The 72,089-nt window shown below is 36.8% G+C and overlaps 1 protein-coding gene across 3 annotated transcripts; it reads right to left on the minus strand.

Annotated features, from left to right (window-relative positions):
• Positions 1–741: 741 nt before the first annotated feature.
• TMEM126B (transmembrane protein 126B) lies at positions 742–17,891 on the minus strand. 3 transcript variants are annotated; one of them, XM_072610675.1, is made up of 5 exons: positions 17,632–17,891; positions 5,353–5,477; positions 2,234–2,427; positions 1,293–1,404; positions 742–1,054 (listed from the first exon to the last, which is right to left on the minus strand). In XM_072610675.1, exons 2-5 carry the CDS (start codon positions 5,466–5,468, stop codon positions 874–876), a joined length of 603 nt encoding a protein of 200 aa, XP_072466776.1. In that variant the 5' UTR covers positions 5,469–5,477; positions 17,632–17,891; the 3' UTR covers positions 742–873. The 3 variants fall into 3 exon arrangements, with proteins under 3 accessions (XP_072466776.1, XP_072466778.1, XP_072466777.1); XM_072610677.1 differs by having other exon boundaries at positions 17,742–17,886; XM_072610676.1 differs by having other exon boundaries at positions 17,668–17,826.
• Between the last annotated feature and the right edge of the window lie 54,198 nt (positions 17,892–72,089).

Genomic DNA, 72,089 nt, shown 5'->3' on the forward strand with positions numbered 1-72,089 from the left:
CAGACCCTCCTGGGTATGTCCGGGTGTTTGCTTATATGACATGAAAGCATGGTTTCAATGAAACCTGCTAAGGCTTGTGTGAGTTCATGATGAATCAACAGAAAAAGGACAATTTATTCAATAACAACAATACTTAAAAAAAACAAAACTCTCAAAGACTTAAGAACTCTGATCAATGCAATGACTGACCATGATTCTAGAAGACTGAGGATGAAGCTTTCTATTTACCTCTTGACAAAGAAGTGATAATTCAGAGTACAAAAAGAGAAAGTGTGTGTGTGTGTGTGTGTGTTTTGAATATGGGCAATGTAGAAATTAGTTTTGCTTGGCTATGCATATTTGTTACAAAAGTTTCATCTTTCTTCTTTCTAGGGAGGGGCAGTTGTGAGAGAGAATATCAATTTCTTAATTAAAAAAATTTTCAACCAAAACCCCAAAACTAAACAACACTCTCCTCCAGTGAGATACATGGAAAAGTCAGCTACGTCGTGCAGTGGACAGGGTGATGACCCATTGACATCAGTTCAAATCCTGGCTCAGACACTTAATAGATATGTGACCCTGGATATGTCATTTAACTTCTCTCAGCCTCAAGTTCCACATCTGTAGAATGGGGATAAAAACAGCACCTACCTCATGGGGTTACTGTAAGGATCAAAGCTCTTCGTAAAAATCAGAATGCCATATTAATGCTGCCATTACTGTCATCATTCTTAATCCTTTCTCTCACGGAGTCTGCACTTTTGTCAGGGAGTCACATAATTTTTATTTGCACATGTGTTATACATTATGCTGCTTGCTTATGACTTACATTTGGCTCTTTCATGAAATGCGCCAAACTGCATCACATACGTTAAAAGATTAATTTTTAAGTCAGTCGTGTTCAAGCAATTCAAATACTCTGTCACGTATTTTATATTGCAGGAAAGCAAGCTGCCCTCCATACATAATCTGCAGGATCATGGGAACAACCATTAGCTTTGCAGCTGACTGACAAAGTACAGTCCAGTGGTACAAACTCCTTCCTCTTGGAGGTAATGGAACAGTTTCATACCTAAAGGAAAAAAAGCTGATCAGTTTTCCTGCAAGCATACATGACAAATAGCTTGTCAAAATAGCTAACTCTTACCATGCAGCTTATTTTCAATGTAAGTATGTCATAGAAGTTAAATTTAACAATTTATAATACAAAAATATTTTCCTTTCATTAAAAGTGATATAATTGGCTATTAAAGAATGAGGGCAGCTAAGAAATCCAACAGACAAACAAACAAAAAGCAAGAGAGACTTACTTGACTGCCAGACGCCCATTTTTAAAAAAGGCCAAAGCAGAGGGATGAAAGACCCCACACAATGTAGAAACAAAGGCACCTCTCAAAATACACATGTCCATGGTTAATTCACCTGGAATACAACAACATCTGCGTCAGCAAAGACATGCAGTGAATTTTAGGTATCTGTATAGAGATGTCTCCATCTTTCATTCCCCGATGAATTGTATAGCTGAGGTTAAGTATAAACACCCTAAGGGCATGACCACCTTTCTGGGAAGCTTCACTAGACTGGTACAGGCTGGCACCATGACAGGAATAGCCTAGGGCTAAATGTCCAAGGCAAGGTAGAACTGATAATAAAAGCTGAGTTCACATAAAGATAGAGTAGGCACAATGAGGTCCAGCCTGAGGGTGGGGGGAGAAGTGAGTGAAGAGAAGCAGGGAAGAAGTGAAAGGAAGTCATGGAACAGGGCACAGCTCCATCACAGAGCAGTTGCAGAACTGTACTCCCATTAACAAATAAAAGGCTCAGTAGACCAAAAGGAGCTCTTTTTTCTTTCCCTAGACCTCCCAAGTCTCAACTCTACTTCACATTTTCCTCTAGTCATACTCCAATTTCTTTACCGTAAAAATGTCCATAATCACATGGAATTCAGGATTTTTGGAAAAGTCTTATGTATTAGCTGGCCAAAAGACTCTGAGAGCGATAAAAATTCAAAGGTTCAGGTATAGGGATAAGTGCAACCATCTATCCATTCATCCATCCATCCATCCATCCATCTATGGGATTTCAAAGGTCTAAGTACTATTTTAAGCTTTAATAGCTATTTAAAGATGTTCTGGTATATCCCTGTATGTATATTAAATTAAATGACTGGAGTATATAAAATTTTGGCGTTTCACTTACTTATCTTTGAGATGATAGCTCTAAAATTAAGCATTCCTAAATGTATACTCACCAGAACTTAAGGGATCTGTTACAAGGAACTTATAAGTTACTGCAGTGGTAAAAAATGGAATTGCAGACAATGACACAAACGTTTGAAAAGGATGCTGTTTAACCTTCATGCAATTCCTGAAAAGGTAGTTTGCCAAGAATCCACAAAAAGATGAAGTTGTCCCAATATACAGTGGTCCATAAGTATACGTGATCCTACCAAGAAAAGTAAAGAGAAGTAACAAAAGTAAGTCAAGAATAGTACATTTTCTTTCCCCAATAGTCATTTTAGATCACACAAAAAGGGGAGATCTTATTTAATTGCTAATAATGACAATTCTCAATTTGTCTTTTTCAAAAGTGACAGGTAAGATTCAACATAGGAAAGATTTCATGAGGCTCCTAAGCACATCAAAAAATGTTATCATGGTAGGGCGGGGTAGGGGGAACAGGTAGGCAGCACAGTAGATAGAGCACTGGCCCTGGAGAGCCAGGAGGACCTAAGTACAAATCTGGCCTCAGATACCCACCAGCTCTATGACCTTGCACAAGTCACCCAACTCCCTACTACCCCCTACCATGCCCAGGAAAAATAAAACCCACAACCCCCTCCACGTTATCACCATTAAAATTAGTTTCCTAACATCTAAAAAAAGTGTTTAGACTTATATAGCCTTGAGCAAAGTGATAACTGCTTCCTTTGAAAGTTTTATGTCTGCCTTTCTGCTCTGCCTTTGTGCATTTTCACTAGGAGTTCCCTAATCCTGGAATGATATCCTTTCTCATTTGTTTTCTGTGTTCAAGTCTCACCTAAAATCCTATCTTCTACAAAAAGCCTTTTCTAGTCCCCCTAATTTATCTGCATATATCTCATTTATACATAGATGCTCACGTGTTGCCTACACCATTAGGTTGTGATCTCCTTGAGAGTAGAGACTGTTTTTGTCTTTCTTTATATCTCAGGGCTTAGCAGAGTGCCTGGTACATAGCTGGAGCTTAATAAATGCTTGTTGACTTGTTGCTGATTTGTTTTAATACTAGTCATTTTCCTAAAGTTGACAGCCTCATAGAACCTTTTATTATGTCAAAATTTTGATAGGCTTTGTCAGTTTCGCTGACTGAAAGGGACCTTTAAAAACAAAACCAAACTTAATATATATGGGAAAACATTAAGAGCTGACCACAGAGCCAGTATGCTTATTCAGGGCAAAGTCGACTTTGGTACAGTTTTCCAGCTGCTCATCTACATATGACCAACAGAAGAACTTTGGAGTAAACAAATGGGGAATCCTAAATTCCAGAACTATTTTGTGATTATTGAGCAAATAATGCGTAGTTATGACTTAGCTGGAAGAAATGGGGATTTAGTAAAAATGATGGTAAATCACCCTAAGCTAAAGTGAGGTTTTTCCTTGGGAAGGCCCAGCTGCTTATGAGGAAGGGCTCCATCTGTGAGCTTCCCTTACTGCCCACAGTGGTGTCAGGGAGGATGCACCCTGGGCACTGTCCCTGCTGCCTGGGATGGGAAAACTCTTCAGAACTCAGACAAGAGAGAAATAAATGAAGATGTTTCTGAAAATTTCAATATCCATAGTTCCCTCCTCTCTGGGAAGAAGATGGGTGTTTTCTTTAATTCTCAAAGACTGAGACTGTTCATTATAATCATTATAATTCATCATGGATCAAGTGCTTTTAAGCAAGATGTTTTCGCATTTTAGTGTTGCTTTCTTCTTTTTGCCTAAATCTTTTTCAAAAAAGCTTTTACAAATGGATATTTACTAAGAAAGTTTAGCAAGGACAAAATTACAAAAATAACCCCTGAACCCTAATCACTGCTTCTTGATTAGTTCAGACCCACTTAAGAAAAGGTGGTCCACTGCTGCCTGACCAGATAAATCAGAGGAACATATATTTACTCTATTTACTCTTAAAACTACTGGAGAGAATAAAGCACAAAATACTCCCTATTTCAAAATTCTCCCACATTATCATTTCAGTCTTAGCAAGGACACAGGACCAGCCATTATACTGATTTCTGAGTCTATCCTAGTTTCAATAGCCTAGGAAATGAAATAATCATTGGGGAATTAGTGACTGAAGGCATTTACTGAGGAGTTCAAGGTCACTCCAGAAAAGATTTTTAAGTACCTACCAAATCCAAAGCCTGATGCTACAAAGGATGACTCAGAGGAGGATTTAGTGGACTCAGAGGAGGATTTAGTGGCCTCAGGACTCTGGGTGTGAATGACCATTTCCATCTCAGAACCTAGGGCTGTTCCCCTCTCTCCTCCCCAGCCTAGTCTTTGCAGTCCCCCCAGGAAGTATGGTCTTCTTCCCATTAGAATTTAAGCTCCTTGACGGCAGGGACAATTTGGTTTGCTTTTATACTAAACTAAGCATATTCAAAACATTTAGCATGTGGTCAGGAAAACAGTAAGTCCTTGACTATTGTTTGGGACAAAAGATTCATCTAGTTAGTGCAATGGATAGAGCCATGGCCCTTAATTCAGAAAGATCTGAGTTCAAATCAGATCTCGGACACTTTCTAGCTGTGTGATACTGGGCAAGTCACTCAACTTCTGCTTGCCTCAATTTCCTGATCTATACCTACCTCTCATGGTTATTGTGAGGGTGAAATGAGTTAATATTGTAGAAAGCTTTCAAATCTTGAAACACTACAAAATGCTACCTATCATTTCATAACACACAAAATATATACTATGAGTAGTATATGCCTTTTTGGTGGCACACTCAGTTCTGAGTAGGTAAACAGCACTGGGCTAGAAGTTTAATTCCAATTAAGTGGCAGCAAGATTGAGCTGGGAGAACCCTGGGTTTGGAGTAAGAGGACTCAGATTGGCATCTCAGTTCTTCTCCGGTCTTACCTGAAACATGCTGCTTTCCCTCGGAAAATGTCTAAGGTCCTTTATGACTCTAAAATTTATGAACTAGTGCAAGTAAAATGGGGATTACAGGTTAGAGTGTGTTTCTCTTTCACCACTGACTAACCTCCTATTTTTCCTGGGCCATATCAAATAGTTAAGACAGTTCTTCCTCAGTTTTTAGAAGCAAAAAAGTGGCAAGGGCTACACATCAAATCAATGCCTACTGAGTATGTGGGGAAGGGGAATGATCTCTTACTGTTCTTTTTTGGAGAGACGCCACAAGTTTTTTTCCACAAGGTCAGCAGTTCTTAATCTTCTAGGTTTTATTTCTTCTGGGGAAGGATCTGACTGAATATATGCATGAGTTGCCATCCTGTAGCCCTGAAAGACACAGAATCATAGGAGTAGAATATATTAGGTGAGTAAAGGCAGAATGAGCTTCCCTCATGTTGTCTAGTCCAGCTTTACAGTTTAGGGTAAAAAAAGGTAGGTGGAATTAAGGCCATGCTAAGTCCATTTAAAACTTATATAGATGACATTCAGGTCATAATGGAAGCATACTGGTATGGGATAAAAGCACATGAGGAGACCAGTAAACATCCTTGGTGTGCACCAAAAAACTGGATATAAAAATAAAAGCAAGAGAAAAGTTATCATTAGAAAACTGTATCAAGTAATTTCTGAAGCTCCTTTTCTCATAAACAAGTTTTTGATGACTTCTATTAATAGGTTCTATAGTCCAGATGAGGTTTTTATGGCAAAACAGAGATAATTTAGAAAGCAGCTCACATCGTGGACGTAAGAGGAAAGAGGAACCAGACATGATAAAGACAGCATTACTTTATAGTCTGGTGTCAAGTAAATTATATGCCAACTTTTAAAAGGTAGAAGACAAGAAAAACTGGGGGCACCTTTACTTTTAAAAATAAATTTTTACTGATATCTTTGGTTTTAATAGTACCAAAATTTAACCTAATACCTCTCTTCCTTCCCCTCCCAGAGAGTTATCTCATATAACAAATAATATTTTTTAAGGATTAAAACATTAAGGAAACATTTTTTTCCTTTTGTAATCTTTCCTTCTTAATCTTATTAATTAATTTTTTAAGAAAATTATTTATTTAACTTTTAACATTCATTTCCACAAAATTTTGGGTTCCAAATTTTCTCCCCATTTCTCCCCTTCCCCCACCCCAAAATGCGGAGCATTCTAATTGCCCCTATCACCAATCTGCCCTCTCTTCTAACATCCCTCCCTTCCCTTGTCCCCATCTTCTCTTTTGTTCTGTAGGGCCAGATAACCTTCTATACCCCATTACCTGTATTTCTTATTTCCTAGTAGCAAGAACAGAACTCGACAGTTGTTCCTAAAACTTTGAGTTCCAACTTTTCTTCATCCCTCCCTCCCCACCCATTCCCTTTGGGAAGGCAAGCAATTCAATATAGGCCATATCTGTGTAGTTTTGCAAATGACTTCCATGATAGTTGTGTTGTGTAAAACTAACTATATTTCCCTCCATCCTATCCTGCCCCCCATTGCTTCTATTCTCTCTTTTGATCCTGTTGCTCTCCAAGAGTGTTGACTTCAAATTGCTCCCTCCTCCCACTGCCCTCCCTTCCATCATCCCCCCCACCCTGCCTGTCCCCTTCTTCCCCACTTTCCTGTATTGTAAGATAGGTTTTCATACCAAAATGAGTGTGCATTTTATTCCTTCCTTTAGTGGAATGTGATGAGAGTAAACTTCATGTTTTTCTCTCACCTCCCCTCTTTTCCCCTCCGCTGAAAAGTCTTTTGCTTGCCTCTTTTATGAGAGATAATTTGCCCCATTCCATTTCTCCCTTTCTCCTCCCAATATATTTCTCTCTCACCGCTTAATTTCATTTTTTTAAGATATGATCCCATCCTATTCAATTCACTCGGTGCTCTGTGTGTGTGTGTGTGTGTGTGTGTGTGTATGTGTATGTGTGTAATCCCACCCAGTACCCAGATACTGAAAAGTTTCAAGAGTTACAAATATTATCTTTCCATGTAGGAATGTAAACAGTTCAACTTTAGTAAGTCCCTTATGACTTCTCTTTGCTGTTTACCTTTTCATGCTTCTCTTCAATCTTGTGTTTGAAAAAGTCAAATTTTCTTTTCAGCTCTGGTCTTTTCATCAAGAATGCTTGAAAGTCCCCAATTTCATTGAAAGACCATTTTTTCCCCTGAAGTATTATACTCAGTTTTGCTGGGTAGGTGATTCTTGGTTTTAGTCCTAGTTCCTTTGACTTCTGGAATATCATATTCTACACCCTTCGATCCCTTAATGTAGAAGTTGCTAGATCTTGTGTTATCCTGATTGTATTTCCACAATATTTGAATTGTTTCTTTCTAGCTGCTTGCAATATTTTCTCCTTGGCCAGGGAACTCTGGAATTTGGCCACAATGTTCCTAGGAGTTTCTCTTTTTGGATCTCTTTCAGGTGGTGATTGGTGGAGTTCTTGAATACTTATTTTGCCCTCTGGTTCTAGAATATCAGGGCAGTTTTCCTTGATAATTTCATGAAAGATGATGTCTAGGCTCCTTTTTTGATCATGGCTTTCAGGTAGGCCCATAATTTTTAAATTGTCTCTCCTGGATCTATTTTCCAGGTCAGTTGTTTTTCCAATGAGATATTTCACATTATCTTCCATTTTTTCATTCTTTTGGTTTTGTTTTGTGATTTCTTGGTTTCTCATAAAGTCATTAGCCTCCATCTGTTCCATTCTAATTTTGAAAGAACTATTTTCTTCAGTGAGCTTTTGAACCTCCTTTTCCATTTGGCTAATTCTGCTTTTGAAAGCTTTCTTCTCCTCATTGGTTTTTTGACCCTCTTTTGCCAATTGAGTTAGCCTATTTTTCAAGGTGTTATTTTCTTCAGCATTTTTTGGGGTCTCCTTTAGCAAGGTGTTGACCTGCTTTTCATGCTTTTCTTGCATCTCTCTCATTTCTCTTCCCAGTTTTTCCTCCACCTCTCTAAGTTGATTTTCAAAATCCTTTTTGAGCTCTTCCATGGCCTGAGCCCATTGAATATTTATTTTGGATGTTTGGGATACAGAAGCCTTGAATTCTATGTCTTTCCCTGATGGTAAGCATTGTTCTTCCTCCTCTGAAAGGATGGGAGGAGATATCTGTTCACCAGGAAAGTAACCTTCTATGGTTATATATTTTTTTCCCTTTTCTGGGCATTTTCCCAGCCAGTTACTTGACTTCTGAGTTTCCTTTCCACACCCACCTTGCCACCAGATCCACCCAGCTAGTGCTTAGGGGCTGAGATTCAAATTCTGTTTCCCAGCCTCAGGGATTTCGGCGGGGGTGGGGCTGCTATTCGGTGTGAGATTAAGTTCAGGTGCTCAGGTTGGGGCAGGGCTGCCACTTGGGGTTCAGTTCCCTCAGGGGGTTTATGTGGAGACCTTCAACAATGGATCAGAGCTCCTGCCTGCTTTGGGAGCTCTTGTCTGCTGCTGCCTCCCGAGGGGGCCTGAGTTATGGAGACACCCCTCTCCCCTCTCGGCAAGCTGAAAATAGCCTTTCAATGACCTTTGGCACCTGTGGGTGGAGGGACCTGCACGGCCGCTGGAGATTCTGTCCCTGAAGCCTGCTCGGATCTGCTCCTCTCGGGTGCCACGAGGCCAAGGCAGGGCTATGCTGTGCTCTGGGTCCGGTGCGCGACGGACCTTTTGGGTCAGTTTTTCAGGTCTCTCTGGAACAGAAATGTCTTCCACTCTGTTGTTCTGTGGCTTTTGCTGCTCCAGAATTTGTTGGGAGTTCTTCTTTACAGGTATTTTATGGGCTGTGGGTTCGGAGCTAGCATATGTGTATCTTTCTACTCTGCTATCTTGGCCACATTAAGAAAACATTAAGGAACATTAAAACATCAAGGAAACATTAAGAAAAAGAGGAAAAGAAAAAAAAATCAGCAAAACCAATCAATACAATGAAAAAGCCTGAAAACATAAGCAAAGTTCCCCAAAGTGTGGACCTCATACTTCTTCAAAGAAGTGAGGTGGAGTTATGTGTTATCTCTTCTTTGGGGGCCATGCATATTCTTAGTAATTTTGCAACATTCACTTTTGATTTTTCCTGGTCGTCCCTTCATACTGTTGTCTTCGTTGTGCATACTGTTTGTTTGTTTTCTTGGATCTGCTTGAACTTCATTTAAGTCTTCTCTGTAGTCATCATATTCATCAATTCTTATGACACAGTAATATTTCATGATTTTCTTGTACCCAAATTTATTTAGCCATTCCCCAACAGATGGATGCTTATATTGTTTCCATTTCTTTGCTAACACAAAAACTAATATTTTGGTGTTATATCAATAAGCACCCCAACATACACAGGAAGGCCTACTATCACAGGTTCTTAGATCTGCATTCATAAAAGGAAAGGCAACTTTTGAAGGGTTAACAATCACTTTAATCAAACACATATGTATATATCATTCCTTTAATCAAGCACATATATCATTCACCTAGTTCAGAGGAGTCAGCACCCTGAACTTCAGAGAAAATACAAAGAAATCAGAGATCAACAGACATGCTTCTTCTGTCTGACCATAATCAATGCATCACATTTTAACAGATAGGTCCAACTGTCTGACCATAGTTACCAGAGAGGGAAGCACCAACATCTGGGTTTTCAAAGCTGGGGGCTCCTTAGCGGCTTCCCAGAGTCAGTCTCCTCTGGCACACAAAACTTCTTCCAAAAACTAAGCTCCAAAGTAAAACCTCACCCTCAGAGTATTTATACACTTTTCAGAGCCAGAGGGCATGACCCTCAGATCCAGTGCCTCAATATAAAAAAAAAAGGTACTTGGGACCTTCTTACAAAACAACTCCTCTAATCAAGCTTTCCTCAATGGGCAGGCCCAACAATGGATGGAAAAGATCCTCCTTAATCACATTATTCAAAGGCATTATACTTCTTGGTATAAACAAAAACAGAAAAAAGATCCTACTTTGCTTGGCCTCACAGGTGTATATAGGGACTTTTTTCTTATAAACGACCTCCGGTGACATGTGCTTAACAGCAATCTCTGTGTAAAAGGATGTAGACGCAGGGAACAAGCCACTTTCTTTGTATAAGTACCCCCTAGACTGTTTCCAGCCCAGATCTCACAACTATCATCCAGGGAAACAACTCAGGTGGAATAGGAGCCAGCTCTCCAATTGCCACACTGGGAAGATAACAAGCCTACCTGAATCAGCAATGAACTCCTTCAATGGACCCTGAAGATGAGACAGGAGGCAACAAGTCAAGTCCCCACCCCCACCTCCTACATCATCGTCCCCCTGATAGAGACAGCTCAGGACCAGAACCTAAGAGCTTTGGCATCTGCAGCATTTCTAGCCCAGTACGCTCAGCCATCATCCTGGGAAGTACAGCCTATGAAATGCAGCCTGGCCACTGCTCCTGCAGGGGCTACAGACCCTACTACTGAAGACCCAGAAAAGAAAGGTGTTGCCAACAAAGTCCTTAGCACTGTCAAATAATTTAACATTAGAAACTGGTTAAAATTTGAACATCAGAAATGACATTAATTCCAAACTGCTTTCCAAACTCTAGTACTCATTTACAACTCCACCAATTGTACACTAGAGTGCCTATTTTCCCATACCCCCCCCACACCCCCAAGACCATTTCCATCTTTTATCATCTTGGTCAGGTTGCTGCATGTAAAGCGAAACCTCAAGGGGTGTTTTGATTTGCATTTCATTTATTATGAATAGAGCATTCTTTCACTTAGTTGTCTAACTCTTTTTTTGAGAACTTTTTTGCATCTTTTGACCCGTATCTATTGGGAATGGCTTTCTGGTACATATATGTGCATACAGATGGATGGAATAAGCATTTAAGTGTCTACTATGTGCTTGGCACTTCTTTAGAAGTATTTCATTCTCATAACAACTCTTATGAGGTGAGGCTATTACTATCATCCCCATTTGAAATTTGAGGAAACCTAGGTAGATAGAAGTTAAGTGACTTGCCCAGGGTACATAGCTAGTAAGTGGCTGAGGTAACATCTGAACTCAGGTCTTCCTGACTTTATGTCCAGTGCTCTATCCACTGGGCTACTCAGCTGAATATGTGTGTATTTAGACCTATCAGTTATCTATGTATCTTAGACGCCAAACCCTTACCAGAGAAATTTGGTCCAAAGTTTTGACTGCTTCCCTTCTTATCCAATATGCATTAAATTTGTGCATTACGTTTTTCAGTTTCATGTAATTAAGGTTATCTGTCTTATCTTTTGTAATTGCCTTTATCCTTTGTTTAAGAAAATATATTCTCCCCATCTCTGTGAAAGATATATAATCTATTTCTCTTCTAATTTTTATGGTATTTTTAATATTCATTCCATGTATTTATTTTGAATATATTGTGGAATATGTTTAAGAGTTTAGTTTAAGTCTTGTATCTTTCAAACTGCTTTCTAGTTTTCATCAAACAGGGAGCTTGTTCTTAATTTATATTTTCGGGTTTTTTGAATAATAATAATAATAACTTTGAAATTATCCCAGTCTGTTCCATTGATAATTCTCTTAAACCAGTACTTAATGGTTTTGATGGCTGTAGCTTTATAATACAGTTCAACGTCTAGAAGTCCCATTTCTCTTTTATTCCTACCTTTATAAAAATGATTTTCTTTGATATTCTAGGCCTTTTATTTTTCCAAATGGATTATGTTATCATTTCGTTGAGTTCCAGAAAGTATCCTCTTGATGGTTTGATTTGCATAGCATTAAGACTGTAAATTAACTTTGGTCATGTTGCCATTTTTATTATATTAGCATGGCCTAGCCATGAGCACTGAATGTTCCTCCAGTTCTTTATTTCTTTTGTATTGAATTATATACAAGTATTTTGTATACCTCACAGAGTGATCCCTTAATATTTTTGCAGTTTGTAGTTATTTTGAATAGTATCTCTGTTTTCATTAGAGCCTCTTGGATTTTATTATTATGTAAAATTCTGTTAATTTTTTTTTCTCTTGGGGGGGTGAGGGAGGAAGAGAGGTTACTTTAAATTCCAACTGATTGCCTTGAGTCAGATAGGGAATAGTCTGCTGCTGAAAAAGAGTTTGGAAAAAGAAATAGAGAACTTATCAAAAAAAAAAAAGATGAGGTGAAAATAATGGTAGAGCAGTTTTGATAAAGGCCATGGACCTAAAATGGGAAACCAGAAAGGTATCACATATATTTATATAAATATATTTTAAATCAAAGGATGTCTATATGTAGAAAAAGAAATTGGACTTGAGAGTAAGGACATAAAAAGATTCTGAAGAGGCTGCAGGAAATGGAAGTAGGACAATGCTGGTGTGTCACGTGCGATGTCTTATATAAGAAAGTGCTGGTTAAAGGCAATACAATGTTCATGTGCAAGAGAGCACTTACCCAACCGAAGGCTCTGAGGAGGTCACATAGTAACACTTGATTTTGGAAGGTTTGCCAGCAAAAGCTGTGGAGCCAGTTAGCCTCAGTGCAGGTGCCCTGTACCCTAACAAGTCTTCTGTAAGTCTCCTATAATTGCTACAGTCTCTATCAAATTACCTTGGATTTATCTGTGAACAGGTTATATCCTTTTAGAAGGATGTAGCCTCAAGGGTAAGGGCTGTTATGTTCTTTTAAACTTTGTATCTTCAGGATCTCGAACATGTGAACAAATTTTGTTGAAATGAATTATTGAAGATTAGGGGTGACGACACAAAGAAGAAGTTTATGGTATCTTTTTTTTTTTTTTTACCAGAATCTTCAGGGAGCCCCAAGTAAGTAACTTCCTCAACCAAAGCAAATCCAAGCCATCTCTGCAACTAATAGAACTAAAACAGATGCCTAGGGCACAGAGAGGTTAAGTGATCTTTGTCCTGAGTCCCACAGCTGGTCTGTGTCTGAGGCAGTACTATGATACACATCTTCCTGACTCCCTATCCACTACACCAAACTGCCTCTCACCATGTCTTTGTGAGGCCTTAGTGAAAAGGGAAAAGGGAATTGGTACTTTGAAAATTAATTCCCTGAGACAAAAAAAAAAAAATGCTAAAGTCTATAACTAGCCTTTAATAATTCTGGAGAGAATTTGGTGAAACAACAAAACATATTTACAGAAAAAAAGAGTGAAGGAAATGAAACAGGTAAAGAGGAATAAATGAAAATTTGGGTACTGAGTTTATAAGGAGTCGGTGTATGATGTTAAGTACAAAGTGTTTTGGTTTTGTTTGGTGATGGCAGACTAAATGCATATAACATGTAAATTGTTATAATTAAACTGAGACTTGAGAGACTGAATTTGAGAGATCACCCTAGTGTTGTGGAAACAAAAAATAATAGCATTTATATAAACTTATTTTATCACTATCATCTCCCCCAGCTTTAAAAAAACCCTCATTTGATCCAATCCTTCTCAGTAGCTTACCGCCTTATTCTTTTCTTGCTTTTGTGGCTAAAATATTTTTCTTTTTTTAAAAAAAATATTTATTTTTGATTTTCAACGTTCACTTTTATAAGATTTTGAGTTTTAAATTTTCTCCCCCTCCCTCTGATGAGGAATACATATGTGGGCCCTAGTGTCCTGAAAGAATTCACTGGGACAGTCTCCAAGTTAAAGAGAGGCATTTATTGGAATGATGCACCCAAGTGGGTCCTGCTCCCTTGTGAGAGAAACAGAGCAATTAGTCGGGTTAGAGGTTTTGATTTAAATACGGTTTTGGGGGATGGAGAACGCCTGGGAAAATTAGGTAATCTGGAGGTGCCTTTATCATACAGATAATCAATAGAAGGGAAAGGACTACTCCAGGATGTCATGTAGAACATGTAGATAAGCCAAGAGAATAGGAAAGGGGAGAGGGAGAGTTGTTAGGCTGATTGGCCATGTTTTGTGAGAACACCCAGATAAGTTCATGGTGAGGGGCTTCAATGTGTACTCTTTTTTTGATCACTTTTTGGACTGGTCACATCCTGCATTATATCTTGCATCCAGCTTGCTCCATTTGCCTCAAACACTCCTGTCTGCTTCACCTCATCACTTCTCCTCCTCCTACCCAAGACGGCATGCAATCTGATATAGGTCATACATGTACAATCATATCAAACATATTTCCACATTAGTCATGTTGTAAAGAATTAGAGCCAAAGGGAAAACCACAAGAAAGAAAAAAACAAAATAAGGGAAAAATAGTATACTTCGATCTGCATTCGGACTCCATTTTTTTCTGGATGTGGATAGCATTTTCCATCATGAGTCTTTTGGAATTGTCTTAGATCATTGCATTGCTGAGAAGTCGGCTATTTGTCCTTCTTTCCTGAAGAGAACCATGACATCAGGAAAGTGATACCATGACATGCAAGTGAACTGGATTTAAATGAGTGATATATGTGAGTATATATTTAAGTATGACAGTGACATAGTAAAGCATTAAAGCAATCACAACCATCAGAGTTGGTCATCACATAATATTGCTGTTACTATGTATAATGTTCTCCTGTTCTGCTCACTTCATTCAGCATCAGTTCATGCAAATCTTTCCAGATTTTTCTGAAATCTGCCTGCTCATCATTTCTTATGGAACAACAGCATTCCATTACATTCATATACCACAACTTATTCAGTCATTTCCCAGCTGACGAATATCCTTTCCATTTCCATTTCTTGGTTGTGGCTAAATTCTTTGAGAAGACCATATACAACCAATGACTCCAATTCCTTTACTTTCACTTTCTTAGTTCTGCAGCCTGACTTCCAATCTTAACATTCAACTGAAATTACTGGCTTTAAAATTACTAGTAACCTCTTACTTACCCAATCTAAAGGCCTTTTATTTATATTTTTTTGGTTGTGAGGATCAGATGAGATCATATTTGAAAAATGTTTTGTAAACTTTAAAGCACCCTATAAATGATGACAATTATTATTAGTTTAACCTAAGATCAAAGCAACATTCCTGGCTGCCATGTCAAGTGCTGAATGCCATTGTTTTTTTATTTATTTAAAAAAATTTTTTCCCTCCAAATTTATTTGTTTTCAATTTTCAACAATCACTTCCATAAGCGATAATAATCATAATTTTCTCCCCTTCCCTCCCTAATGACCTCTTCTTAATCCTCATCTTTCTTAACCTCTTTGCAGCCTCTCATCACCTTCTTCTCCATGATAATCTTTTCCTTCTGGGTTTTCGTGACACTTGTCTCCTGGTTTTCCTCCTACCTGTCCAACTGCTCCTTCTCCAGCTCCTTTGCTGGATCTTTATTCAGATCATGCCCACTAACCATGAGAATACTTCAAGGCTCTATCTTGGGCCCTTTTCTCTTCTTTCTCTATACTATTTTGCTTGGGGTATCTCATCAAATCCCATGGATTTAATGATCATTTCTATGCAGATGATTTTCAGATCTATTTATCCAGTCTTAAACTTTCTCCTGACCTTCAGTCTCACATCTTCTGGATATCTTAAAGTCCTAAAACTCAACGTGTCCTGAACACTCCCCAAGCCCCGCCCTCTTCAGAACTTTCCTTTTATTGTCAAGGGCACCACCATGCTCCCAGTCATCCAGGCTCTAAACCTATATGTCATCCTTGATTTCACACTTTCTATTATCGTTCCACATCTAATTTGTTGCCACGTCCTGTCGATCCTACCTTTAACATCTCACCTCTCTCCTCTGATAGTCACCCCTCTGGTACAGGCCTTTATCTCTTCCTACCTGGAATTACTGAAAGCCAGTCAATAAACATTTACTAAGTTTCAGGCACCGTTCTAAGCACTAGAGATACAGAAAAATACAACAGACAGTTCCTGCCTTTGAAGACCTCACAGTCTAATAGAGAGACAGCTCACAATCTAATGGGAAGATACAACAACTATGTACCAACTTTGTACAGGATAAACGGAATAATAAACAGAGGGAAGGCACTAGCACTAAAAACGTGTGGGAACTTACTTTTTTGGGGTGGGGGGAGTTGGCTGTCACAGGGGCACCACTGGCTATAATGTATAACATGCAGCTCAAAGTGCTTTGTGCCTTAATAAGATGATTTATTGTCCTCATTTTACAGAGGATCTTTTCTTCCTTCTTTTTCTCTCTCTCTAGTTCACACAGAGTATCACACCCTTACGTGCAGGTGCTCTGCCCAAAGGGAATGTAAATTTTAATCTCTGAATTTTTTTTTTCTTCTAGAAGACCAGTCTTAACCCCAAATCACTTAGGCTCTCATAGACTGGCCAACAATAGGTCCCAGGCCAAGCCCTACTTGGTCACAGCCCTGACTGACTCAGAATGAATGTAAGTAGCAATTATTTTTATTTTGGATGGAAACCCTAAGGGTCTTCCCCTCCCAGATCTGTTTTTTTTAAAGTAGTTATTCTTTGCCAAATTTTTTATTAAGCCTTAATCACTGAATGGACATTGCCTCAGTCAAACTGAGACCAGTTAAAGACCTTGGCTGGAAAAGGCCCCCACTGCATCCAGGGCCACCTCCAGCTGTCCTGACCTACATCTGGCTCCTGGACTGAGATGGTTCTAGAGAAGAAAGCGAGGCTGGTGACTTTGCACAGCTCTCCCTCACTTAAATCCAATTCACTTGCATATCACGGCATCACCTCTTGACGTCACGGTCCTCTTCCAGAACCAAGCAGCAACAGTGGATGAAACTGAAGCTCAGAAAAGGGGCTTGCCAGCTGAATACAAGATCAGCATTTCAACCTGGGTCTTCTGACTATAAAACCAGGAGACTTTCTATTATACCAGACTTGCCCGAATTTAACAGTTACACAAGAGAATCACAGTCTCACCGTTAGAGGGAACTTCTGCAGTCACCTAGTCAAATTTGCCTTTGTAAAAAAAAATTCAATTTAGTTTTCCCAACTTCTATCACAACTACTACAAACATTTATATCAGGCATTCTGTGTGCCGGCTCCTGCTAAGCACTTTACAATTATTATCTCATCTGGTCCTCATAACAACTCTGGGTCCTCATAACAACCATTATCCCCCCCCCCTTTTTTTTTTTTTTTACAGATGAGTAAACTGAGGTAACGGGCTAAATAACTCGCCCAGAGCCCCAGTGAGGAGATGTCTGCAGCTGACTCCTGCTTTCTAAAATACAGTCTCCTCCATCGCTTCCCTGACAGATGGTCACCCAGTTGTCTGCTACGTGGATGTGGACGGAGGGCCCGGGGCTTGCAGGCAGGGAGCTAAGTTCGAATCCTGCCCAAAGGCACTTCCGGGAGGTTTGCCCCTAGATACGTCACTATTTCTCTGGGCCTCAGTGTCCCCATCTGTAAAGTAAGGAAAGTGGGCTCCATGACCTCTAGGACCCTTCCACTCCACATTTAGGATGCTCTGATGAGGGATGCAGAATTTTCCTTCTAGGAGAGCAGCTTATCAAACACGGTTCTAAGCCCGAGGGGCCTGTCACGTGCCCTGCATCGGTCCCGGGGTGGCCTGAGAGGAAACAAGCCCCCTCGGAGCCTCGACTTCCCCCACTAGAGATAAGGACGCGTTCGCACGGCCTACCCCACAGACCAGCTCGGAGGGCTGGGCCAGGCTTACGGTCGGACCCCCACGACTGCGGCGGCTTGCCCACGCCGACACCTCTGCTACGTCTCCACGCGCAGCCCGCTCACCGAGAGTCCCGCCGCTCACACCTGGGCGCCGCCATCTTGCGCGCTCACATGACCCACAGTGGCCCCCGTCCCTCCCGAGCTCTGGCCCCAGGCCCCGCCTCTTACCCCAGCCCCAGCACGAGGGGGAGGGAGGCCCGCCCACTACGGTCAAATGCCGCGCCCTCTCTTCCGATTCCCATTGGTCTCCGCTGCCCCGGAACCGGGGCCGTTCATTGGTCTGTGGGAGAAGCCGGGCGGGTCGCTCCCGCCCACCTGGCGTTGGCCGGGCAACCACTCCGCTCTCTTCTCCCCCTCCCTTTTTCAGGACGAGCCCGCCCCTCCTCCCTCAGCCCCCACCTGCCTTCAGGCCTGGGTCCCCCCTTTGGCTGTCGTGGACCCGAGCGGACCGGGGTCTCGCGTCTCCCCAACCCGGATGCAACCCCATCTCGAGCCCTCCTATGTCAGCCGAGCCCCTGCCTGCTCCCCCCTGCCCCACAAAGGAAGTGGCTTGGTGGGGGGCGATGACAGACCCCAGCCCGTCCGGGAGGCTCTCCCATCCCCCCGCGCCCCAGTGGGGGACCCCCGGGGCGTAGTCGTGCACCCCCCCGCCCCAGGCATCCTAGCCAACGTAGCCCCAGCGGAGCCCGCACCTCCTTCCATCTTCCAGAAGCCCCTAACGCGAGTTACATAACTGCTGCTCCTGCCGCCTCTCCTTGCTCCTCTCAGACAAGGCAGGGGTGTGGGCACCGGGGCTGGGGCACGGTGTGTGTGTGTGGCGGCCAAACGGCCCCCCAAAAGGTCTCTCCCCCTTTGTGCCAGGGGCTACGGTGCGGGTAGGGCTGGGGGCACGGAGCGGGCAGAGTGCCGGGCTGGCGCTGCCGAGATCTCCGAGGCAGCCCGGGGAAGGTCCGGGTGGTGGAGGTGGTGGTGGTGTTTCCTTTGGAGAAAGGGGGTCTTGTGTTTTTCCTCACCCCAGGCAGCTGCTTGGATGAGAGGAGATGGCATGATGTGAATGGCTCCAGGGTGAGGAAGGCTGCGCCGCCAACTCACACTGCACCCAGTGCCCACTGAGAGCGCTGCCACTTTAACGTCTCCATGCCAGAGCGGCGCTTTCCTGCTCCCTCGCTTAATACATGGGAGGATCAGAGTGGCATTCATTAGAGAACAAGCCTGGGTAGCTCGGGCAGCAGAGAAGGGGAAAAAGGAAAGGGACTGGACCTGGATGCTGTCTGATCTGAGGGAGCGAGATCGGAAACTTCTTATTCCCTGAATAGAAATCGGCCTTTCGGTCCCGGGGGCACATCTCAAACTCACCCAACCTTTTCAGAAATCAGAGGCAAAGAACTTTGCTTTTTAAAAAAAGTTTTTCTTTTTTTTTTCCTGAAAAGTTCTCCTCCGTAGAACTGGGCATCTTTTATCATTAAATCTGGATGGCTTTGAAGTTGGTTTTGTAGAGTAGTGAGAGTTGTTTAAATTTGGGTTGTGCCTTGAGTCATTAAACTTACACCAAATTTGCTGCCTGAAGAGGAATTCTAATAATGTTTTCTATACCAACAATAATGTTCTCAGTTTTTTTATAGATTAAGAAATATTTTATAAGAATTGAAAGACAATTTTGTGAAACTCCAGTCTTTTTTTTTCCCTTCTAAATTCTGTGGGAGGTGTTAAAAGTTTAATTGTGGAAAAAATATTCAACATTACTTCATATCTTGGTGAAAATGAAGACTGAGCTTGGATTTCAAGACTGAGCGGCCGAAGTACTTTGCCACAGCCACCTAGCTCTTGGCTTCAGCCCAGTTGGATAAAGTTGATACCTAAACAAGTCCTTGAATCCAGTGACTGCAGAGAGATCCAAGAATGCCAGTCAAGAAGAAAGGTGGGCTATGAAGCTTCCTATCTAATATTTGTATCTTCTGTTTTGTTTGGTTCTGGTACTTGTCATTTAAATTGTTTTGCATTTGAGAAGGAAACTCTTGCTTCAGTTGGGGCAGCTCTCTATTTATTATGGTAACACATGGTTAGTGTCACACTCTACAATGCTGTTACCAAAATGAAGTTGTGCTAAAATAAGTAGTTAGTTGTGATTTCATCCCTTAGACAATCTGCAGGCATTATTTGTAATAAATAGATTCAATGCTAAAATTTCACTTTTTCTAGCAATGTCTTTGGTATTACTCATGAATGTAATATAATTAAACTAAATAGCTTGTAAACTACAACAGTAAAGTTGTATATTTGTGTTGGTACAGAATAAAATGGTAGATTTGCAGTATATCTTTTATTTTCTAAGCAAAAACAGACAACTTTTACATTTGGGTTCACTCCAGTATAAATTTTCAATTAGAAAATGTGACTGAGCATATCATTGGCAAGTGATGAAGTTTTAAGTTGGACTCATCAGTTCCATGCGTTAGGAAGTTCCTAAGTAGGAATTTTCTCATCTTTCATCCCCTAAATTCTAGTCTGATCCTGAATACGTGTTGGATTGGGTGAGATTTGGTGTTCTACTTCACTGTGGAGCACAATGCTTGGCACACAGTAAACTTCGCCTAGTAAATGCTTGTTGACTGACTGCCTGGGAGGAGATTTGGGGTTGATGCAGTGGACAGAGCACTGAACCTGGAGTTGGGAAGACCTGAGTTCAAATACAGCCTCAGACGTTTTCTAGTTGTATGACCTTGGGAAAGCCACTTAACCTCTGGTCTGTCTCAGTTTCCTTATCTGTAAAATATGGATAATAATGGCACCTACCTCCCAGGGTTGTTGTGAGGATCAAATGAGACTATTTATAAAGTCCTTTGTTATGTAAATGCTGGTTATTATTACTCTGCTATGATCTGGTCTGTTATAAGTATGTTTTCAGAAATTCTGAATCAAACAATAAATGAACATCCAACGGCTAAAAGCATCATTCATGCTGGTCAACATGCATACAAATACAACAATATGGGCAAGTCATTTGACTTGCTGTATTTTGACACCTGTAATATTATGGTTTAATTCTGGGCCCAAATTGATTATGTGTCCAAGAGAATTGCTCCAAAGGTTCAACCTGGCTCTGTATTCTGCGTAAGTCGAAGGACTAGGGGAGAGCTAGATCAGTTCTAGAACCTTTTAAAAATAGTCACCTGAAAGGCAATGTATGCTCCCAAGAGAGCCCCCGATTTGACCCTTTCTTATCAAGGTTTTAGATTGGGAGATGCCCTGAAAGTGGTTCAGATTTCTTAGGATAACCAGTAGATTTTAGGTGACCCATGGGAACCTCATACCATATCCACCATAAATCTAACCTAAAGAACGAATCTGCCTGGAAACCAGACAGGCTTTGGTATTATAATTAATTATCCTTTTGGATTTTTGAGTCCTACTTTCAATTTTACTCTTCTTACTCCTTTGTCTTTCCCCCATCTATTATATTTGTGTCCTTATTTCCCTGTTCTTAAAAAGTTAGCGACTGTACAAAGAATAATAGATATTACTTGCATGTTAATGAGGAGCCAAGAAGAGAAGAGTGGCAAGTTGAAGTAGGTACAATGGTCTAGGAAAAACAGGTTAGCTAAAAAAAAAATGAGTTTAATGTTTAAAAATTACTCAGGTTTTGAGTTTGTGTAAAGTTATTTTCTTCTTAAGAACAGGTTTATAGATAGCTAATAAACATATATGAAAGTTGTTCATACATCCTAAGAAAGTTGAATGTTTTAGTTTTTATTTTTCTTGAAACAAATGGTTGATTCTAAAATGCATCAATGTTTTTTAGGGAATCAAAGTTTGTATTAACATATTGCATCAAATATGTATTTGATTATTGCTTAAGGCATGATGGACCATGTAATTCACATTCTGAAATGGCTTATTTGGAGACATTTATTATGTTCATGTGTTTTTAAGTGTTCATGATATTGACATACTTTTCAACATTAAAGACTACTATCCAAACACTTCATTGCATCATTGAATCATTGGATCTTGTATTCCAAAGGGATCTTAGAGGTCATCTAAGCTAATCTCACACTCAGGCTAGAACTTTCTTTACAGTATCCTGGAAATGTATTCCTGTAGTTTGTGTTTAAACACTGCCAACCTATATTCCTTCTTGGAAAAATCTAATTGTTATATAGTTCTTCCTTGTTATTGAACCTAAATCTCCTTCCCTGTAACTTCCACCCAGTGATTCCAGTTTAGCCTTCTGGAGTTACATATACTATATAGAATCTCTCTCATATATGATAGCGTCTTCAAATACCTGAAGACTCATCATTGCTCCCTTAAATCTTCTGTTTCAGATGAAGCATACCCCATCCTTGGTTCATTGTGCATGTGTATGTGATTTTTAAAAAAATTGTGTTAAATGACTTCACATAGTGAACTATATTCCTATTATATACATATGTATGAGCCAATATATATTTATATGCCTTAAAATGTAACCTGAATTAATTAATTTTGAAGGGAGCACTCTTCTGGCTTCTTGAATCTTTACTTCCTTTTTCTATTTTGAGCATAAGGATAAGCAAAATGAACAGCTGGATTTACTGTAATTCTAAAGAAGAAAACATCATTAACATCCCTTGAGCTGAATAGCTATTTATTTCATTTGTTTCTATTCTTATTAAAATTGTGAATTAATCATACGAAATATATTTTGGTGTTCCATAGTTTGTAGATTACACTCAGAGTGAAGGGGTGCTCTTTGACACCATTGGAGGTTTTTTTTTTAACAACCCTAGAGTCACTTTTTGGATAATATGCTATTCTTGGTGTTACTAGACTTACCAAACCTCATCTCCCTCACCCCTTGTCTGGTAAATTACTCTTTCTTCAGAGCCTTAATGCAGTTTTACACTCTGTGTTTTTGTCTGATATCTGCTTAAGCAGCAAAGGAAACACTTGTTTCTAATATGGGTTATTTCCTTTTCATTAGAATAGATTTTTAAAAATTCATGTTTTTGCAATAACCTGATTTATTGCTAGTTGGGCCCAAGGGAAAACGCTAAACTATTAGGGTGGATTCTTATTGGTAACTGGAGCCAACACATGCTATATTTTTCTGGCTTGACAACAGGTTACAATGTTATAGTGAACATATATTTATTTCAGCATAATTTTTGTAGGACTTTGAGTATGAAGGAGCATTAGAGATCATCTGGTTACCTACAACACACTTACTTGCTTTTAGGTGAAGCTTAAGGTCTAGAGAGGTTGAGTAAATTCCTTAGTATCATATGGATATTAAGTGGAAAAATCAGAATTTGAACTCAGGACTTGGGACTTTAACTTTCTTACTAAAAATACAGAAATTTTCATTTGTTCATTTTAATCAATCCATTCATTCATTCTATCTATCTATATCCATATCTATCTATCTATCTATCTATCTATCTATCTATCTATCTATCTATCTATTTATCTATCTATCCATCTAACTATTTTTACCATTCTACTTTATACATCTCAGGTCTTTTGAAAGAAGTGAAAGTTAATAATAGTTCTATATCTTCTCCTGTGTTCTCAATTAATCAAGTAAGTCTCTAGCATGAGATGTATCTTCCCTATAAATTGTTCTGGGCAACACAGTTTCATTTTTCACTGTTCTTATTCTCTTCATTTTCACTCAATATGTGACAAGACATAATAGTTTCAATAGTCTGAGATGAATACACATTTCGCTTCTGTGTACTTTCCCCGCAGCTTTATTCTTTGTCCTCTGAGGTTCTTTCAAACTTGTTTTTGCTTCTGTATGAAATTATCTTGTTCTTCACTTATACAGACTGCCGTTTATTTCCTTTGAATTCTCCTTTGAGCACTTAAAGTTATTCTCATTGATGAAATGTAATATGTGTAAACTTGCTTTGACCATGGATGCTAAAAGCTATTGCATATACAATTGCTGTTTTTTGGAGTTATATGCTCTTAAAAAAAAAAGCACAGTCCTCTGTAGACCATCATGATTTCCCAAGACATAATGTAGATATGTATTTTATGGATGCTCCTAAAATGGAAGCAGTTGTTACTTCATGAATTTATAAGCTCTTGGTTACAGCTGCATTTCATGTCCTGAAACTTTACAAATATGGTGCTACCTGCTCTGTTCTTGCCCTAATCATTACCATTCGTACCCAATTACTCTGTATCATATTGTGAGCTCCTTGAAAAGGATAGGATACATTTTCATCTTTGTATCCCTTGTGTTGGACCTTTATACCTTTTTGTTAGATATACTGAATTGATGAGTATAGGTAATTCTGATACAGGTTTAATGTAGAAAGGATAATTGGTTGAACTTCATTTCTCATCTCAAACTGCTGAATGTAGGTAGTGACAGCTTTCACTAGCCTCGTTCATTCTCTTAGTTAAAATTTGTTAAACCTCCGTCCGCTATGTGTTGTATGAGTGACAGCATGGTGGATAGACCTGATCTCTAGGAAAACAATGACTCTGATGTGTCCTGGTTCTGTGTCTCTGGGTCCAGACAACTCTTTAACAGTATACCTTGCAGGGCAGTTGCTGATCTCTGTTGAGAGAGGACATTTCCTCACCAACAAAAATCACAGGTTTGGTAAAAAAAAAAGTTAAGATATAGTGATTAATATTGAGGGAGAATCAAAGTTGAATAAAACCTGATCCTTGCTCTTAGCAAACTTCAATTTTGTTGTAGTAGGGGAAAAAAACAACCCCCATATACCCAACTATATATGTTGCAAGTTAGAATGAGCTAAATGCTTTAGAGAATTGATAATCCAATCCAACAAGCTTTTATTAAGCACCTACCATATTCAAGGTACCATGTTAAGTGGTAGGGATACAAAGACAAAATATAAAACAATATATAAATATACTTGCAAAGAGTATAAAATAACAAAAAAGTACTATGAGAGTTCAGAAGAAGAGGAGCTTATTTTTTACCAGGGAATCTAGAAGCTTCCTAGGAGAGTGGTACTTGAGACAAACTTTGAAAAATGGGTAGAATTTCCAAAAAAAGATACGGGGGTTGAAAAAAGTATATAATTTCAACTGTATAGGGAGATGTGAGCAAACATGGGAAAGTGCAAGTTTCTTTTTTTGGATTTTTAAACAGATCAGTTTCATTTCACATGGTACAAAATAAGGAGCAATAGCACATTAATGTTGAATGATAGGTTGGAGCTAAATTTCAGTCTTAAATGACAGGCTAAAAAGCTTGGATTTTCTTTGGTAGACATTGGTGGTTGAAGCAAGAAGAAAAACAAATTCCAACCTCAGCATAGATCCACAATTATTAATGTTGAAATAACTTGAAATATGGTGTATGATTACTGCTTGGGGTGGATGGGACAATAAAAATTAAAGATACGGAGTATATATCCTATGTTTGTTTTTTGCCTTTTGATTTTGTTTAAATTTTGTTGTTGTTTCATGGAGTTAATTGCTTTCTCTTTGTCCCATTCTAATTTTCAGGGATACAGTTATTGGATGAAGTTTGCCACATTCTGTTTTAAGAAATTCTTCTCATTTTTCTCCCTCACTTTCATTTAATTTAACAGTACATTTTGGATCTCTTGTTTCATTTTTTTCGAGATACTTTTATAGTCCTTGCTTTCCTCTTCTCTGAGGTACTACTTATACTGGTGGAATTATTTCCTTTTGGGTTAAGCTTTTAGGTTTCTCTCATTCCATAGTATTTCTTCATTATTTTCAGTACTTTATTCTATTTAATTATATCCCAGCCTCAGTTTCTGGATTGGAGCTTTGCATTTGGGTCAGACTGTTCTCCTACTCTTAGATAGTATAGGCTCTGTTTGATCCTGGACAAGATTCTACCCTACATTCTGCAGGAATTCTTAGGTTTAGTCTTATTCTCTTAAGGACTAGACTTAGACTTTGGTCTTGAGCCCCTTTCTCTCCTCATTCTTGCACAATCCTGAACCCAGAATTGACTCCAGTCTTTGGTATGACCCTGACAGGCCCCAAACAAATGCTTTCACTGGAGATGGTAGCTATCCTCCTACAAGACAAGTGTTGCCTTTTGTCCTTCTGTGTATGGTTTGTGTATGGGTTGCCTTGTCTAGAGACAGTCTCTTGCCTAGAGACTGGCCTTGTCTCTAGCTATGAGATTAGGCTGTTGGCATGCTATGCTTTCTGCCTACCCTGGCCTGTCTCTGCTCAAGTTCCTTATGACTTTCTATCAGTCTTCTTGTGCACTCCTCGATTGGAGGAATGAGTTCATAGCTATTTGTCTCTTTTTATTGTTCTTTCTGGTGCAATTTTAGAGCTTTATTGGAATGTTTATGGAGCATCTGTGGTACTCTAGGGATTAACATTGCCACCTTCTTAGCTGGAAAATCCAAATGATAGAGAGAAGCCTGAATTACTCAACTCTTATTTTGCTGCTTTTATTTCTCCTATCAAGGAGGATTAGCCTGAGAAACATAGGACAGAATGGTGTGTAGGGAACTCCTTCATGGTATAAGAACAGATATTCCTGACTACTTGGTGGAGGTTAACTGGAAATGCCATTCTTGCCACACAACTCCTTGAGAGCATAGCCTGTTTCACTTTTGTTTTTATATCCCTGGTACCTGGCATAGAACACATAATTAATGTGTTTGAGTTCAGTTGATTGAAAACTTGGTGGTCAAAGATCAGGACACTTACCTTAGGGATAAATGTAAAGTTCTTCACTTGGATTCAAAGAATTGAATCCAAAGTACAAGTTGGAGGGGACCCAGATATACAATAATTACTCTAAAAAGAGCTACCTCAGATATTTACTAGCTACCTGACTGGTCAAGGGACAATCTCAGTGTCAATTTCCTTATTTATGTAATGAGGGTGTTGTACTCAATGGCCTCACAGATCCCTTTCAGCTCTAAATCTATGATCCTATTATTAGATTTTCTTAATTTGGTGCACGATGGCAGAACTGAAAGTAGTGGGTGGAAGTTACAGACAGAAATATTTTGGCTCAATATAAGGATAAATTTCCTAACAGCTAAAGTTATCCAAAAAAATGAAAGAACCTTCAGGGAATAGTGAGCTCCACATCACTGGGTGGAGTAGGAGTTGGATGAGTACTTGTTGGTCATTTTGTAAAGAGAATTACTGCTTAGGTACTGGTTGAACTTGATGACTTTATGAGGTTCATTGAAACTATATAAATGAGGAGATGAGAAGATGCTACTTCTCAAGGAGTTCAAATTGTCAGGTGGAGATGAACCATGACTCAGAGCCTATAGAAAATATGCAGATATAATTATTGAACTGCCTACTGGCTATGATCCTATGGAAAAAGTAGTTGCAAAACATCAGGGTTATCATAAGATTGGAATGTAATGGACTGTTGGAGATGTTTTTCACCAAGAGGTGAAAATTCTGGTGTACCTCACTTGATCTCCTGGGAATTTGCCCAAATTGAAGGACTAGAGGGAGGAGGTTGAGGTTCCCAATGCCTACCTACAGTCTAGGGTGAACAGCTGAAGCCACTTGAGAGTTGCCAACATGGGAGAAAGCATGCATATCTCTGACAAGTGTAAGAAACTCTGAAGAACAATAGCTGTGGAGCTACAGCAGAGTCCCTTGGTAGTGATGAGATTTCCTCTGATGGACTCTGGTGACCACAAGATGTGTCAGGATGAGTTACCCCTGAGAGACATACTCAAGGCTAGTGATTCCTCATTTCCATCCTCACTTTCCTTTTTCTTTCTCTTTTCAGGAGAGCAAGTGCCAGTTTCTTAACTCTCCATTTCTTAAGTGTTTACATTTTATATTTACTTTGAGTTTGATAAATGTAGTTTAAGTATATAATTCCTTGCCTATGTGTATCACTGTACATGTATGGAAGAGAGAGACAATAATGGTGACTGCCAAGGTGAGAAGAGGAAACATCTCAATTTAAAACTGTGGTATTTTGACAGTGTTATTTTTCTGTTTGTGGCTCAGCGAATAAAAGAGAATTATTGATTCACTCTTTTCTTTTTTAAAATAAATTTTTGATATCTTTCCTTTGATATCAAACAAAATAATTGATAATTATTGATATCTCTTGTTTTTATATTGCCTAAATTTCCTTTTGTATCTTTCCTTCTCTCTGTCCCAGAGAGCCATGCCATATAACCAATACTTTTTTAAAAGGAAAAAAAGGAAGAGAAAAAATCATCAAAACCAGTCACTACAAAGAAAAAAATCTGAAAATACATGCAGTGTTTTACATGTGTGTACCTTATACTTCTGCAAAAGAATAGGGGGAAATGTCTTCTTTGAGGCTATTTGTTCTTTATTATTTTAGACCATTAATTTTTTTTTTTATCGTTTTGTGGTAGTGATTCTTCCATTTACATTGTTTTAGTTGTGCATATTGTTTCGTTGGCCCTGCTTACTTCACTTTACATCAGTTCATATAAATCTTTTGATGCTTCTATGTACTGATCATATTCATTATTTCTTATAGCACAATTAATATTCCATTACCTTTATATACCACAATTTGTTTAGCCATTGCTTAGTTGATGGATATCTACTTTGCTTCAAGGTATTTGTAATTACAAAAAGTGCTGTTATAAATATTTTAGTATATGTGGGGAATTTTTAAAATGTAAAAAATACACAGACATATCTCTCCCTCTCCCTATATGCATATAAATGTATATACACATATATGTACACACACATACATACACACATATATACAACATAGCAGCACAGAGAAAGAAATTATCTTTCTAGACAAATGATTCAGCAATTTTTGTTTGGGAGAGGTTATAGTGAACTGGCTGGTAGGTCCTTGGTGACTTTCCTTTTCACTTTTTTGGGAAGCCAGTTTGAAAAGAAAACCATTCTGCCAGAGGGGGAGAAGCTTTGGGAATTGTTGGGTAGGAGTCATTCTACCCACACAAGGGTAGACACAGGTAAAGAATGACAACCCTTTGGCAGTCCAGCATAGCAAAACAGCATCAGACTCCCGCCAGAAAAGAAAGACAACATTTTTTCTGATTTTTCAAAAAAGAGAAGATAGAACCTTCCAACTCTAGGTCATGAGCTTTATTTTGATTTCTGGCAAAGTTCTAGACACTATTATTAAGGGGATTATTTGTGAACATTTATAGAGCTGAAGATCATTCATGCCATTAAGGATTTATCAAGAGTAAGTTATGGTGGACTAATTTTTTATTCTTTTTGATAGGGCAGCTAGACTGGTAGATCAGGGAAATTTTGTGTACCTAGATTTCAGCAAGGCATTTAAACAGTCTCTCTCTCTCTCCCCATATCCTTGTTGATAAGATGGAAAGATATGATGGATTAACGATGGTGCATTCAAATTTGTTTGAAAGGTGGTAACCAAAGGTCCATGTCAATCTGGAGGAACACTTTTTGTAGAATGTTACTAGGTTTTGCCCATGCCCAGTTCTACTCAATATTTTCTCTGTGACTTGGATGAAGGTATAGAAATTGCACTTTACAGATTTTCAGGGAACACAAAATTGAGAGAGATAGCTAACATACTGATAAGTGAATCGGAACTTAAAAAAAGCTTTCAGCATTTGAAAAATACATAGAAGAGAGCAGAAGGAAGGGCAGAAGGGGAAACAGACAAGAAAGGCAATGTTAGTGCTATGACATTTAGAATATTAAATATATTATATAATTTAATTTATAAATTTGTCAATTTAATATGTTAAATAAAAAGGCTCTGTGTAATAGATTTATGGTTTCATATACAACCCCAATTTCTTGGACTTCTTTGTGTATAGAAATATTTATGCTTGTTGATGAATTTCTAGTTCATAATAAAACATTGAATACCTCTTCACAAGCTGGAAAGAGGATGAATTTAATTATAATAAATGTAAAGTCATATTTTAGTTAAAAAAAAATCAGTTACAGTACTGTAGAATTGAAATAACATGGCCACCATGTAAAAGATCTAGGGTTTTTAGTAAATTTCAAGTTTAATATGACTCAAAAATATGTCATAGCAGCCAAAAATGTTAATGAAATCTTAGACTATACCAAGTGGCATAATGTTCTGGACTAGGGATTGTGGTGGGGATGGTGAGAATCCCACTGTATTTTGCCCTGGTCAGACTACGTTGGAAATATGGTGTTTAGTTCTTTCGTTCAAAATTTTAGGAAGGACATTAACAAATTAGATCATGTCCAATGAAGGATAGCAACTCAAAATTATGTCATGCAAGGATTGATTGATAGAAATGGTAATATTCAACTTGGAGAAGAGAAGACTTGGTAAGGACTGCTGCGGGGAAGATGGAGGGTTTAGAGGAAGTAATGAGAAATTAGAATTGTTTTGGTTGACCCAGAGGGAAGGAATGAGACCAATGATTGGAAATTTAGCTTGATATGATGAGAAATCTCCAACCAATTATATCTAAGTGGAATGTGCTAACCAATGAAGAACCAATTTCCTTATCCCTGGAGATCTTCCAAGGGAGTCTAGATTACTCTTTGTACTGGTTATTCTAGAAGGGGTTCCTACTTTATGTATAGTTTGAAACAGATAGGTGTTTCCACTCTGATATGCTATAATTCTGTGATTCTTTTTCCTGATAGGACAATCATTTCTGTTTTTTGCACACTTACGTTTTGATTTCCTTATCCTTGCCCATTCATGGAATAGTTGGTAGTTTAGTCTTAGAATATATAATTGTATTTAAACTCTTGATTTTCAGATTAAATTAGCCATAACATCTTGAGCTACCTGTGTCCCTAAACTTCCTAGTCTTCTAAATATATCATGGGAAACTTTCATCTGATCATCTGTGCTTTTGTTGAGTAATGCACTCAAATATACAAATATATTTGTGATCTCATTGATTTGAAAGTTCCCTCCAATCATGCACATCTCAGACATTCCTGCCTGCCTGTCTTGTGTAACTGTCATTTAAGTCTTTCTGAAAATTTGCCACTTCTTTGCTTTTTCCTAACATCAGTGGGTGACCAGTGAAGCACTCTGGTCTCTCTCACTTTTGGCACATGACCAGCTTATATTGTCTTTCATACAATTCCTTGGTGGCACCTTTTCCTATTTTTTGGAGTACTTATTGGTTATGTGTTGCAACCTACTCACTTCTGTCATCACTTTTCATTGCTCTTTGATGTTCCTCTTTAGTCCTTTGGAAGTAGTGCTGTTCCAGGTCTTGCTTAGGCTCAGTAAAAGAGCTTTTCAGTTTCCCAAAACAATCCAGCCTGATCTCTTTCACTTTTTCAGCTCTGGGCTTAACTCATTGTTCTTCTGTACTTCCTGTTCCAGATGTATGTACTTGTGGACATCCTCCATAGGGTGTCTGTTATGCGTGTTAAAATCTGATCAATAGACATTATTCATGAACAGGCCAAATTCCTTTGAGTGTTTACATATCTCTTCCAGCAGGCTGTGAAATGTCTTGAGGTTTGATTCTATGAACGCAATGTTGTCTGAAAATAGAAGCATCTAAGAGGATCTTACCATCCATAAGGAAGCCATCCTTGACCTGAAATTTGTGATGGATCTACTACATTAATAGTGGATACTTTGGGTGAACATTCATTGTCAAGTCTTATGCCTCACTTGATGCTTATCATCTGGATTATTGATCAGGATAGAATAGTTGTTATTCCTTCCAATGGAATCCTGATCTTCATATGTGGATGCTCCTTGTTGTAAAAGAGCTGGTAGGACAAAATTTTGTTCTGAAGTCTATTCTGTAGTCTAGTGGCTACAGTTTCTTGTAATCAACAAAAAAGTAAAATGGGAGATTATCATTTCACACATTTTGGTCAACTTTGAGATGGTAAAAATATGGATCATTGCTGAATATTTGTATGTATAATATTGCTTTTTTCCTACTAATACCCTCGTTGAGTGTGGCCTCAGCTTGTGTCCTCATAAAGATTTTGTATAGATGGGAGAGGAGGCACATAGGTTGGTAGTTAATGATTTTCTTCAGTTCAAATTAATGGGACATTGATAGCAAGGTTTAAATTTTTTTCTATGCCTTTAGTATCTTCCTCTCTTTTAGATACATTGTATATCATTCCCTCAATGTCTTTATAATTATATCACTCCCAGCACATATCTTCTCTGATTCTTTATTTTATTTTTCTTTTAAAAATATTTATTTATTTTTCAGTTCTCAACATTCACTACCACAAGAATTTGAATTCAAAATTTTCTCCCCATCTCTCCCTATCCCCCACCCCAGGACATCATGCACCCCATCTACCCCTTCCTCCAGTATGTCCTCCCTTCTATTACCTACCCTTCTTCCATCCCTCTTCCCCTCTATTTTCCCGTAGGGCAAAATAGATTTCTATACTCCATTGCCTGTATATCTTAATTTCCAGTTGCATGCTAAAACAATTTTTAGCATTCATTATCAAAATGTTGAGTTCCATATTCTCTCCCTCCTTCCTCACCCACCCTCATTGAGAAAACAAGCAATTCGACATAGGTCATACATGTGCAACAGTGCAAAGCATTTCCATAATAGTTATGTTGCAAAAAACTAACCACATTGCCCTCTGTCCTATACAGCCCTTCATTTATTCGATTCTTTTCCTTGACCTGTCCTCCCACAATAGTGTTTGCTTCTGATTATCCCTTTCTCCAATTTGCTGTCCCTTCTATTATTCACTCTCCTATTCCTTTCTCCCTTGCCTTCCTTCAGGGTAAAATAGATTTCCGTATCCAATTGAGTGTGCATTATTCCCTTCTTAAGCCAAATTCCATGAAGTAAGGCTCAGTTATTTCCTTTCATCTGCCCCCTCTTCCCCTCCATTGTAAAAGCTCCTTAATCCCTCTTGTATGTGAAATGATTTGCTACATTCTACCTCTCTCTTTCCCTTATTCCTAGTACATTCCATTCAGCAGTAAATATTATTTTTTTAGGTATTCTCTCTTCATATTCAGCTCCCCCTGTGCCCTCTATGTGTATATATACACATATACATATATACACACATATATACATACACAAACACACACCCATGTACATATACATACCTATACATATATAATATACATATACATATGTACTCATACACACCTACATATATATTCCCTCTAACTATCCTAATACTGAAAAAGATCTCATGAGTTACAAATAACTTCTTTCCATGTAGGAATGTAAACAGTTCAGCCTTAATGAGTTCCATAGGGCTTCTCTTTCCTGTTTACTCTTTCATGTTTCTCTTGATTCTTGTATTTGAAAGTCAAATTTTCTATTCAGTTCTGGTTTTTTCCACAAGAGTGCTTGGAAGTCCTCTATTTCATTGAAATTCCATTTTTTTCCTCTGAAGTATTATACTCAGTTTTTCTGGGTAGGTGATTCTTGGTTGTAATTCTATCTCCTTTGACCTCTGGAGTATCACATTCCAAGCCCTTTGATCCCTTAGTGTAGAAGCTGCTAAATCCTGTGTTATCCTGATTGTATTTCAACAATACTTGAATTATTTCTTTCTGACTGCTTGTAATATTTTCTTCTTGACCTGGGAACTCTGGAATTTGGCTACAGTATTCCTACAAGTTTTCCTTTTGGGATCTCTTTCAGGAGGATATCAGTGAATTCTTTCCATTTCTGTTTTACCCTCTGGTTCTAGAATATCAAGGCAATATTCCTTGATAATTTCTTGGAAGATGATGTCTAGGCTTTTTTTTATTGACCATGATTTTCAGGTAGACCAATAATTTTAAAATTTTCTCTCTTGGATCTATTTTCTAGGTCAGTTGTTTTTTCAATGAGATATTTCACATTGCCTTCCATTTTTTCATTCTTTTGGTTTGGTCTTATAATTTCTTGGTTTCTCATAAAGTCATTAGCTTCTTTCTGCTCCATTCTAATTTTTAAAGAATTATTTTCTTCCATGAACTTTTGAACCTCCTTTTCCATTTGACCCATTCTGCTTTTTAAAGCATTCTTCTCTTCATTGGCTTTTTGGACCTCTTTTGCCATTTGAGTTAGTCTATTTTTAAAGGTGTTAGTTTCTTCAGCATTTTTTTTGGATCTCCTTTAGCAAGCTGTTGTTTTGCTTTTCATGATTTTCTTGCATTCCTCTCATTTCTCTTCCCAATTTTTCCTCCACCTCTCTTACTTGATTTTCAAAATCCTTTTTGAGCTCTTTCATGGCCTGAGACCATTGTATATTTACTTTGGAGGTTTTGGATTCAGAAGACTTGACTTTGATGTCTTCCTCTGATGGTATGCTTTGTTCTTCTTCATTTGAAAAGATGAAAGAGAATACCTTTTCACCAAGAAAGTAGCCTTCTATAGTCTTATTTTTTCTCCAGTACATATCTTCTGTATAGATTCTTGATCCAGTCCATCTGCTTTTCCATCTTTGTTCTCATTAGTGTCATTTCTGTCTCCTCTGTAGCTGTAATTAGGATTCTAGTGAGGTGGTTCCACTGTACTTGGCAGAAAATCCAGCTTGCTGAGATGATTTTCATAAATCTTTTCCATTTTCTTCTGTTTATAGGCCTCTTTCCATATTTATCTTGAATGTCCCTGGTATGACTTTGTTTAGTTGGATAGCTTTCCAGCTTTCTTTAAATGACTTCTTTCTGCCTCATGAGAAAATCCCATTTAAAATAATCCATAGATTTTACAAATGAGTTTACATTCTAGTTTGGTGTTGATGCTGGTAGTCACCTTTGCCTATTTGGCAAGTAATTCAAATGTCTATTGATTGAAGCACTTTCTGGGCTCTTTTGGGCTCCTTGTTCTAGCAATTAATTTACATTGGTTAAACTTATATTTAACATCAATGTCATTTCTTTAGTCTGTTCCCCATTTTTGTTTTTCAGTAGCTTTTAAAATTTAGCATAAAATCATAATTTCATGTCATTATTATTTTTGTTACTCTTATTTCTTCTTCTCAGTTCTAATCAGTTCTAATACGTAGATAGCATCTTTTACTTTCCATTAAAATATAATCTCTTATTTTTATTTTATCTTTATATTTTGTCTTTTAGTCTTTAGTTTTATTCTTTGTTGTGTTATTTAATGCTTACCATTCCTACAGCCTACCAATTTAATTTCTGAAGAAAGTGTTCAAATATAGAGATGCTGGGTAAATATTACAAGTCTTTGGTCTCTCTCATTTCTTTCTTTTGAATCACAATTTCTCACATATTACCCTAACTGTTTTCCACTGTTACATTAAAGTCACCAAGTATCAGAGTAAATGTTGAATTGATTTAGAAGGTCCTGTCAGATTCTTCATAGAATATCTCTACCATCTCATCCTCAGCAACCGATGCTGGCATAAGCTACAATTATTTTCATGGTAGTTTTAAAAATATATATACTTATCCTTAGTATTAAAATAAATGACTAAATATCCCATGAAATGATGTTTGTTGAAGTTTTGAGTGTGCAATAAAACCTACTTTCTTTGCTTCTCTAAGGGGTGCCTGTGAGCCTCCTTCTGTTTAGCTACAACTTCTTTATTTTGGTTTTGTTTATTGCAAGAATGACAAGATGGATGTGATTTCACTCCTTCAGAAACATGTCTACTTTTAGGCATTAGACAAGGCTCTCACTTTTAGAGTACCAACAGTAGATTTATAGTTTGCTGATGTTCTAATAACTGTGTAATTCTTAATATCCTTTCTTACAACTAACACCTTCACTCTAAAAATGAAAGAGTGCTATACAAGACTGAAGGTAATTTAAAATTTTTCTTTGCTTTATGGGTTGTCATGACCAGAAACATTTTCATCACTATCAGTCTATTGATGCAGTGCTTCTCTGTGATAAGCTCAGCTGGTTCTTGTTCTCTCCCTGGAGCTGTATTTGAAATCTTTCTACCATGGTGGAACCTGTCACACTTACCCTTTGTTGACACAGTCTTTAAAAACCCAGGGTTAGCTCCACACCACAATGAGAAATCTGGGTGGAAATAAGATGGAGGGTAAAGGGAATTTAGTGCTAGATTAACTGGTGTTTTATATCACACATATTGTTAGTAAAATCAAGAATAAAAATGATTGTTAACAGAATTGGATTGAAATGTACAGAGTTTACAATGACATCTCTCTATTCGCCATATAATCAATTGTCAGACTTATACTCCTTTCACATACATGTATACATTATCTTTTACTCTATGCTTTCTTGGCTTTTGATCATATCTTTTGTAGGTGGTTGAAAGGAAGAATCAGCTAATACATAGATGTAAGCAATAAAAATGACTTTTTTTCATTACTATTTGTATATGACTTCGTTTGGGCAGCAAATCTTTTAATTAAAAAAATAAAAAGATCAACAGACAAAAAATTCTGTTTCCTTTCTATCTCATCTTCCCCCATTAAGGAAAAAAAAGAAAAACAAAACCCTTGTAACAAATATTCATAATCAAGCAAACAAATTCCTACATTAGCCCTGTCCAGAGTACATATATTTCTCATCTTTTACCCTGAATCAAGCCTTCACCTCTTTGTCAGGAGATGGGTAGCATATTTCATCACTGAATATCTAGAATTGCAGTTGGTCCATATTGTGATGATTAGACTTCATTAATTTCTGAAAGTCCATTTTACCACAATTAATCTCTGTCTCAATAAGAACTATATTTTCTTTTTTTTAAATAAAAATATTTTTAATCTGAACTTGACAAACCCTAATCAACTTGAACACTTCTATATACAAAGTAGGGCAGAAAAAGAGAATCTCTCATGAAACCTTGAATTTTAGGGTATACGTCTTGGGATTTAAAAAAATTATAGATTCAGTTCAGTATGTTAGTTGCTAAACCATCATGCTTATCTCTGTAGTTCTCTGAATCTCCTTTTTATGTCTTCTTTAAATTGTCTTTACTTCATTGACATCCTTTTTTCACACCCCCCACCTTTGGCATTGTTTTCACTAATTTCACACTTCCTTCCCCCTTCCTTCCCTTCACTAATTTCACACTTCCTTCCCCCTTCCTTCCCTCCACCGAGAAAAAGCACATCTATCCCTTTTAAAAAGTATAGCCAAGCAAAACAAATCCACACATTGGCCACATTTAAAAATGCAGGTCTCATTTTGCATCTCTGGTTCATATCTCTTTGTCAAGAGTGGGAAAAATGTTTTATCATCATTCTCTGGAGTCATAGTTGATAATTTCATTGGTCAAATTTCTTAACTCTTTCAAAGTTGTGTGTGTGTGTGTGTGTGTGTGTGTGTGTCTGTTTAAACAATGTTGTAGTTAATTGTAAAAGTTGTTCTCCTGGTTCTGCTCATCTCACTTGACGTCAGTTCGTACAAGTCTTCTCATATTTTTTCTGAGACATACTCTGCCATCATTTTCATTACATTCATGTACTATAATTTAATCATCACTCCCTCAACTTATGGATGCTCCTTTAGTTTCCCATCCTTTATGAAAATAAAGATGCTTTGATTAATATTTTTGTACGGGCCTTTTAAAGAAAAATCTCTTTAAGATACTTGCCTAGGAGTGACATCAGTGAGTCTAAGAGTAAGCACAATTTAATGACTTTTTGATATGTAATTCAAATTGTCCATGTTATCTTTGAAGATCATCTCTATCCCTCATTGCATCAAGCATTCTTTCTTAGTTGTGAATGTTATGGTCCTCTAATTTGCTTATCTCATATCCTTTTATATTTAGGTCATGTATCAATTTGTAGTTTATGGTGGTATGTCTTGAGAGGCCCCATTTCTGCTGCCCTGTTTTCCAGCTTTTCCAACATTTTTAAAATTGAATAATATATCCTTACCTCACCAATTGGGGTCTTGGGTTTATGGGAAATAAGCACAGCCCTGCTATGTTCATTTGCTTCTGCATCATGTATTTCTAGTCTGTCCTACTGGTCAACTTGTTTACTTTTTTAACCAGTACCAAATAGAAAATATATTTTCTCAAATATATAGAATGAAGCATTTAAATATAGGTCTTCTTATATATAAACATCAATTTCCTTGTTTTCTTAAGTATTTTTGAGCCAGTAGATCTTGTAAACTAATTCTGTTTTAAAAATTTTATTTATTTTTAGTTTTCAACATTCATTTCTGTAAGTTTTTGAGTTTTAAATTTTCTCCTTCTCCCTTTCCCCCTCTCCAAAACAGGATGCAGTCTAATGTAGGTTATACATGTACATGTATTATATATGTACAATCATATTAAACACATTTTTACATTAGTCATTCTGTAAAGAAGAATTAGAACCAAAGGGAAAAAAACATGAGAGAGAATAAAAAAAAGAAAATGGAATGCTTTTTTCCGCATAGAGACTCTATAATTCTTTCTCTGGATGTGGATAGCATTTTCCATCATGAGTCTTTTATAATTGTCTTAGATCCTTAATTCTGTTTTTTTAAACACTTTTTTGTTGCTCATCTTCATCTTTTCCATAAAGTTTGACGCTGTTGACCACTCATTCCTACAGGATGTTCTCTTCTCACCTGACTTCAGAAATACTGTTCTCTCCTTGTTTATTTCCTACTGTTCCTGACCTTTCTTTTCCATTGGTTCTTTCTCTCTCCAACCCCTTAAGGTGAGTGTCCCCCAGATTTTTGTTTTAGGACCTGTTCTTTTTCTACTTTCACTTTATTGTCCATCTCAATCACTCTGATAGTTTCACTTATCATCTCCACAAAGACAACTCCCTGATTTGTATTTCCTCCCTGAATATTCCATACTGAGCTTCAGCTCTGCTTTCCAACTCTCTACACTGTATCTTCAACTTCCTCCAACACTGAAAGCTCAACTAGGCTTTATAGAATAGCAGAGTCTCAAAAAGGGAAGGGACCTCTGTGGTCATCTTATTTACCCCATACCTAAACATGAATCTGCTCTATAATATTGCCAGCAAGTAATCAGCCTCTGCTTGAATACTTTGAAGGATGGGAAGCCTTTATCTCCTGAAGAAGACTTCACTTTAGTACAGCTCTGAATTTTTTTTTTTAACTTAGATGTGTGTATTTTGCAATGAAAAAAGGTAATACTTTTAACCAGAAGTATCAAAGTGGCATTAACAGCCTGAATCACATTAAAATGTAATTGGAAATTATGTAACACAATAAATAAAAATGTAACACAATGTACTATTAATTTTCGGTTTTCTAAGTCAATAAGCAGTCTGTGAGATCCATTTCTATTTGAGTTTGCCATCCATTCTTTAAAGAATTTAGAAACTCACCAGTGTGGGTATTCTCTTCCTGAACATAGGTCACAATCTATTTACTTCTTTTTATCCTATGTGGATTTTTGTCTATGTATTTCCATACATCTTCCACACCTGAGTCTTTTATTTATTTATTTATTTTTAGATTTCGACATTCATTTCCACAAAATTTTGAGTTCCTATTTTTCTCCCCATCTCTCCCCTCCCCCACCCCATAATACCTTGCATTCTGATTACCCCTTCTCTCAATGTATCCTCCCTTCTATCATGCCCCACCCTTCCCTTATCCCCATCTTCTCTCTTTTCTTGTAGGGCAAGATAAATTTCTATACCCCATTACCTGTATTTCTTACTTTCCAGTTATATGCAATAATAATTCTCAACATTCGTTTCTAATACTTTGAATTCCAACTTCTCTCTCTCCCTCCCTCCCTCCCCATCCTCATGGAGAAGGCAAGCAATTCAACACAGGCTGTATATGTGTTGTTTTGCAAAAGACTTCCATAATAGTCATGTTGTGTAAGACTAACTATATTGCCCTCCATCCTACCCTGTCCCCTCCTTTTTTTCTATTCTCTCATTTGACCTCATCCCTTTCCAGAAGTGTTTACTTCTAGTTACTCCCTTCCCCCATTTGCCCTCCCTTCTATCATCCCCCTCACCCCACTTCTCCCCTTCTCCCCTATTTTCCTATAGTGTAAGATAGATTTTCATACCAAATTTAGTGAGCATGTTATTCCCTCCTTAAGGCATATGTGAAGAGAATAAGCTTCACTTTTCCCTTCTCACCTCCTCCCTTTTCTCCTCCATTGAACAAGATTTTTCTTATCTCTTTTATGAGTGATAGCCTGCCCCATTCCATTTCTCCCTTTCTCCTCCCAATATTTTCCTCTCTCACCCCTTAATTTAATTTAATTTTTTTATGGATATCATCTCTTCTGATTCAACTCAACCTGTACTCTCTGTTTATATGTGTGTGTGTGTGTGTGTGTGTGTGTGTGTGTGTGTAATCCTCCACCTACCCAAATACTGAGAAAAGTCTCCAGAGTTACAAGTATTATTTTTCCATGTAGGAATGTAAACAGTTCAGCTTTAGAAAGTCCTTTATGATTTCTCTTTCCTGTTTACGTTTTCATGCTTCTCTTGATTCTTATGTTTGAAAGCCAAATTTTCTATTCAGTTCTGGTCTTTTCATCATGAATGCTTGAAAGTCCTCTGTATCATTGAATGACCATTTTTTTCCCTTGATGTATTATACTCAGTTTTGCTGGTAGGTGATTCTTGGTTTTGATCCCAGTTCCTTTGATTTCTGGAATATCCTATTCCAAGCCCTTCAATCCCTTAATGTAGAAGTTGCCAGATCTTGTGTTATTCTGATTGTATTTCCACAACACTTGAATTGTTTCTTTCTAGCTGCTTGCAATATTTTCTTCTTGACCTGGGAACTATGAAATTTGACCGCAATATTCCTAGGAGTTTCTCTTTTTGGGTCTGTTTCAGGAGGTGATCTGTGGATTCTTTCAATGTTTATTTTTCCCTCTGGTTCTAGAATGTCAGGGCAGTTTTCCTTGGTAATTTCATGAAAGATAATGTCTAGGCTCTTTTTTTTTTTTATCATGGCTTTCAGGTAGTCCCATAATTTTTAATTTGTCTCTCCTGCATCTATTTTCCAGGTCAGTTGCTTTTCTAATGAGATGTTTCACATTATCTTCTATTTTTTCAATCTTTTGGCTTTGTTTTTTAACTTCTTGGTTTATCTCATAATCAGTAGCTTCTCTGAACTCCACTTTCTCCTTTAAAGAACTATTTTATTCAGTGAGCTTTTGAACCTTCTTTTCCATTTGGCTAGTTCTCCTTTTTAAAGCCTCCTTCTCTTCCTTGGCTTTTTGGACCTCTTTTCCAATTGAGTTAGCCTATTTTCACAGGTGTTTTTTCCTCAGCATTTTTTTTTTTTTTGGTTCTCCTTTAGCAAGCTGCTGACTCGCTTTTCAAGATCTTCTATGGCTTGAACCCATTTCATATTCATTTTGGAGGTACTAGAGGCAGAAACCTTGACTTCCTCTGACAGTACGCCTTGTTCTTCCTCATCTGAAAGGTTGGAAGGAGACACCTGTTCACCAAGAAAGGAATCTTCTATGGTCTTATTTTTTTCCCTGTTTTGGGCATTTTCCAAGCTAGTTACTTGACTTCTGTATCCTTTGTCAAGAGGAGAATCTTAGTGCTCCTCCTCCCCCCAGTACTGTGCTCAAAGCTGAGATTCAGATCAGTTGCTCAATTCCCCCAGGAGCTTTAGGTGGGGGCAGGGCTGCCACTGAGGGCTAAGGTTCAGATCAGCTGCTCAATTCCACCAATGGCTTTAAACTCAGCTGCCTGGACAATGGACCCAGGCTGCTTCCATGGCCACTGTAGCTGCTTTTTTACCTTCTGCTTCTGCTGCCACCGCCTCTACCACCACCTGGGGCCAGTGCTCTGGGGACTGCACTCCCCTCTCGTACAACTGGGAAAACCCCCTCACATTGACCTTTGGAGCTTTCTTTGTTGCTTGTGGGTTGAAGGATATGGGATCCTTTCTGCTGGAAATTCCACCCTGGAGTTCTGTTCAGGCACTGTTCCTCCCAGTGCAGTGTGGCCAGGGCTGGGCTCTGCTCTGCTCAGTGTTCTATGAGATAGACCTTTCCTGTCAGCCTTCCAGGTTACCTTTGGCTGGAAACCTCTTTCACTCTGTTGTTCTGTGGCTTCTGCTGCTCTAGAATTTGTTGAGAGTCATTTTTTACAGGTACTTTGTGGGCTGTGGGGGAAGTAGTAGAGTAAATGCATATTTCTACTCTGCCATCTTGGCCCCCCCCCCTCCCCAGCTCTGAATTTTAAGTTTTTCCCTATATTGAGCCTAATTCTGACTCTCTGCAGCTTTTACCTGTTGCTCTTAGTTCTATCCTTTTGGGTAAAGAACTAATCTAAATTTTCTCTATATGATAGTATTTTGACTATTTATAGGAGGTTAGCATCTCTTAAATTTCTCAACCTGAGTTCCTTTAATTGACATTCATATGGCACAGTCTCCTGTCTTCTCACCAATCTTGTCTTAGTTCAATTCCAGTTTATTAGCTTCTGCTTTCCCTTAAAATGTGGAGACTAGAACTGAACTTATTATTCCAGATATTAAACCTCTTTACAGAATCCCTGACCTCTGGCTTCTGCCTGATGACTTCTAACGCCAGGGAACTTTCAATTACCTTTTAAGGCAGAATGTTCCATTTTTGGACAGCTCTCATTGTTAGGAAATTCTTTCTCTTTCTGTGCCAAATATCTGTCTCTTTATAAATAGCACTCATTAGTCCTACTTCTGCTGCCTAGAGTCGTATAGAATGTCAAATCACTGCTCCACATGGTGACTGTTCAAATATTTGAACCCAATGACCATTTCCCTTTCACCCCTGCATTTCTTCTACAGGTGAAATATTTTATGGTTCCTTCAATTTATCCTCATCTTCTATGGTTTCCATTACTCTCATCATCTTGTGGGCTTTCCTCAGGCCTGATTTTAGCTGAACAAGGTGAAGTATAGTACAATTATCATTATCTCCTTCCTTCTGGACTTCCATTCCATGATGGATTTGTGCTCTTACCAATGTAAATATGTCCTCCAATGATGAAGATCATTGCTCATCAACACCCTTTCATCTTGTCTGATTGTGATTCATATGCTATTAATCCTCCAAAGGGGATCCATCTAGAGTGCTAATGGTCTTACTCTAGATCAGTTGACATTATAGGATTATATAGGACTCTGTCCTTCCCTTCTCTTCCCTCTCCACATTTGCCTTTGTCATGTTCCTATTAGTTTCAATGACATTTATTATCATCACGATACAGATGACTCCAGAATCTATATATCCATCCCTCATCTCTCCTGAGTTCTGATCCTGAGACTCCAACTGCATGTTGCACATTTCTACCTGGATATCTGTAGACAGTAGTACTGAATTTATTACCTTTTCCTCCAAACCTATACCAGTTCCTAATTTGCACATTTCTACTGAAGCTGATTTTTTGAACAGATGTGTAAGATTTTCTCCAATACATTTCACCTTATTAAACTGGTTCCAACATCTTAGCCTGGCAGTATCACTTTTGATCCTGATGCTGATATCCAACATTTTGGTTATGTCTTTCAGTATTGTGTTATCCACAAAATGGATAAGCATACCATCTATGCCTCTATTTAATTTATTGTTTTAAAAAAAAAGTATAGGGTCAAGGACAGGTTCCTAGGATCTGTAGTCCACTAAAGACTTCTTGCAAAATGACATTGGCAAATGACATGATGGCTCCTTGAGTGCAGCAATTCAGGCAGTTCCAGATTAGTTCCAGATATAATTATAGCTCTATCATGCCCAAAGGCCATTTGACTGACTTACTAGATGTAGAGTACATCCTTTTCTCTTTCTTATATAGGAACTATTTACCTGTCTGTGGTCCAATAGCATCTTGCTGTTATTCTCCTTAAATCTGTTTTTCCTTCTGACTTCTCTATTTTTGTCAATATCATTATCATTCACATACCCTTTCACTTTTGAAACCTACTGTTTTTGGCTCTTCTTTCTCAAATATAGTTACCAAGTCTTATTGATTTCACCCCTGCAGCATTTCACATATTTACTTCCTTCTTTATATTCCTGTTTCCATAACCATAAACTTAAAAAATATTTATTGTAGCCTTATGACTTAATGAATGCATTTCAAGCATTTACTGGCATCTGAAGCTCTTCATAATCTGTCAACCTCTTATATTTTATAGCCTAATCTCTATTTTCCTGCCAAACTAGACTATTCTGCTGCCAAACACACCCTGTACTTTCCTATGTTTCTTCCATATAGGATCATAAGATTTAGAATGAGAAGAGACTTGAGGGGTTATATAGTCCAGCCCCATCATTCTGCAGATGCAATTCAACTGACATGTATTAAGTATCTACTCTATGGCCAGGGTCTATGTTAACATTGGGTATACAAAGACAAAAGAATCCTCACCCTCAAGAAATTTGTATTCCACAGAGAGGCTAAGGTACTTGGCCAAAAGTCATACATACCATTTATAAAAAACAGAGCTAGAATTTAAATCCAGTTCTTCTAATTGCATTATGAATTAAAATCCAATAATATTTCTACTTTCCCATGATGCTTCACTGTGTTTGCTTTTGCTTCCCTAATGCTGGGAATGTCTTCCATTCTCTTGATGTGCTAAATCAATTCTCACTCATTCTCTAAGCTCACTCAGGTCAAATGCTACCTTTTCCATGAAGTCTTCCCCAATGCTACTTTTGGTAATAGCTTATGCCCTTGGAACTCACTTAACTCTTTCTTTTGTTCTTCTTTAGTTCACTTATGTAATATTGTGTATTTTAGTTATCTATGTGTTTTTACACATAGATTATACTTCAGGAGGGCAGAGAATAGCTTGTTTAAACCTTGTATTTCCCTCAGTTTCAGGTACAGGTTAAGAACATAGGTACTTATCAAATGTTTGAGTAAATGGAAGAAGACAGTTTGTGTGTGTGTGTGTGTGTGTGTGTGTGTGTGTGTGTATGTGTGTGTGCATGCACAAAACTATCTTAATTCATTTACTGCCTTTATTATATTTATGTATATATATCTATAGATATATATATGTATATATATGTATATATATATACATAGATACATAGATATATATACACATATATAATCTATTTCCCTGTAATATAATATATACACAAATACACACGTATATGTGTGCATAAATATTTATGACTTGTTTTATATACACACATATATACATAGTATCCCATATACATAAAATAATAATCTGTACATGACTAGTATGGTTCTTTTCTCAGTTTAGCCATGTATACTATACTCTTTCTAAATCCAGAGCTCTTAACTATTTTTATGTCATGGAACACCTCCCTCCTCCTGTCCTGGGGCAATTTGGTGAAGTGTATGGATCCTTTCTCAGAATTATGTTTTTAAATGCATAAAATAAAATGCATATTATTATTATTATAAAGGAAACCAATTATACTGAAATATAGTTATCAAAATATTTTTAAAAAATCCCAAGAAGTTCATGGACCCCAGGAGAGAAACTCTCAGTCTAAACAAACTTTTTCTGTTTTTTTTTTAAACTTATAACATCAAGAAGTTTCCTCACTGCAAGTTCCTTAGTGAAATCATAATTATGGTTGAAAACACTATACAAACTGGTGGCATTAGAAACAACATGCATTTCCATGTGGGACTGGAATGCATTTCAATATTTTCATATTCCTAAGACCTCAGATATGAAAAGAACTTTAGAAGTCATAGGTCTTTTTAAACTCTCAATCTTGTCACCCTGTGACCCATTCCATTTTATCCCTAAAACATGAAACACTCCAATATGCCTGACCTCTGGTTTCTGCCCAATAGCCTCTAAGGCCAAGGAACTCATTACCTTTCAAGGCAGCATATTCCATTTTTGGATGGCTCTATTTGTTTAGAAGTTTTTTCTTATTTTGTGCCAAAAATCTGTCTCCCTATTATTAGCACTCATTATTCCTACTTCTGCCTCCTAGAATCATACAGAATGTCAAATCTCTGTTCTACATAGTGACCGTTCAATTATTTGAACCTCATGACCATTTCCCTTTCACCTCTGCATTTCTTCTGCAGGTGAAACATTTTTTGGTTCCTTCAACTTATCCTCATCTTATATGGTTTCCACCCCCCTCTTCATCTTGGTGGCCTTCCTCAGGCCTGATTTTAGCTTGTCAATGCCCTTCCTGAAATTTGGTATCCTGTGATGAACAATTAATTGAAATAACTGTGAGATGACCCTTTTTTTATGGTTATACAGTTTGTATGGGAGATGGCAAAATAAATTACATTGTTTTCTCTGATAGGCCTATAGGAAAAAATTCCACCTGGATCAACAAGTATTTGTTGAAGTGCTTTACAATTTGTTTGTTTCTAAAATTTATTTACTGGTGAAGATTTTTATTTGTAAAAACAAGGTAAGTTGATCAAGTTCTAGTAAATAAAGCTGTAAATCTTTACTTAGTTACAACTTTCTATAATTGAATCATTTTGCACCATAAGCTTTGATTTCAGAGGCATGATATGTTTGGATATTTTTCTCTTATTGTTTGATTTCATAATTTTTGTTTAAATACTCCTGACATGTGCAGCGATGATATTTTGAAAAGCAGTTAATGTCACAGAAAGAGAAGTAAGCTCCAAGTAAGAGGATCAGGTCAGTTTCAGCTTTGCTACTGATGTGTGACTTTTGACAAGACCCTTCACCTTTCTGGGACTCAGTTATTCCTGTGTGAAATGAAAGGTTGGGCCCAAGGATCGCTAAGTTCTGATAACCAATGCTTCTGTATTGGCAAACTCAAAAATCCAAATCTGTGATTTCGTCTGTGTACAGAACTCCTTAGGGTAAAATTTCCCTCCACTGTGCACATCGGTAGCCTGTATATAAGATAGTCTTAAAGCCTATAGCATAGAGGGGTTAAAGAGCTAGATTATATAAGAGAAGGCAGCACTTGAATACAGGTCTTCCTGGCTACTAAACTTGCCCTTTTCAACCTTTATGCCCTATTAACTTTTTAACGGTTTGTTCAGTCATTTGTCAGTTGTGTTTGACTCTTCATGACCTCATTTGGGGTTTTCTTGACATTGATACTAGAGAGGTTTGCCATTTCCTTCTCCAGTTCATTTTACACATGAGGAAACTGAGGCAAATAGTTGCCCAGAAACTGGGCAAGTGACTAGCCCAGGGTCCCACAGCTAATAAGTATCTGAGGCCAGATTTGAACTCATGAAGATGAGTTTTTCTGACTCCAGAAATCTATTAGCAATCTGCTACCACATTGCCCCTTCTTATGGCATACTGCTAATAAAATAATGTTGTATCTGTGTGAGTGGTTCTTTTAAGTATAAATTCAGTTGGGTACAATGGTTTCAGTAATCACTTTTTAAAATTTTCTTTAGGAGATTCTGATTTCAGGTGGCAGAAATATGTTATGTGTGACAGTCAAAATCAAAGTAGTTTCCATTTAACCATAACGTATCATTTTTATTGGTCATTTTTAGTGGTATCTGACTCTATGACACCTTTTGAGATTTGGCAGAAATACTGGAATGGTTTATCATTTCCTTCTCCAGCTCATTTTATAGATGGGGACTCTGAGGCAAACAGGGTTCAGTGACTTGTCCAGGGTCACACAACTAGTGTTACAACTAGTAAGTGTCTGAGGCTGGATTTGAACTTAGGTTTTCCTGACTCCAGACTTTGTGCTCTGTCTAACTGTACCTTCTTGTTGCTCCTGGTCCAAACAGATTATGCTAAAAATTCTTTAGTAGCACCTTAAGCAGCAAATAACTAAAGAATATTATGAGTAGTATACTAAATCACACTGGAGGTTCACAGCACTTTTTGTTGTTATTGTTGAAAGGGGTCTAAAGAACAAAAAATACTGGGAACTGCTAGACTTGAACCACTACTTCCTGAGAAGTAATTGATTAGGTCTGTGACTCATCTAGGTTTTGATGTGAATTAGTGCAAAGCTCAGTGCTACTTCTAAATTCTCAAAATATCTATTTCTAGTTGCTTTTGTGTATATACAAAGACATGAATTAGGAATGGTTAAAATACTGATTAATGATAAAATGTCAATCGTTCATATTTAGAAAAAAGTTAGAAAGAAACAATGTTTTTGGTAGTTTTAGTGGACAAACCTATAACATCTAACCTCTAGAGCCAAATGTTAAAGCATTAAGAACATTTTTTTCTAATTTGCAGGAGCAATGTATTTTATGTCAATGGGTCTGAGTTCAAATCTTGACTTTGTAACTTAGTATCTATTTAACCTTGGGCAAATTATTCAATCCTTCAACCCCTGATCCTCAGTTTTCTCAAATGTAAAATAAGAATCTTGACCTAGATGACCATTAAGGTCCTTTCCAGCTTTAAATGTTGACCCTACACGCGTGTAGAATTACAGCATTTTACAAATTAAGAATCAAAATAGCCTCAATTCTCTGACATCAGTTTCAGTAGTTTTTAAAGAAAATAGAGTCCCAGTCATCTCTGTGCTACTTGATAGATAACAATGGAATTTTCTCCTTTCACTCCTGACACCAAAAGAGCAGTAAGTAAGAATCTATTAATAGAAAAGCTGAGGTCCTAATGTGAGAACATTGATATAATTCATCTGTCTGTAGAAGCAGGATTATTCTACCTTGGTTAGGTCTATTTCTAAGTGTCTCCCTGCCCTCAAACATAATTTAAAATATCTTTCTCCCCCAAAGATTTCTTCTGTTCCATGTTAAACATAATTTTCCCTGATCATAATTTTATTTCCTTTCTCCTGCTGACACTGCTATGTATCACACTACACTATTCTTTCTTTCTTTTTCTGCCATGGGAATTATCATAAATAATTATACCTCTTTTTTGGTTCAGCTATAGAATACAAAGCTTTCTCTCTCGGACCTGCAGACATTCAAGCACTATTTGTTCTCAAATATAACTTTTTCCTTGGTCTCAATTTATTTATAACTTTATGGCAGTGCTCTTCCCAAACTGAATACAATAGAATTGAACCTTAATTAACTGAAACACAATTACATAAAATTCCAATTACGTAACATTTCATTATATCCTCTGGATTGCCTATTGCACATGATACATTTTTTATTACTAAAATTTCAATTATATAAACTCTCCCCTTCTCCATATCTTCCTGTGCTTGCCTTCAGGTAATCTAAATTTAGTTTCAGTATTATTGTGGCTTTGGGAGTCTCATAAAGGTAGCTTTCCACTGGCAAAGTTAAATGGTGAATTGAGATTACCTAGGTAAATGGGTGGGAGTGGTGAGGAGTGAGTGGATATTCCGCTTTTGCCTGCTTGTTTGAATATAATGGTAAAATTTTCCTGAATTACATGGAAAATTTTCAAATTTTACACATTGCTCTGTCAGCCCAGACTCTTTAAATTGCGTGGGAGTATAGCCTTGTATCTAGCCTTCTTTTGCTTTCTCACATCCTCAGAAGAATTAAATTTAACACTTTATTTTTATCCTTCAGTTTAAGATGTTGTTAAAGTGAATTATGAAATCCAGGAAAGAAAGAGTTAAAGTATGAAGGAATTAAGGCACAGCAGAGAGAATTGTTATCAAAGGCATATTAAAAGATTAGCCAGTTTTGGGGACCAGGAGAGAGTTCTCAGCTTGGATGCTTGTCTGAGAGCCATAAATTTGTTTGGATTTTATTTTTCTTTAAAGGAAAAAAAACCTGTTTACAACAAAATATATAGGGAGTAATAAGGTTAGTCCTAATATTGTTGATCAAATATGACATCTATATTTAGAATCACAGAACCTAAAGTTAAAATGGACTTTGCTCTTTAGTTACTGATCATAGAATCAGAGGATCACAGAATTCTGTGCTGGAAGGGGTTTGAGAGGTCATCCAATTCAATATTCTTAATTTATAGATTATGAAACTAAGGTTCAAAGCAGTGAAGCAGTTGGTGGTGTAGTGAATAGAGCACTGGACTTAGAGTCAGGAAGACCTCAGTTCAAATTCAGCTTTAGGCACTTACTAATTGTGTAACACTGGGCAAATCACCTAACCCTTTGTGTTTTAGTTTCCTCTTCCATAAAATGGGGATGAGATAAATACTAAATATTATGATTAAATGAGCTCTCCAAATTTATAGGAGATACCATTGATTGGGGAAAAGAACACAGGATGTGAAATCAGTAGTTCTGGGTTCAAATTCTCCCTCTGCTACTTGCTACCTGAGTATTTTGTTCAAGTCTCTTAAACTCACTGGCTCTTAGCTTCCTTATCTGTGAAATGAGGGGATTAGACTTGATTTCTGAGCTCTAGATCCTACTTCATTCAAAATTACTTGAGAGCAGAGGTCCTATCTTAGTGATTGCTGTCAGATAGCATCTTCCTTCATAGGTCCTTTGTAGTTGCTTTGAATATTCATATTACTCCAAATAGCTTAGTCATTCACAGTTTCTCTTCCAACAGTATTGCTGTTACTGTGTACAACATTTCTTATCTCTGCTTGTTTCATTCGTCTTTGTTTCATGCAGTCTTTCCGTTTTTCCTAAAACCAACCTGCTCATCGTTTCTTACAGCACAGTAATACTCCATCACAATCCTATATCACAACTTGTTTAGCCATTCCCCAATTGATGGACGTCCCTTTAATTTTCAGTTCTTTACTACCACAAATAGAATAACTATAAATATTTTAGAGTGAATAGATTTTTTTTTCTTTTTCTCTGATCACCTTGGAAAACAGACGTAGTAGTGGTATTGCTGAGTCAAAGGGTATCTACACAATTTTATAACTCTTTGGTCACAATTCCAGGTTGCTTTACAAAATGGTTGATGAGTTCACAGTTCTACCAACAGTGGATTAGTGCCCCAATTTTTCTACATCTCTTCCAACATTTGTCATTTTCTCCTTCTATCATTTTAGCCAATATGAGAGGTATAAGATGATATCTCAAAGTTGTTCTAATTTGCTTTTCTTGGAGCAATAATGATTTAAAGCATTTTTTCATATGACTAGATAGCTTTGATTTCTTTGTCCAAAAGCTGCCTGTTCATGTCTTTTGGCCATTTTTTTTTCAATTAGAGAATGACTCATATTCTTATAATTTGACAAAGTTCAAATGGGATAGGAGGCCTTTATCTGAGAAATTGTCTACAAAATTTTTCCTTCAATATTTTACTTTTCTTCTCATCCTGGTTACATTGGTTTTGTTTGTACAAAACCTTTTTAATTTAATGTAGTCAAAATTATCCATTTTATACCTTATTATGCTCTTTATTTCTTGTTTGTTCATAAATTCTTCTCCTATCCATAAATCTGATAGGAAATATGGTCTATGTTCTTCTAGCTTACTTGCAGTATATCCCTTTATGTCTAGGTCATATATCCATTTTAACTTTATCTTGGTAAATGGTGTGAGATATTAGTCTATAGGTAGTTTCTTCCAGACTGCCTTCTAGTTTTTCTAACAATTTTTTACCAAACAGTGAATTCTTATCCTGAAAGCTTAACTCTTTACATTTATCAAACACAAGGTTACTATAATCATTGACTAATGTGTATGTGTACTCTGTTACACTGATCTATTTTTCTATTTCTTATCTAGTACCAGATATTTTTTACATCACCTGAAGCATAATACATTTTGCTATAGCCCTTTATTTTTACTCCATATATATCTCTCATTTTTAAATAATTATAATAGTTACCACCTAATAATACAGTTTAAGGCTCGACACTGTTATACCCTTTTCCTTTACATTTTTTCCCATTAATTCCATTGATATTCTTTTACCTTTTCTTCTTCCAAATTTTGTTATTATTTTTTCTAGCTCAATAAAATAATTTTTGGCAATTTAATTGAGATGGCATTGAGTAAGTAGATTAATTTAGGTAAAATTATCATTTTTATTATATTGTATCAACCTACCCATGAACAATGAATATTTTTCAATGATTTAAATTGAATTTATTGCATAAAAAGTGTTTTATAATTATGTTTCTATAGTTCCTGGGTTTCTATTGGCAGGTCTTCTCCCTGATATTTTATATTATATATGATTATTTAAAATAGACCTTCTCTTCATAGCTTTTCATGTAGGGCTTTGTTGGTGATCCACAGAAATCCTGAAGACTTATGTGGGTTTATTTATATCCTGCTACTTGCTAAAATTATTGTTTCAACTAGATTTTTAGTTGAATCTCTAGGATTTTCCAAGTATACCATTTTATCATTTGCAAAAAGATAGCTTTATTACATCACTGTTCATTCTGGTTCCTTCCATTTCTTTTTCTTATTGCTATTGCTGGTATTTCTAGCAATAGCAATATTGAATAATATTGGTGATAATGGCATCCTTGTTTCATTCCTGATCTTACTGGAAAGGCTTCTACCTTATCCTCATTACAGAAAATGCTTGCTATGGTTTTCGGTAGATGCTTCTTATCATTTTAAGGAAAAATCCTCTTATACTTATACTTTCGAGTGTTTAAATAGGAAGAGTGTTGTATTTTGTCAAAGCTTTTTCTGTGCCTGTTGATATCATTTTTGTTACTTTTGTTATTGATATAATTAATTATGTTAATAGTTTTCCTTATATTGAAATAGTCCTGCATTCCTGGTGTAAATCCCACTTGGTCATAGTGTACAATTTTTGTGATTTATTGTTGGAGTCTCCTAGCTGGTGTTTTATTCAGAATTTTTGCATCCACATTCATAGTGAAATCGTTCTATAATTTTTTTTCTCTGTTTTTGTTCTTCTTGGTTTAAGTATATATACCATATTGCTTCACTAAAGGAGTTTGGTAGGACTCATTTTTTGCCTTTTATTCTAAATAATTTATTTAGTATTGGAATCCATTGATATTTAAATGTTTGGTAGAATTCACTTGTAAATCAGTTTGGTCTTGATGATTTTTTCTTAGGAACCTAACATGATCTGTTTCTTTTGTTTTTCTATAATAGGTTTATTTAAGCATTCTATATCCTTTTCTGTTAATCTGGGCACTTATGTTTTTGTAAGTATTCTTCCATTTCACTTTGTTAAATTTGTTGACATATAACTGAGCAAAATAACTAATAATTTTTAAAATTTCATCTTCATTAGTGGTGTATCCACCCCTTTCATTTTTGATACTAGTGATTTGATTTTCTTCTTTCTTTTAAAAAAAATCATATTAACCAATGGTTTTTCTATCAGTTTTTTCATAAAACCAATTCCTAGTTTTATTTATTAATTCAATGGTCTTCTTACATTCAATTTTATTAATCACATCTTTAATTTTTAGGATTTAATATTTGGTGTTTAACTGGGGATTTTTAATTTGCTCTTTTTCTAGTTTTTAAAAATTTCATACCCAATTCATTGATCTGCTCTTGCTCTATTTTATTGATGTAAGCATTTAGAGGTATACATTTTCTCTGATTTCTGCTTTTGCTGCATCCCATAAGTTTTAGTATGTTGTCTGATTGTTATCATTTTCTTTAATAAAGTTATTTGTTGTTTCTGTGACTTGTTCTTTAACCCATTTATTCTTTCAGATTAGGTTATTTACTCTCCATTAATTTTTAATTTGAGTTTCCATGGTCCTTTATTAAATGTAATTTTTATGTCATTATCATCTGAAAAATATGAAGTCACTATTTCTGATTTTCTACATTTAACTATAAAGTTTTTTATGGCCTAATATGTGATCTTTTTTGTATAGATACCAAGTGCCTCTGAAAATAAGTGTATTCCTTTCCATTCCCATTCAATTCTCCCCAGATGTCTGTCATATCTAACTTACATAAGATTCTATTCATCTCCTTGACTTCTTTCTCATTTATTTTTTGGCTAGATTTATCTAATTCTGAGAAGGGAAGGTTGTAATCCCCCACTATTATATTTTGCTATTTCCACCTGTAATTCATTTACCATTTCCTTTAAAAATCTGAATGCTATAGCCCTGGGTGCATATATGTTTAGTATTGATACTACTTCATTATCTATGGTATCTTTTACCACAGTGCAATTTTCTTGGTTATCTCTTTTAATAAATCCATTTTAGCTTTAACTTTGTCTGAGGTCATAATTGCTACCCCCCCTTTTTTTACATTACCTGAAGCATAATACATTTTGCTATAGCCATTTATTTTTACTCTATATGTGTCTCTCATTTTTAAATGTGTTTCTTTTAAAAAACATGTTGTCAGGTTCAGGATTCTTATCCATTTTGTCTCTGTTTCCATATAATAGATGAATTCATCCCATTCACATTTAAAGTTATGATTACTAGTTGTGTATATCCTTCCACCTTATTTTCCCTCACTATTGATCCTTTCCTCTCTCTTCTTATCCTATGCTTCCTCAGAAGTCCAAGTTACTTCTGATCTCTGCCTTCCTAATCTGTGCTCCTTTCTATAAGTCCTTTTCTTTTCCTGTGCTCTTGTCCTCTTATTTCTCCATAAGTTAAGTTTTTTTCATAAAACCAACTCCTAGTTTTATTTATTACTTTATTTAAGAAAACATAAATCCATAAGTTATATACCCTACTAAATGTATATGTTATTCCTTCTGTAACCCAATTCTGATGAGAACAAGGTTCCCACACTACCTGTTCTCCACCCTATCCTTTCCTCTGTTGTAACAGTTCTATTCACACCTATTTTGTATGAGATAATTTGCTCCATTTTATCTTTCCCTACCCAGTTTTATTTTTAAGGACCATCCCATCATAATTGATTCAACTCTAAGGCTTCTATGTATATTTTTCTGAACTACGCTAGTAATGATGACATTCTTAAGAGTAAAAAATGTCACTTTACCTTATAAGAAGTAAAAGTTTAACGTTGTTAAATCCCTTATAATTAGTCTTTCATGTTTACCTTCTTATGTTTCTCCTAGTTCTTGTAAGTCAAATTTTCTGTTCAGTTCTGGTCTTTTCCTCAAGAATAAAAGTCCTGTAGTTTATTAAATATCCATATTTTTCCCTTGCAGGATTACACTTACCTTTGCTGGGTAGATTATTCCTGGTTGTAAAACCAGTTCCTTCATTCTTTGGAATATTATGCTTCACAGCCTTTGGTCTTTTAATATAGAAGCTGCTAAATCTTGTGTTATCTTGATTGTAGCTCCACTATATTTAAACTGTTTCTTTCTAGTTGCTTGCAATATTTTCTTCTTGACTTGGGAGCTTTGAAACCTAGCTGTAATTTTCCTTTGAGTTTTCATTTTGAGATCTCTTTCAGGTGGCAGTTAGTGAATTTTTAAAATTTCTATTTTACCCTTTAGTTCTAGAACTTAAGGCAATTTTCCTTAACAATTTCTTGAAATATAATGTCTAGACTCTTTTTTTTAATCATAACTTTCAGATTGTCTAGCAATTCTTATACTATCTCTCCTCTATCTGTTTTCCAGGTCAGTAGTTTTTTATTAAGATGTTTCACATTTTCTTCTACTTTTTTCATTCTTTTGATTTTGTTTTATTATTTCTTGAGGTCTATGGTCATTAACTTCCTCTTGCAGTTGTTTTCTTCCATAAGTTTTTGGATCTTTTTCCAGTTGGTTCTTTTCATAATTTCTTTCTTTTCTTGCATTGCTCTTCTTTCCCCATTTTATCCTCAGCTTTTCCCATTTGATTTTTAAAGTCTTTTTAAAGCTCTTCCAAGAACTACTGTGGAACTTGGGAGCATTTTACATTTTTCTTTGAAGCTTTACAAGAAGCTGTTTTGTTTTTTTCTGAGTGAACCCTGAACTTTCTATCACCATAGTGTTATCTAGGGTCGCATTCTTATCTTTTTTACTTGTGATTATTATTTTTAAAGTTAGTGTTGGGCTGTGCTCTTGGGGTGTAAGGGATGATGTCTCAGACTTAAGGTTTTTCATGCTGCTGTTTTCTGAGTTCTGTCTAGGGAGCCTTCGATCTCTTGGTTCTTCTCATGAATGCTTTATAATCCAAGGTCAGGTGTGGTCACTGCTCCTCCAGCTCATACCTCTGTCTATAAATACTCAGGTATTCCTTTATGCCCCTGAGCCATACTCAGGGCCCTCAGCACCTCTTGCACTGCAAATCCTCTGGCTCCCTTTGGTCCCTCAGGCTGCTGCAAGTGTCATCTTGTTCCTCTGCCCTGGAACTGAGACTAGGGACTCCATTCTACTGACAATGACCACACCAAGCAGGGCCCCTACTCCTCTGAGACACATGTATTCCCTCCTCCTTATCTGCAACCATAGCCTGGGACTCTGTCTAGTCAGCATCCTTGGGTCTTGTGTCCAGCACCAGCAGAATGCCCTCACAATCTTCCCCTGATCAACTGACCAATCCCTACATTGTCAGTGGGGCAAAAGCTCCTGAAGCTGAGGCTTCCACAACACAGCTCCTCCCAGGGCTTGCTGTTTGTTGCCTGAATGGCATCTGCTCAGAGGTATCTGCACTTTAATCAGTCTGAGGCCAGATCTTTTCTAGTCCTGCCAAGTTTTCTTAGTCTGGGTGATTGCTTTACCCTAACTGTCTTGTTCTGTCTTCTTTCCACCATTGTCCCTATTTTCAAAAAGGAGAAGGTGGAGTCTTTAAATTATAGGTCAATAAGCTTGTTGATTCTTAGTAAAATACTAAAACTTCTTATTTATATTATTGATATAAACATTACACATAATATTAACAAATTATTAAAAAGATGATGTGTAAATAGAGGAGGCAATGTGGTACAGTGAATAGAATAGTGGGCCTGGAGTCAGAAAGACCTGGGTTCATGTCTAGTCTTAGCTACTTATTATGTGGCCCTGGGCAAGCAACTTTTGCTACAAAATGGGTAATAATAATAATATCACTTCTGTCTCAGGGTTACCATGAGGATCAAATGAGGTAATATGTGTAAAATGCTTAACGCTGCACCTGGCACATAGAAGGTATTTAATACGTGCTTATTTCCTTCATTCCTACTTAAGAAAGAAGTGATCATTCATTATTGAACAGTCATGGAGTCATTAAGTTATGCCAGATTATACCAGACTGACCTCATTAGGATAGCAACATATGCTACACTGAATAAATGGAATATAGAGTCAGAATTGGAAGGGAGTTCAGGGACCATCATGATCAAGTTCACTCTGAATCTTGGATTCAGTCTTTAATATCCCTAACAAGTAGTTATTCAACCTTGGGAGAAGACCTTCAGTGAGAAGGAGCTCAGCATCTCTATCCCCATCCCCATCCCCCTATGCAAACCAGTCCATTTTAGGACAATAATTTTTCTGGTATTGAACTAAAAACTGCTTCCCAGTAACTTCTACCCACTGGTGTTAATTTTACACTCTGGGGTCTAGCAGAATAACTTTTAACTCCTGTTCTGTCTGATGATCTCTTAACACTTAGAGCTTGTTACCATATCTCTCCTAAGACTTTTCTTTTTTATCCTAAAAATCTCCAGTTCCTTAAACCTATTCTCATATGACATGGGTTCCAGATCCCTTGCAGTCTTGATTGGCTTCCTTTGAACATGTTTTAGGTTGCCAATATATTTTTTATAATGGTATCTAGAATTGTCCACAAAATTTTAACTTCAAATGTGATGTGAGGAGAATAGAGTATTACAGAACTATCCCCACCCCCTCTCTCTCTGACTCTTTGTCTCTGTCTCTCTCTCTCTCTTTCTCTCTCTCCCTCTCTTCTTTGCCACATTATTCTTCTATTAATATAGCCTACCACCACCTTAGCTCTTTTTTTCTCCACATCTCATTGAATACTCAAATTGAGCATGCAATCCATGCACCTCACCAAGTATTTTTCACTTTAACTTTTTTTAAGATACATTTTTTCCACCCTGTATATTTTCAATTGATTTTTTGAATCCAAGGACAGTGTTTTCCATTTATCCCTAACAAATTGTATTAGTTTTGACCCACTCTTCCAGTCTCTTGATATCTTTTTAGATCCTAATTCTGTCATCTGAGATATTTATTACATTAAATACAAAAATAATATATGAATAAAAGGAGGTGATATTTCCACTGACCTCTACACTGGTAGAGTATGTTTATAGTATTGTGACTCTGGGGCTCACCTTTTCTGGAAGGACATTGATATCCTGTAACAATTTCAAGTGTGGGTGACCAGGATAGATGGCAGAATGAAAACCATTATATCCATGAATTGGTTGAAGATTCTTGGGAAATGTATTTTGGAGAAGAGAAACCTCAGGAGATATAAGATAGTTGTCTTTATTTGAAGGATTGTACTTCAGAGGAGTGAGCTGATTTTTTCTGCTTGGCCACAGAGGGCAGAACTGGGACCCATGGGTGGAAAATACAGAGAGGTAAATTGGGGTTCAACATAAGGAACATTAAGATATTAAGAGCTGTCTAGAAATAGAATGGGTTGTTCCAAACTGGCCTAACACTAGTCAGGGATAGTATTCAAGTGATGTACATTGATGGTATATGTTGTATTAGATGACTACTGAAATCCTTTATAATGCCAACATAAATGCATTATTCTTCCATGAAGACTTTCCTGACCATCTTCCTTTGAACTAGTTATTGATTTCTGACTTCATTGCCAATTTCATTGGTGAAATTTTTCTGGAACAGAACCTGTTCTTCAATTTTCAGTCTTAAAAGAATATCTCAGAGCTCTAATACAGTAAGTGACACAGGCAGAAAGTGTCAGAGACAAGATGTCAACCCAACTCTTGCTAGCTTCAAGGTCACCTCTCTATCCACTACTCTGCTCTTGACTTTCTTTAGTACTTGCTAATTCAATCACTGTTTTATAATATTATTCTGTATTACCACTATTTATCCATGTTTCTCACCTCCTCTATTGGATGGGTCTGAAGGGCAGAGGTTATTATAATTATTATATTATATACTTGTATATTATTATAATTATTATATTATATATAGAGCCTTATAAATCTTTTCATATTCTATTGATTTTAGAATAATACCATATATAAGGTAGGCACTCCATATTTGGTTGAATGTATAAATGCCAAATTTTCTTATGAGTTTCAGAAGATTGGACACATATTAGTTATTTTCTTTTACAATATAATCTTTTGTTGAGAAAACAATGATTAGCTGGTTTAAGGAGTATTCATTATGTCACTGCAACACTTAGGTTTAGAGGTGCTGCCAGAAATGAAGATGAATTCTTTCAGATTTTTTATTTGCATCCAACAGATAGGATGGTCTAATGGAAAGAGCATCAGATTTTTGAGTCTGAAAAAGACCGATTATAATTTTGCTTCTGACATTTCTAAGCTGTTTGTCCATGAATGAACCACTTAACTTCTCTGAGACTGTTTCCTCATTTGCAAGATAATAATGTTAGCATAGAGGAAATGTGATCTAGTGGGTAAACTGTTAAACCTGAGATCATAATACCTGAGTATGAATCCTTTCACAGAGATCATCCAAGTCAATTTCTCTGAGAATCTCTTTTCTCATCAGTAGAACAGGAATAATAATATTTATACTAGCTATCTCACAGAATTTGTCATGAGGATTAAATGAGATCTTTACAAAACATTTTGTAAAATCTTGAAGTGATATATAAATGTCATATATTTCCAACTCATGCTTATTTAAAATAGATTTACATTTAATATCTACAAAGTGTTAAGTAAATATATATAGAATATATATAAACATATAGAACATGTAAATATGATATCTTAATACAGGGTATCTCAAAGGGGTTGGTATAGTTTTAAGCTTTAATAGGTTACAATTGCACTAACGTTCAGGACATGGAGCATATAGGGCATGGTTTTTGTGATCTTAAAAAATATGCAATGATTCCCCCCCAACTCCCCCAAAGCCTATTTAATTGTCATCCTTATTTTGTCATATGGTTCAGTCACAAAGTCCATCAATAGCCAGAATATGGTAACCCCGTGGGAATGGGATTTGATATTTTTGAGGAGTGTATATTGGTAGCAAGATTTAGAAGCAGCTCAGATAATTCTGCAGCTCTTTATTTATCAGGGAAGCCTCTTTCACAACTTTTTGCCAAATTAAATCTGCAAGAGATAAATCTGTATGTATGCTGGCTGGGTGTTAATTGTGAGTGAGACTGAGAATTTCCAGTATTTTCAAAACAAAAAATAGGCTGCAGAATTATTAACAGCTCTTCCTACCCCTTTTATTAAACTGTTAGCACATCTAGCCAAGGACCATGGACAATCTAGAGAAGGAGGGTGTTTAGTCTGTGGACACGGTGATCTTGCCTTATAAAAAAAAAGAAAAACAAAACATTTGTATTGATATCTTTTTTTAAAATACATCTCCTAAATTTCTCCCAGTATCCCTTCCTGAGGTTCATAGGACATAAAACAAAGTGTTTTTTAATTTCTTTTTTGGAGAGGGGAAGGCAAGGCAATTGAGGTTAAGTTACACACTTAGTAAGAGTCAAGGGTCTGGAATTGAACTCAGCTCCTTCTGATTCCAGGACCAGTGTTCTATTCACTGTACTACCTAGCTGCCCCAGAGCAGAGTATTTTGAAAAAGAAAAATAAAAAGAGGAAGAAGAAAAAAAAATTAAGCAAAAGCAATCAATACATGAAAGAAGTCTAAAAATATATGTAATACTCCACAACTGTAGTAGACCTCCTACCTTTGCAAAGGAGTCAGAGAAAGGGACATATTGATTAAAAAATACACACATACATCTATAGAAATGTGTAAATACATTATGTACATTTTATTTTAATTTCTGTTCTGCCTTTACCAGCTACTAGAGCATGTGACCCTGAGAGAGTCATTTAATTGAATCATGGATCTGCACTGTTAGAGAGAACTTACAGGTCTTGACTAAAAACAAATAGGCTAACAATAAACATTCTACTGTCAAGTACATGTATTAAAAAATATAAACAAGAATGTAGATAAAGAAAATAAGAAGAAAATGACATAAAATCAAGATTATCTGTCAGTAGTCTCTTGCTATTTCCTGATTATTAATCCTAATACAAATTATATATACATTTCAACACATAAAAATTCATATTCTTTTTTTGTAATACCTTTTGACATTTTTATGTATTTAACATGAATCTGTGCTGTTAGTGTTGTCATTAACTACATTGAGAAAGTTATAGGATTCTAGAGTTAGAGCCAGAAGGGATATTGGAATTCAGATCCTTCATTTAAGTTAAAGTGGCTTGCCCAAAGTCACGCAGCTAGTACATGTCTGAAGTGGTATTTGATTCCCAGTCTTCCTGACTCTGGGTGTGCTATTCACTTCATTATGCCCTGGTTGTCTGTTAAAGTCAGTATGCACAGTGTTGCTTTGGTTTTGCTTTCCCCCCTTCCTATATCTTCCAATAGTTCTTTGGATTCTTTATAATAGCCATTTCTTATGGTGGAATAATATTCTACTATATTTATATTCCATAATTTGTTCAGCCATTCCTCTAGCAATGAACTCCAATTTATTTCTAGTTTTTTTTTTTGGTATTTTTCCTCCTAATCTTTCAGAATACAGTCCTACAGTATAACCTCTTGTTCAGAAACTCTCATTATTCAATTTTTGGCTTTTTTCCTTGCCTGTAACTCCATTTCCCTTAAAACCAACCTGTGTTTTTAAAGCCTCATTCTCATCTCCATTGTTTTAAAGTGCTTAATTAGGAGATCTATTTATGGTTCTAATTTGGAATGTCATAAACTCTGGCTTTGGAATTCATATGGGCCTTTAACAGGATTTTTGTCTTTAAGTAAAAGCTGACTTTTGCTTCTATATTACTTGCCAACTGAAAGTCAGACCTTTGCTCAGTATGCTCTTGAAATGATCCTCTCAGCATAATCCATGGATTTCTTTTTCTTCTTCTCTTGTTTTCTTTCTCCTTTTTTCTTCCCTCCCTCTTTTCCTCCCTTCCTTTCTCCCTTCCTTCCTTCTTTCCTTCCTTCCTTCCTTTCTTTCTACTCTTCCTTCATTTTTTCTTCCTTCATTCCTTTCTCTCTTCCTTTCTTTTCTTTATTGGGAAAATATTTAATATTCTTACTAAGAGGAGGTAGATAAAGTAGTTGCTGGTTGAGACTGATTAACAAGGTAACTGATCCTGTTTTTCTTGGCCAATAGCACACCTGAGAGTTCTACCGTAATATCTAGCATTTTAGTGAATTCACGATTGCATTGGATTCCACTGACATGCTTTTCCCACTGATATAGATTATAACCTCTTTATGCCTTTGCATCCTATGAAATTTTTGGCCATGATTTCCTATAAGTTCTCAGAAGATTTATCCATCATGAAGAGAATTCCTTTTGTTCTTCCTGCATCTCAAGAGCCTAGTGTACTGCTTAGGCAGTGCATTGTTATCTCTTAAATTTGCCACATGACTGTTTCCTCATTTTCAGCCAGGCAGTAAAGATGTATTAAGTTCTATATTATGTGGCAGGCACTGTGCTAAGTTCTAGGAATACAAAGAAAAACAAAAACAGGTCTTTGCCTTAAGGAGCTTGCATTTGACATGAAAATAACTAGGTACATATAAGATATATACATAAGAGATAGAGAGTAATCACAGGGGAAGACACTAACAGCGACAAGGACTGGGAAAGGCTTCTTGTAAAGGTTGGGATTTGAGCTGAATTTAAAAAATATTAAATTTTAATTTATGGAGTAAAAGAAGCATTTTCATAACATAGTACAAAAAAAGATGATTATATGTGAAACTTCAAAGCTACTATGTACAATTTGCTATTCTTTTCAAATATACAACATTATCAAGTAAATCTTTTGTTTTTTCTTTCCTCCTCACCCTACCCTAGAGATGGTTACTATTAGACACAAATAGGTATCTAATAATTAGACACACACATATATACATGTATGTATATATGTAAATTATTCTATACATGCTTCTATTTATCAGTTCTTTTTCTGGATTCAGATAGCGTCTTTCTTCATATGACCTTTATAGTTAATTTGGTATTTATAATAGGCAAAATAACTTTTTCACTCAATGTCATTCCTAAAACAGTTTTGCTGTTACTATATGCAGTGTTCTCTTGGTTCTTCTCATTTTACTCTTCATTATTTTTTGCAAATCTTTCCACATTTTTCTAAAATCATTGAGTTCATCATTTCTTATACATGTGGTATTCTACCACTCTCATATCCCACAGTTTATTTGGTCATTCTCCAATTGATGGACATCACTGTAATTTCTAGTTCTTTCCTACCACGAAGAGAGCTGCTATGACATTTTAGAATAGATAGATTCTTTTGCTTTATCCCTAATCATGTTTGGAAATAGGCCAAGCAGTGGTATTGCTGGGTCAACGGGTATAGTTTAATAACTCTTTGGACATAATTCCAGATTGTTCTCTGAAAAGGCTAGATCATTTAAAATTCCACAAACAATGAATTAGTGTTCCATTTTTTCCACATTTTCTCCAACATTTGTCATTTTCTCCTTCTATCATTTTAGTTGGCTCTTATCATTAAACTGAATCTTAAAGGAAACCAGGTAAGAGGTGGAGGTGGGAGGAGAGTATTCTAAGCAGAGGGAACAGCCAGTGCAAAGGAACAGAGGCTAGAGATGGGGTGGCAAATCAGAGGAACATAAGTAAGCTAGGGAAAGGTATTGAGGGAAGTGAGATATAAAAAGACTGGGAAAGTTAGAAGGGGCCAGATAATAAAGGGATTTAATAGCAAACAGAAGATTATATACTTGATCCTGGAAATGATAGGAAACCATTGGAGTTTATTGAATGGCTTGAGTTGGAGGTTGACATGTCAGATTTGCACTTTAAGGAGATAACTTTGATAGTTGTGTGGAATAAGGTCTTGAGTGGAGAGAGCCTTAAAGGGTGACCCAATCATCAGAGAGCTATTGCAGCATTCCAGGAGTGAGATGATGAGGGTTTGACCTAGGGTGGTGGCAGTGATTGGAGAGTATGGTACATATCCCAGAGACAGTATGAAGGCTGGAAGGTAGAAATTACAAGATCTGACAATGAATTGTGTATGTGGGGTGAGTGAGAAGCAGGAATAAAAGATGACATTAAGGCTGTGAGCCTGGGTGACTGGGAGGATAATAGTGCACTTGATAATAATATGAAAGTTCTGAAGAGGGAAGGGTTTGGGGGGAAAGTAATGAATTTTATTTGGAGTAGGTTGAAATTAAGTTGCTTATGGGACATTCGGTCTGAGATTTCCAAAAAGCAGTTGGAATTGTGGGGACTGTAGCTCAGGAGCGAGACTAAGGCTGGCTATATAGATCTAGGAATCATCTACATAGTGTTGATAACTGAACTAATAGGAGCAAGGGTAAGTGATAGACTGGCCAAGAAAAAAATAAAGTAAATAGGAACATTGAAATATTTTTTTAAAAAAATGCCTAGAATAGTCCAGGTATGGCTATGAATGCCTGTTACCTCTGCTGCTCTGAAGGGGGTGGGTTGCTTTGGAAATTCTAAGATGCAATTGGGTTAAAGGTGATTAAGGGTGAGTTGAGAGTCTTAACCAATCAATATGGTGATCCCTCAAGGGCTGCCAAACTCCTGAAAGAGGGGCAAACTGGTTCAGGTTGGAAAAGAGTGGATCATAGCTTCCAGGGAGAGCAGCAGTGGAGTTGGACCAATGAGTGGCTGCTTCCATTCCAGCTTGGGCAAGAGGAATACTCGGTTCTTACCCCTTCTTCACCCCATCCCCTGGCCTCCAAATGTGTAGAAAAAAATACAGAAAGGGGTCCAGAAGAAGAGTTTTGAAAATTGCATGGTATTTTTAAAAAATATATATCTAAAAAGGAAGAGTAAGCTAGATTTGCAGTTTCATGTACAGATGCCTTTTTTCTTTCTACTTCATATATTGAAAAACTCATTTTGTTTAGTGTTTGTTAAATTTAGAATAAAAAAAGAGCTTTAAAGGTATAGGTTTTTGCAGCATATGAATAGTTTGGGATAATTGGAAACCCTTGTGCAGTTTTCTGAATACAACCCAGCTCAAGCCTGCCAAAGGAAGAATAAAATCTGATTTTATTAAAATCATTGGCTGGGTACTTAGCAAGGAGATTGCTTTGAGGAAAGAGTGAAATTTTAAAGTAATGTTCTACTTCTGTGAAACCGGTGAATCACAGTTATAATATGAAACACCTATTTGTAAGTCTTTTTACAATCAGGTTTCATAGACTTTTTTTTTAAAAAAAGTTTTTAATTTCATTTTTAAAAAGAACTGTATGTTCTTTCTTAGAGTGCCCTGGTACAAAAAGGAAAAAAAAAGTACTTGATAATTAGAAGCTGAATACAATGAATTACATATAACAGAAAAATGTGACCAATTACCTCATGACAGTCTTTTGTGTCATGAAGCTATAAACACAACCGTGAGGTTGTTGAACAGTAGTTCCATGTTTTTCTGGGACCATAATATGGGCTTTACAAATCATATTTTTCCAGATACTGATCGAGCTTTAAGACTGTTGGAAGAATATTGCAGAAAATTAAGAAAACCGGAAGAGCAGCCTCTGAAGAAAGCCATCAAAAAAGTGATGGGCATCTTTAAGAGCTCCTTATTTCAGGCTTTACTGGGTATGTATTATAAAAAAAAACTTGTGATATTTTCATGATCAGAATTGGGCGTAAATATTGAATGAAATCAAAGGGTCTGTCATTATCCATAGTCACTTAATTTTATACAATGCTTAAAAATTTCTGTAAATTCATTCCATTGAGACTCCCCTTCTTTTTTTTATAGTTGTAAATGATTTATTTTTTAAAAAAATACATTTTATTCTTTTCAATAATCACTTTTATAAGAATTTGAGTTCCAAATTTTTTTCTCCCTCCATCTCCTCTCTCCTCCCTCCTCTCCAAGACAGTATGCACTTTGATATATGCTATAAATGTACAATCATATTAAACATATTTTCATATTAGTTATGTTGTGAAAGAAGAATCAGAACAAAAGGAAAAACCATAAGAAAAGAAAAACAGCAAAAAAAAAAAAGAGAGAGAAAATATTATGCTTCCATCTGCATTCAGACTCCATAGTTCTTTCTCTGGATGTGGACAGCATTTTCCTTTACCAGTCTTTTGGAGTCGAGACTCCCTTTCTTTGCAAGCAGAGGTTGTAACTGTCTTTGTTAGATGCTGCGGCCAAAAAATTCATCACCTGGTAGTCATCCATCTGGAGATGAGTCTCTGAACTTACCAAGACTTGCCCTTGAATGACAGGCTCAATTCGCTTGAAGTATCTCCAGCTTGGCATAACCTACCAGAGCATATTCCTTGCCTTCAAAGTCTTTGAGAACAGGGGTTCACCCCTACACTAAAATAGGGGGCAGGAGGAGGATTGTAGTACTCAGTAACTATTGAAATTGCTTAAGTCTGGTAAATGTGAAACAGATATTTTTTAGACTTCAAACTAGGATGATTCAGCATGGGACAATCCATTTAACTACATTTACTCTGTATAGATACAGCATGAGTATTTCTGTTGGAAAGTTATGTAGTTATTAATTATTTTATATTAAATATAATATATTTATAATATGTAATCATATGTACATATATAATATATTCATGTATACCTACCTATATTTATTTGAATTAAATAACCCACTTCCAGGAAAGAAAAAAAGGAGAAAAGATTATTGAGAAGCAGAAATGCTGAATGAATGGTTTTCTAATCATTTGGTCAAAAAAAGAAGGGTTTGATATGATACTCTTGGGACCAAGTGTGCTGGTGGAGGGAGATACTGCCCAACATGAAGCCAGTGGATCACAAGATAGTTAGTGGTAGTCATTTTGCTGTTCTTTAAGTCCACATTCTGAAAGATCAACAGAAAAAAATAAACATAAACTCTCGTTTCTTTAGCAGATGGTGATTCAGAATAGAGTAGTTTATAGCCTCAGAGAGTTATTTGTAGTTTCAAATCTCTTGGAATTGAATTGTGTTTAGATTTAATTTTTCTCATAGCTTTGCACTCAAATGTATAATGCCTGCCAGGGCTCAGCAGTGCACTCTGAGTTTGTCTGGTTTAATTGAGAAAATGTATCTTCAAGGACAACACTTCATGAAAGGAGGAATGGACATTCTTCTTTTGGGAATAGACAATGGTTTTCTTTGATAGACAGCAGTTTTGAGTCTTGCATGATGAACCACAATATATTGGGAAAACTGGTCTCTAAGTCGATGATGTGGGGGGAAATTTCAAGAGGATATCATTGAAAAGGCAGAATGCTGGGGATCTAATTGCTAGAATATAAAACCTCTTACTTTCAGTCTAAGTCTGTCTGTAACCACTGGGCATACATAACTTTGATAGTTTCAGCCCCCCAAATTAGAAATATTGCAACATAAAAAATCACATTTTCAGATGCTGAGTTTTAAGAGAAAAACATAAAGACATAACTGTTCATGGCGGAGATTTCAGCACAAAGACCAAAATGGAAAAGGCCAAAGAAAAGAGAGCAACACCCACAAAAATTAGACTCATACTGGACCCCTGCCTTTTTTCAGGCTCCGTCCCTGAGCCATACTAAATACTCTTTGCTAATCCCAGGACTAGTTGGCACAGTGGGTAAGATGTTAGGTTTGGAATCAAGAAAATCTAAAATACTTGTGCTCAGACCCTTTGATGCAGGTCATTTAACCTTTTTCAGCCTCAGTTTACTCATCTCTAAAATGGGGACATTAATAGCATCTACCTCATAGGGTTGTTGTGAATATCAAATGAGATAACCAGGTACAGTGCCTGGCAAACCTTAAAGCACTTTATAAATGCTATTTATTAATTATTATTATTAATTGTTTATTTTCACTTGTTTCTTTCGGGAAAGTTTATAATTCAGAATTTAGATGTCAAAGTTTTCAATTTCTTGCCTATAAACCTAGTCTGAATCGCTTTTGTTTATATAACCTTATTTTATTTTCTCACTTTGGTTTCCTTGTGTGCTAAGAAGAAAAAAGACCTGGCAAAGGCAAAATGAAATTTGGGGGCACATTCATTTCAATCAAATGAGCATTTAAAAATACCTGTTAAGTGTCAGTTCCTTTACTACATATTAGGGATACAAAGATAAAAATGAATAGACTCCTATCCTCCAGGACCTTATATTTTATTAGGTGGAAACTAACATATACATAGCTAAGTAAATATATACTATATAGAAATAAATGCAAAGTAATTTGGGAAGTCGGGGGAAGACTAGCACTTGGAAGAACCCAGAAAAGACTCTTGATGAAGCTGTCAACTGAGCTGAGTTTGGAAGGATAGTAACACTAAGTAGATAAGTTTAGCTGGAAAGTCAGGTAGTGCTCTCGCCCCTGACCGCCTCCATCACATATACATCAAGTTTTTATGTTAGCCAGTCAATCAGCAAACAACAGATAATCAATAAGCATTTATTACTCTTTATTAGGCACCTACTATGTGCCAGGCACTTTGTGAAGCGCTAGGGATGCAAAGAAAGGTGAAAGACAGTCACTATCCTCAAGGAGCTCACAGTCAAATTGGGGAGAAGACATGCAAACAATTGTGTACTAGTATGCTACAGAAAAGATAAATTGGAAATCATCAACAGAGGGAAGGCATTCTGATTGAGGGGGAACAGGAGGTGGGATTTCATCTGCAAACTTGATGAAAACCAGGAAAGCCACGAGGAGGAAAAAAGGAGGAAGAACACCCCAGGCGTAGGGTCTAGCCAGTAAAGATACTTGGAGTCAAGAGATAGTTATCTTGTGGGAGGTGTGTGTGTGTGTGTGTGTGTGTGTGTGTGTGTGTGTGTGTGTGTGTGTATGTGTGTGTAGTATGAGGTATAGGAAGACCATTAAGGTTGAGGGGAACAGAATATGCAGGGCTTTGAATGCCAAATTGAGCATTTTATATTTGATTCTGGTGCCTTCCTTCAGTTAATTATTTTCTATTTATCCTGTTTATAACCTCTTTATATTTATTAGTTTGCATGTTGTCTCCCCTATTAGACTGTGAGCTCCTTGGGGGCAGGGAATGTCTTTTGCCCCTTTTTATACTCCTGCACTTAGCACAGTACCTGGAACATACTAAGTAATTAATAATATTGATTGATTAACTCTGGAGGGGATAGAGAGCTAGCTGAGATATTGAGTAGGTGAGTGACCTAGTCAAACTTGTGTTTGACTGTTGGCCCAAGGACATAAAAACTTGTAGATGGATCTTCTTCTGAGCACACATGATGGTGAGAGAGGGGAAAGGGTTAGCAGAAGCTTGGAAAGTGAGTCTGAAGCCAGATTGTCAAGGGCTTTAAATGCCAAATAGAGGAGTTTGTATTTGATCTTTGAGTTTGTTGAAGCTTCTTCAGTAAAAAAATGACACGGTCAGACTTGCACTCTCAGGATACAACTAGCATCTGTGTGGACACGGATTGAAGAGGGGAAAGATGAGAGGCATACATTTAGGAGGTGATGGTGGTAGTCCAGAGTGGTCGTATTGTGAATAGAAAGAAGAGGATGAATACAAGTGATGTTGTAGAGTTAGAATTGACAAGGTTTGGTATCTTGTTGGGTATAAGGCGATAAAAGAGAGTAAAGAGTTGAGCATGGCTGGAAAGAGGGTGGTACCCTCAAAAGAAATTGGGAGGTTAGGAAGTACATAAGTGGTTTTTAGGGGAAAAGTTATAAATTTTTCCTAAACATTGGATCTGAGATACTAAGGAACAAGCAGAGAGAGATGTCTTATAGGCAACAGGAGACACAAGACTTGCACTTAGGGGAGAGATGATGGTTGGATATGGACATCTAGGAGTCCTATCTGCTGAGGGATGAGAGTTGAATCCATGGGACCTGATGAAAGAAAGTAGAGAGGAGAGAAGAGGGCCCCAGATAGAGCTTTGGGGCATGCTTCCTCTTCAGTATTATGGGTGATGATGTCAAGGAAACCTAGAAGAGGACAGACAAGTACAAGGAAAACCAGGAGAGAGCTGTGTCATGAAAACCCAGAGATAAAAGAAGATCCGGGAGTGAGTAGTAATGTTAAAACAGCAGAGATCAAGAAGAATAAGGACCGAGAAAAGACTTTGAATGAAAGGCCCATTGGTGCAATTTATTTTACACTTAATTTGGTATGGACACATCACTAATATTTCTGTTATGCAACTGCTAATTATTTTGCCATATAATTCACAAAAGCAAACGTCTCTAAGTCAGTACAATCTTATTGGTCGTAAACATACAAACTCTACAAAAGTCCTAGTCTGTTGCCTTTTCATGGTGTGGCAATGACCCTAGCTTTGGCCAGCCTATGGCAGCAGGTCTGACAAAGGGTTGTGTGTCTGTCATTGGAGTCTAGTGCCCTCCCTCTGTTGGTTACCTCTAATTTATCTTGCATATGTATTATCTGTACATAGTTGTTTGCATATTGTCTCCCTCGGAGGGAGACAACTCTTTGAGAACAGTGAATTTTTTTGTCTTTTTTTAATTTTTGATACCTCCAGCATTTAACAGTGCCTGGTGCATTGTTATTCAGTCTTGTCTTACGCTTCATGACCCTTATGAACCGTAGCACACCAATACTATCCTTGGGGTTTTCTTGAGAAAGATATTGAAGTGGTTTGCGGTTTCTTTCTCCAGCGGATTAAGGCAAACAGATTGAAAATGAGTTGCCCAGTGTTACATGGCTAGTAAGCATCTGAAACTGGATTTGAATTTAGGACTTCCTAATTCCAGGCTCAGCTCTGTTTCCACTGACCCACCTGGCTTCTTTGCCTGACCCATAGTAGGTGCTTAATAAATGCATCTTGGCTTAACTGGCTTAATTAAATTTGAAGAGGCTCACCAGTGGAAGGTTGGATGTCAGGTGATGAGATTTTTTAGTCACAGTAACTCATCAATTACTATCTATCAAGACATAAAGAAGTCTCAGTCTGGAGACATTGTCCATAGTTGTGAAATTCTTGATCCTTGAATGTGGAGTAAAGAAGTTAGAAATTATAAAAATATGCAAGATTTTGAAATTCAGAAAGCTGTTTTGCTGTGTTAAACTACGTACAAAAGAGTTTGTGTGTTTGTTTTGCATGTGGCTGTGGCTGCATTTTCATAAAAATTGTTTTGTTGCTTATAGGAATTAATGGGCCACAAATAACCATAATCATCTTAACTAGTATTAAGTACAAACTAATCTCTTTGGAGTGTTTAAAAATTCAGATAAATCCAGCTTCTAAAGAATGACAATTTGGAAAAAAACAATTTAAACCATAAATTCCTTAATTTTAAGAATGTGATTATTCAACTCTTGATACATGACCCTGTCATAACCTGGTGGGTGCACAATTAATGGAGATTGTGGACCTCAGTGCATTTCTTAAAAGTATGAGGCTTACTTAGTTGAAACTGTGTAAGTCCTCTAAGATCTTGGGGAACCAAAGATTGTATAAAGGATTTGTTTTTTAGAAAGAGTATCTTTAGGTCTTTTGGATAATCCTCCTATGTTTTAGTAATATCCATACTGTAACAGCATTCAACAACTGGGCACTAATGCCAAAGAGCCCTACTTCTCATCTGAGTGCATTGAATCTCTAGGCTACTCTAGCCTGGACTTCTCTAATAACATGAAAAGCCACTCTAATCTGCAAAAAGCAGTTATGTAAGTAATCCTTATTTCCAGCTTGGAATGGATGGAGCTATGTTGACTAGTTTTTAGAAATCATCTTGGGGTAAACTGGAGAGCAGCATCATCTCATCAGTCTAAGAGAGTGACAACAGGCAATCAGATAGTTTCATGTTGCCTTATTATGTGGGCAACTAAACTTTGATCTCTATTATTGTTATTGACAGTTTACATCTGCACTCTCGTGAATTTCCCAGGAAGATGCAAATATGTAAATATTGAAGGAGCATATAACCTAATCACTAGGCATGTAGTGAGCCATATACATGTAAAAACAATGGTCTGTGGATTCCCTTCTTAGCCCCTCTGCTACTTTTGTCTTCTCTGAGGAGCAAAAATATACAGTATACCTTGGCTACCAGGCTAGGATGGGTGTGACATGGGAAATATGTTGGGATCTTTCAACTAAGTGCATTAGTGTAAGGCAATAGCATTACAGAAAATCCAATATAACAAAAAGACAAAGTCATTTATAACTCCTGTGGAATACATTTCAGTATTTCCATTGGAATATGGAACAATTAAAAATAGCTCTAAAACAAGGACCCTGTATATGGTCTCAGGATCTCTTTACATGCCTAAAAAATTATTCAGTATCCTCCAAAGAGCTTATGTTTTACTTATGTAAGTTATATCTACTGATGTTGGCTGTATTAGAGATTGTATATGTTATGTATTATTCTATATGTTGTTTAGAACATAATATATTATATGTGGTATATTCCATATATTAGAAATTAAAACGTCTTAGTATTATTATGAAAGTAATTTTGATCTCCCAAAAGCTTTTGAGGACCTTCAGGGAGCACAGTTTGAGAACTGCTGTGTTAGTGAGTGATAAACTTATACAAAATCAACAGACTTAAACAATTTAGGCATATCTCGTTTTACAGATATTGCATTTTTTTTTTACAAATTGAAGGTTTGTGGTAACCCTGTGTCAAACAAGTATATGGGTGCCATTTTTTCAATGACATGTGCTTACATTGTGTTTCTGTGTCACCTTTTGGTAAATCTCACCATATTTCAAACTTTTTCGTTATTATTATGTTGGCTACGGTGACCTGTGATCAGTGATCTTTGATGTTACTCTT

This window comes from Notamacropus eugenii, chromosome 5 (genome assembly GCF_028372415.1).
Source record: "Notamacropus eugenii isolate mMacEug1 chromosome 5, mMacEug1.pri_v2, whole genome shotgun sequence".
Classification (NCBI taxonomy): Eukaryota; Metazoa; Chordata; class Mammalia; order Diprotodontia; family Macropodidae; genus Notamacropus; species Notamacropus eugenii.

What these genes read in the sequence shown, in the direction of transcription:
- TMEM126B (XM_072610675.1), bottom strand. Translation starts at nt 5,468, where the DNA reads ATGGCAACTCATGCATATATTCAGTCAGATCCTTCCCCAGAAGAAATA. An exon ending in AACAGATCCCTTAAGTTCTG is followed by an intron (nt 1,405 to 2,233) that starts GTGAGTATACAT and finishes GTTGTATTCCAG; the next exon opens with GTGAATTAACCATGGACATG. An exon ending in AATGGGCGTCTGGCAGTCAA is followed by an intron (nt 1,055 to 1,292) that starts GTAAGTCTCTCT and finishes TTTTTCCTTTAG; the next exon opens with GTATGAAACTGTTCCATTAC.